At 40.5% G+C, this 72,089-nt stretch overlaps 2 protein-coding genes and 1 long non-coding RNA gene across 3 annotated transcripts in view; 2 read left to right on the plus strand and 1 right to left on the minus strand.

Annotated features, from left to right (window-relative positions):
- Nucleotides 1-3,019: 3,019 nt before the first annotated feature.
- Nucleotides 3,020-10,549, minus strand: errfi1a (ERBB receptor feedback inhibitor 1a). The gene is made up of 4 exons (XM_012881388.3): nucleotides 10,344-10,549; nucleotides 6,552-6,762; nucleotides 6,315-6,391; nucleotides 3,020-6,181 (listed from the first exon to the last, which is right to left on the minus strand). The coding sequence occupies exons 2-4, from the start codon at nucleotides 6,704-6,706 to the stop codon at nucleotides 5,142-5,144; spliced, it is 1,272 nt and encodes a 423-aa protein (XP_012736842.2). The 5' UTR covers nucleotides 6,707-6,762; nucleotides 10,344-10,549; the 3' UTR covers nucleotides 3,020-5,141.
- A 10,071-nt stretch (nucleotides 10,550-20,620) lies between these two features.
- Nucleotides 20,621-36,948, plus strand: LOC118556669. The gene is made up of 3 exons (XR_004927284.1): nucleotides 20,621-20,655; nucleotides 23,108-23,267; nucleotides 36,112-36,948. It is a non-coding gene; the product is annotated as an uncharacterized LOC118556669 (long non-coding RNA).
- A 30,457-nt stretch (nucleotides 36,949-67,405) lies between these two features.
- LOC105939270 (taste receptor type 1 member 3) overlaps nucleotides 67,406-72,089 on the plus strand; it is a 5,113-nt gene continuing 429 nt past the window's right edge. Inside the window, exons 1-4 of the mRNA XM_036151943.1 lie at nucleotides 67,406-67,611; nucleotides 67,710-68,010; nucleotides 69,563-69,919; nucleotides 71,980-72,089. The exon at nucleotides 71,980-72,089 is cut by the window's right edge and continues 429 nt beyond it. Coding sequence (XP_036007836.1) covers nucleotides 67,406-67,611; nucleotides 67,710-68,010; nucleotides 69,563-69,919; nucleotides 71,980-72,089 — 974 coding nt within the window. The remainder of the gene's footprint in view (nucleotides 67,612-67,709; nucleotides 68,011-69,562; nucleotides 69,920-71,979) is intronic.

Below are 72,089 nucleotides of genomic sequence, written 5' to 3' on the forward strand. Positions count from 1 at the left end.
ACAATAAAAGATGGGTTTTGAGTTTAGACTTGATCTGATAGAGGGTGTCGTTATTGCGGATGTCTGGAGGGAGAGACTTTGGGAGCTGAACGGGAGAAAGCATAGATGAAAATAGGTTAAACAGGTGATGGTATTGATGTGGGCGGTAAAGGATAAAGGACTATTGAGGATGATACCTAGACTCTTAACCTGTGGTGAGGGTGGGGACTATAGAACCATCAAGTGAAACGGAGAAACTCAGTTTGGGATAATATAGATTTGGTTCCTACGAGGTGGATCTCAGTTTTATCACTGTTCAGTTTAAGGAAGTTGAAATTGATCCAGGATTTTATTTCTAATAGTCAGGAGGTAAGGGAAGAGGGTGCGAGTGTAGAACGTTGATTAAATGAAAGATAGAGCTGGGTGTCATCTGCATAACAGTGAAAATGGATGTTTTTGGATAGATTTTGCCGCTAGGAAGAACGTAAATAATGAAAAGTAGGCGTTCCAGGACAGAGCCCTGGGGCACACTGGTTGTGACAGGGGATGGATGGAAGCTAAAGGACTTGGTTGCGGCCACTAATGTAAGAATAAAACAATTCAAGAGGGTGTCAGTGATGCCAGCTGACGATAATGTGTACTATTAGTGCTATATAGGTAAATCTCACTAACTGTATAGCTGTAAAGTTGCAGTACTTTAGTTTGAAAAGTGAATCTCACACACTATATATTCAATACACACAGAGGGCTATTTATTTATGTTAGTTTTGATCATTATCAGCTAATCTATCCACCCATTGTCCATGCCAACTTAGGGTCACACAGTCTTTGGGCAAAGTCCATGCAGAAAGACCCTAGACAAGCATTTGAATCAAGGCAGCATACAGCTAATAAAACCCCAAAATTCAATGTCTTAGAAAATCAGAATATGTCATAATTTAAAAAATTCTGAATTGTTGTATTATGGGAAGGTTTAGAAGAAATATTTGTCAATGTACATTCCAATTAGATTTGTCCTCTGTGTTCACCCATCACCCTTAGAGAGCAATGGTCAGCTTTTACAATCTGGAGCTAAGGGTCTTCCTCATGGAGCCATCGTGGCAGTCTATGGGGTCTGAACCAGGTACTTGAAGCCTTTCTCAGATAGCAAGCCCTCTGCTCTAAACTAGGCCACCAATCTCCAATAAAGGGTTCGTCTATGTTCAATATTGGCTAAGACTGACTCCATAGCTGTCCACCTGTCATTGACAGTGAGCCACACATAGTTTTTTTATAAAGCTGTTCCCAACCACTGTATTCAAGCATATTGACGTAAAGTTGTGTGAAGGGGAAAAAGTGTGGTGCGCATAAAGGGACACCACACACAGACACAGGCAGCGACTGTTGCAATACTTGTGTTCAGCCACTCCTGAACCACAGACAATGTCAGGAGTGTCTTACCTGGGCTAAGCAGAAAAAAAAAGGGTTGGAATGTTGTTCCCTTTGCTGACAAGCTTTGCAAAGATGCTGATTTGATTTTCCAGCAACACTTCAGCTGCTCACACTGCCAAAAGTACCAATATGTAGTCAATGGTCTCGCTGTTCTTGATTGGTCTGAAATTGACCTAAAACCCGTAGAGAATATTTGGGGTATTATCATGGCTAAGCTGATGTAAACCAGAACCAAAAACGGCAGAAAAGCTGAAAACCACTATTAAAGCAACCTGACTTCCACCTCAGGAGAACTATTGTCTGACTGTCTCCATGCCACACCGCATATATGCAGTGAATCATGCAAATGAAGCCTCTATCAAAGTATTGAGTGCATATGTTGCATATTATCTGGACATAGCTTCTAATAGGGTGACCTTTCTGGAATAAAGATATTTCATATTAAAGTTGTCAGAGAAACCAAATGTTGGGTTTTCATTAACTGTAAGCCATAGTAAATTACCACAAATAAGCACTTGAAATACACTGACCTTTGTTTAATAAATCTATATATATATATATTACTTTCACTTTTCTAATTGAATTAATGACATTTTTGAAAACGTATTCCATTTTATTGAAATACAAATGCAGACCATTCTTTTTGGAGACATAAAGCACAAACATGCCTTGTTTAGGACAGCCAGCAGAGGGTGATAAACAATTACTGAGGCTTTAACCATAATTATCATAATAGTTTTTATCCCAAGAACGAGCTCCACTAGTCAAACAATTAGTAAGCTTTGAGGTCAGATTAAAAATGTGAAAGCCAAAAAAATAGGACAAAAAAAAAGAAAGCTTTATGCGGAAAGTCAGGAAGCTATAACCAATTTTGGTGTAGAACTTAATGAAACAAATAGATCAGAAATAGATTTAATTATCTGAATAGTTTTTTGAGCAAAGTCTTAAGCATATCTACAAAAAACAAAGCTCACAAAATTCAAACCGTTTTGTTCTTTTAGTGTTGCTACAGCACCTTTTTGTGCATCGAGATTATAATCATAAACCTTGATCGTTAATGTCCACCTCAGCAGATGTTTAAAACAAGCAACTTGTCTTTCTTCAATTGCCACGGTCATAGCCGACGCTGTCGGCCAGCATCTTGCCTGAGTGAAGCTGGAGAAAGGGTTTGCAGGGTTTTCTGCCACCCATTTTTGCAAAAACAAATAAACCAAGACAAAGTTTACAGAACGACAAATTATTGCCCGACTAAAAAAAGTTTTAGGGACTACAAAATAACAGCAGCTGATCTGTAGCTTATTTCATGGATATTTGACCTCCGGTGCTCCGTGTGTCAGCCCCCTGGACATGACACGAGAGAATAAAAAAAAAAAAGCTACTGTTAAGTGCATTTGTGTGCAAAGCTGTCTGACCGCACAAAAGCAGTCACGCAAGGAGGAAATTGCATTGTAACCAGGAAGAGGAAGATTGCACACCTGTCGCTCTTCTTTCTCTGGATGGAGGCCAGTGACAATAAGGCACAGCATGAGGGCGTGTGGGTGATAAAACAGGCCAAACAGCTGAAAGGAGCCGAGTTCACTCTGACAGATTCAAGAAACACGACTGAAGCAAGCTCATAAATAAGTCATTTTATTGTGGCTTTCTTTTCAAAGACTCAGCTACTCATAATAACAAATGGAATTGTTAAATACTGTACAAAGCATGCTGAACTCTCCCAGTGCATTTTTGTTTCAACCACAGCAGAGAAGTTATTTCTTGATATACTAGTCTTCATTTAGTTTCATTATTTCTCATAAGACATATGAATACCTTAAGATTAAATAGTGTGTGATGTAAACATTTCAAATATTTAGGTCAAAAAAGCAACATTGTAGATGGCAAAGCCTGTGAGGAAAACGAGGATGGAAGGAAGGATGGAAGGAAGGAAAGAAGGAAGGAAGGAAGGAGTAGACTTCAATGACTGACTGACCTCAGGGGCTGTTTCCCTAAAAACTGAACACCACGTTTGATACCGGCGGGGTTAGTTCAATACATGTGCTTAGATTTTCACAACATCCGGGTGCTTGGTGAATAATCTACAACAATAAAACTCATACGTTTCTTCCTGGCTGCCAGCAGCCAAAGTCTTTCAGGACACACCCACTGCAATCACGTAAGGCGAAGGAATGCATGTGCAGAACTGGAAAGTCTGTGTCAGGCAGGCCGATGGGTTAACCCTGCGCTGTCTCTGTAATGCGTCTGTATTAACTGGTTGGGCTGACATCTCTGATCTCTGATTTGCCTGATTTGAAACCTCTATTCATGGACATCCGGTTAGAAGCCAAGTCATGTCCGGGGCTTGCCACCTCATCTTTTTTGTATTTTAAAACCATCTTTGGTAAAAAAAAAAAATTTGGAGGAAATACTGAATGGAAAAAAAATGTGGTGATCCTTTTTTTTACGCTGAGCTCAACTTACCTCAGAGGTTGGATCTGAGAATTCAAATTTGAGCTGGGAAAAGCGTGTATTTGTTAGAATACTTTGAAGAATACAACCAACTACAATGTATTCCTTTCCAATTTATGCATTTCAAATACTAAACTGAACATTTGGATAAACAAGAGGTAGCACAGAAGTTAGTGTGCCAGTGGTTTAATGCGACACCAACCATCATAAGTCCTAATAAACGGCTGTTACCCACAGTATTTTCTATGTGCGGCAGCCAATCGTGGGTATTTCTGACTATTCTGACTGAGAACTCAGCGCGCAAACAGAACCAACTATTCGTCCTTTCAACGGTTTGAGGCAATTTCAGTAAGGATAGCATGCATGGAAACAATTACTGTGCAACAAATCCGACCTGGACAGACACAGACAGAAAGCAAATGAAGGTGTGCATAAAAAGAAAACGGCACACAGTAACAGTTGGGTCGGCGATTCTCTACACATCGCAGAATGTCCCCCTCTAAACGATCGCGTGCCACATGCGCAAACATAAAACACACACACACTCTCATCAACAGACAACTTCTCCATATGAGCTGCACCAAAGATTCCTTTGGGAACGAGCATAGCTACCAGAAACAACACGCCATGTGGGGGAGAACACGGCTCCGAGCAGAACTGGAACTACATCTCGTCAAGGTTGGGACAAAAACATTACACTGCTAGCGAGGATCCTTCATTTCAATTAAAAAATAGTTCACTGGGCTTGGGTTTATACTTCATATATTACGTGTTACATGGTATACATTTACTGACCTTTTGTCCCGTTTACGATACAAAATCAGCATCACAGAACCCCCTCCCCCCCGCCCTCCCTGTGCATTACATAAAAAAAAAAAAACATCTCCACCATTCCAGACAAAAAAACACTGCGCACATCAGGTGCAAAGCCCGCTTGCACCTCTTGACTGTACCACATCATCAACGCCAACGACTAAAACAAAAAAAGTACAGTAATGAATGTCATGAAATAAGATCATATCAAAAATAAGCTCTACGATGCTGACTTTTGTCCACAATCTTTAGTCCGATGAGGGTATCTTAGTTGTGATAGCTGTCCAACATTACCAGTAACTGTATACAGTGCACACATACCCTGTGAATTAAGAATACGTGGGGGTAGTATAAAAAAAAAAAAAAAAACTGTAAAAAGCAGCAGTTTGACGGTTGTTAGCGTCAAGTTTCACCATTTTGTCAAGTGTTTTCACTCGTGTACAGTCCTACTACTTCAACCAGAACCTCTCAAGCTAAACTAAATCTACTTTCCTCTTGGCGTGGCAGTCACAGGGCGAATCCGCGCAGCCAGACCGCTGAGGCAGAAGGTAGTAATGCGTGCTGCTGTCCTTGATGCCGTTCACGATGACGGGAACGATGCACGGAGAACCCTCGCTGTTCTGTCTGTGAAAACTTCGACCGCTGACATACTTGGGGTCCGGCGCAAAACTCTGGGTGGGGGGCATGACCCCGTTGGCGTATGCGGGGAGGCTCTTCGGACTCGGCGTGCGGGAGCTCCTTCTGGCAAAGTGGTCCCTTGGGGGCAACTTTGGTGGCTTGTCCTCGTCGCTGTAAGTCCCGGGTGAGACCTCTGCTGACCAGCGCCGCAGGTCTCCGGTCTTGACCATGCGGGGAGGGATCGGGGGCGGCACCTCGGGTTTATCCGTACCGTTGGTGTAGCGTTTGTGACAGAGACGCAGCAGTGAGGGTTTGTGTAAAGAGCCCGCGGGGCCGGAGTGAGAACGCCGTAGCTTCCTTTGAGCTTTGTCCTGCGGTCTCGGACAGACCGCGTGCTCTGGCGGCTCCTGTCGCTGCTGTTCGTGTTGCTGCTGTTGTTGCGCCTCCTGCTGAGGGTGTGCCTGGTGGTGCTGGGGCTGCTGCTGGGTCTGAGGCCTTAAAGGACCGTCGTAATAAGCGTAGTTTATCTTGCCGCAGTCCCTGAAGCTCCGTCTGCTCGGGAGTCCGTATCGGAAAGGAGACTTGGAATACTGGTCATCGTTGGACACGAGGCAGCAGCTTTCGTCCGTACCTGTGAAAAATTCCACCTCGCTATCAATCGCCTGCTCAGCGGAGATGTCCGTCTGTGGTGGGATGGGAGGCAGGGGCTTCGAGTATCTATCCGGCGTTGGAGGTGGGCTGTTCTCATAGAAGGAAAGCCTCTTGAAGGAGGGGACCACCTGGTCGTCGTCGGCGGGACTCGGGGTGGATGGTTCCACGCTGCCGGACAGGGACAGGTGGGAGGGTCGGGATTTCTTCGGAAGTAGTCTCAGAGAGTTGGGACTGTATTTAGACTCTGTCAATGAAAAGCACAGAACATCAATTGCTGTTCAAGTGTCACAAGGCCCGAAGATAGTTTAATCCAGTGCTTAACCGTCTTTAAAAATAATAATAATAATCATCCGACGCATGAAAGATTATGGACTTACTCTCATGACTTTGGGGTGGCCCTTTATGCTGGGTTCGGTGGCTCTGGTCTATGTGTGTGTCCATACTAAAGTAGAAACTGTTAAACACAACACAACAGATTAGATTTACAGAGATTTAAAAAAGGACAAAAGTATAATGTTCTCGTTTACAAGAAATCTGAGAGTATTCCCAACCATTTAACATCACAATGTCATGCACGTCCAAGCCGTAGTGGACTTCTAGACCCGATTACTCACTTGTCCGTGGGCTCATGGCGGTAGCTCCAGGAGGGCTTGGATCCAGCCATGCTGTCACAGTAGCTGCCCCGGAGGAAGGGGTTTTCTATGGGAAAAGAGATCTCCTGGGCAGTCAGGCCCACTGTGGACATGCTCCAGGTACAGTCGGATCGCATCAAAGTCAGGAAACACTCGGATCGCCCGGCGGCCTGCCCCTGCCTCTCTGCTCTACCTGAAAAACACAAAGAGCAGCCATTGAGTAGGATCATGGTGAGATGAAGACTGAAAGCAAAAGAAGGAGGAAGGGGGGGAAACCCCAACACAAATAGACAATTAATCTATGAATGGCAAGATCCTTCTTTAGGAAATGTTCTATTCTTGATTTTTTTTTTCCTGGTCCTGGAAATGGTAAACAATGAAAATACTAATTTAATTCTGCTAGTATAATGCTACTACTATAGAGTATAGATTCAAAATGAAATAGTTTTTATACATAGTCGAATCTGAACGTTTTACAGGTAGTTGGTGCCTGAGAGCGAGAGCCAACTTTCAATTTTCTTTTCTGCGCTTCACAATGGTTCTAGTTTATTTTAAAACTCCACGCTCCAGTGCTGCAATCCTGCTCCTCCTGAATAGGAAGCTATAAGGGGCCCCGTCCTGTTACCGCGGATAGACTCGATGTTGCAAGAACTCCTAATGTCAAGTGACCTGAATGCGTGTGTCACGTCAAGTATGTGTCAGGCCTGAGTAAACAGTGGATACAATATTCAGAGGGGTGGAAACCTCGCAGCGTATTGATATTTCTGGGGTCAGCCATGAGCGCTGGGAGCAAAATCTGATCTGCCTTTTGTGTGACACTGAATTTACATTTACGTGTGTCACTGTCTAAGCAGAGCGGGGCTTGGAAACTGCTGCTGCTGCTGAGTTTTTATAGTTCATTGTATAAAACTGGCAGATAATCAAATGGCTCAACGGCAGATCATGACACACTTAACCAGTTTTTTCCCTCATATCTCACCAAAACAACAGAACCTTCTCTTCTCCAGACAAACACTCTCATAATGAAGCAGCAGGGCCATTCTCAGGTGGTATGAGATGCATTTGATTTGTTGCAGAAGTCGGCGCTTGCATCTGTGGATGACATTACGCCCGCGTTGAGCGGATTCTTGCTGAGAGTGAGAAAGACCAGTGGCATTTTCTACTTAATTGATACCTTTGCTAATCTTTGAGATCTAGGTATTTTAGTTCTTTAGAACTGCCAGCAGCCATGCAATTCAGTACCATTAATTTCCTCTCCAGTTTATGCATTCAAACACAAAAGAAGCACGTTCATAAATGCAGGTTGAGATTAACTATCGTGCTTCTTGTTAAACCATCAGAAATCAAAATAAACTGCTTAGGCCTGCAGCTTTTATGAAGTTTTGTATGCATGGCAGCCATATTGGACGGTGAGCTTAGGAACTGCAAATCACCAACTTTCCCAGTCACAATTCTGACTTAAGGGGGGGACTATTTTTGGATTTCCCACAGGGAACTCAGAGAGATCAAAGATTTGCTCTCAAATAACATGGGCAAATATAATATTTGCTACTACTTACAGCTACAACATGCATATCACCCCAGTCTAGACACAAGGAGCAGAAAATATAGTTCCTACCCAACTATGGTGTATTCTGGGAAGCTTGTCTGGGAAGTACAAAATCAAATGTGTGACTGACTTGAACGAGGTAGCCAAGTTCCAGTTGCAGGTTTGAAAACCAGCAGGATTTGTCAAATACTGTGGCGCTAACTACTAATTAGCATTGCCATCTAATAACACCGCATCTCTCCCCATTGTAAAAAAAACAACCTACATTAATATGTTCAACAGCAGAGGTTGTACTGAACTTTGTGTTCCACTGATTTAATGACATACTCAGGTGCTAATAAATAGTTTATACCAGCAAATTTAATAAAGGCCATTTATTTATCAATGTAAAAAAACTAGAGGCTCCAATGAATAGGCCAGAGATCTGAATTGTCTAATTTTGCTTTGACTAGTTCTGATCAATCATCATCAGGTCAAATATGGAATTAAATAAATTTTCTAAGTCATTAAATCGATAAAAAAACAAAGAACTACCACTATGTTCAGTACTTAAACTCATCACCTTCACACATTTTTCGAGTTTATTCAAATAAAGCCTTGATACATCAATGTGGAGACTCTTGTAAATCCTTCACCTTATACATTAAATTCATGATAACTAACTTTCTAATGATTAGAGTTGCACTATAATGCAAGGATAATAACTATAAAAAAAAACAACCTAGAATTAAAAAAAATAAAAATAAAATACAGATATCTGTATCAGCCAGGAAAAGCCTGATTGGTGCATCTGTGTTACAAACACAAAAAAAAAGTCTGCAAGTGACCCCATGCTCACAGGCACAAGCAGCAACAACCATTTAACTGCAGCCATTTATGAATATGTGAACACAATTTTAAATTGTGAACGTTTACCCCCATTATGCATACAGCTGGTGCATTTTATAAGTCTGTCCTAGCTGATTTCAAGACCCGATTTGGGCGCCAAGCGGTTGCAGAGTTTGCTTGTATGGCAGGCTTTTGCTGTGAGAAGGAGGGACCACTCCTGATCTCCCATGAGCCGTATGCGTGCTGTCCTGACAGCTGCTGAGAAACAAAGCTCTAAAACAACAGGAAGCACGGGGGGCATCGAGGCAGACCAAACTGCCCTGCAAAACATGCATGAGCCCCAGCCCCCCTCCTCTTCCCCCTCCTCCTCCTCATGTCCTGGACTGTTGATTCGGTTCGGCGGAGACGGGAAGCAACATGATCCTCGATAATGAAGCCCCAGAGGGTTGCGCTTCCTCTTGCAACAGGTGCAAAGACAGTCCATTCTGGCAGTGAACCACATGCGCATTTACAGGCAACAGGATTAAACAAATGATGCCCCCCCCCCCCTCTCTCTCTCTCTCTCTCTTTTCAGGAGAGATGTTTTCAGTCAATTAATTCTGACCTTCTGACCAGACAATGCGGACCTTTTTTATGTTTACGCAGTTGGATAAACTCGTGCCAAGTAAAAAAATGATAATAATAATAATAACAATAAATCAGGTGACACCACGAGGCAATTGTTTCCCTTTGCTTTTTAAAAGTTGGTGGTGGAAACAAGAGTCAGAGCTTGAAAGCAGCGGTTCACACCCCGCTCGTGACACCCCTGCAGCGGTTTCCAAGCAACCATACCCGCTCTACCTGTGCGGCAAGCAAACACCGCGCACACCCCCTCACCTTACCGGATTGAGATAATAATGGTTAAAAGCCCTGTAGCAGCCAGGTGACTCACGCCACAACACACACACGGCAGATATTTTGCAAGGCCAAGCAGAGTGATGATGCACAATTAATTAGCCTACTTCCTTTTTTATCTGTACGAGGGATATTAATCTGGAAATTATATTGCAGCATTTGAATTAAAAGCGCAGTTCACCAAATGCTTCTATAAGTACGCGATGAATGATGATTCCCAATTTTTTTGTCTTTATTATTAATCAACAAAAAACATGTGACTATGAATATGCTTTCTAATTTCTAGCCTATTTGTTAGACCTGAGAGGTTCTTCTATATATATATATATATATATATATATATATATATATATATATATATATATATATATATATATATATATATATATATATATAATGTATGTACGTACAAAAGTAAATAATGTACAGGTTTTGTGAGTGTGATCTGAAGTTGTATCAAGTGTGCCCTGAACAAGAATTCAAATATCACATTATGGACTCACCTAAATAACTCCTCTGATCTCCCTCGCTGACTGGCTCGCAAACTGTCCTTCTCCTTTATAAATATATTGAGTCACTGCTTTTCTCGCCTTTCAGTTGGATCTTTTAAAATCTTCAGATTTCTGACTGCATTAAGAGCAGGACGCCAGCAAGTTGGCGGCGACTACACTGTGACACTTCTAGATCCCTCCAGTGTTGTATTGAGAAATGTTTTATAAGCTCCGCACCACGGCTCCGAAGCTGGCCCCGCCTCTGCGCTCTCTTAAAGGCGCAGTCCTTCTTTTTCGCCACAATCGTCTGACTTCACGTCGCTCGTGTGTTGATTGAAGGATCACCCTTGAACACATGCGTAGGCACAAATTTATCTGTGCATTTGTGCATTTAGAAATCATACAATGAAATTATCTCAGTTAGTTTCACAATAGTTACTTTCAAATGTATTCAGCATGCACACAGCTGGAGACTAAAGCTCAAAACGACTGGGATTCTGAATAATCGGACTGTTGCATTCTCAAACTGAAATATCCAGCTATCAGGTTTGGCCAGAGTCGGTCTGTTCAATGTGCAAACAGTGTGACTGCTGAGGCACTGAAGAGCTCTTGGATACGGGGATGGCGGAGTACATAAAAATGCACCTTGCAGCTCAATATGTTTGAAAGAAAGTCTTTATCATTTGTAAGTATGTGAGCAGAGTCATATCTTAATGCTAATGGTATGTTCTCTTTGTATTCACAAGTCAGATCTTCCTAGTTCCCAGCACGAAACCTGATTTCAGTATCCAATATGGCTGCTGTGCCTGTCAAACATGCCAAAGGTGGCACTTTTGTATCTTATCAAATCAGAGGTACACGTAGTATCGGATAATCTCCATTTGTAGCCGTTTCTTTAGTAGTTAAATGTATGAAAAGGAGTGAAATACATTTGCCCCTTGCATTGCTATTAATAGTTAGCACAAGAACAATTAGCAAATCGCACTGGTTTTTCTGAACTGCAACTAGAACTTGGTTACTTTGGGTGTGGCTTCATTGCTGCATCAGACTTCTGGGTTTAGACACAAACCAAAGGTACCGTACTGAAATGATTCCTTCTGCTTGAGTCTGAGCTCAGGTCGCATCGCAAACTGTAACTGTTTATAAACAAGTATCAACCATTTTTTTCTTATGGTTACTAATGTGTGTTAGCTGTGCATCCGCTTGGTACTCAAAAAGTCGGATTTTCCCACGTTTCCAAGTGGAAAATTCAACGAGAATGCTCCCCGAAGTTGGAATTGCTGTCGGCAAAGTCAGAGGTTGCTGAGCGGCATTTACTGCCGCACGTGTAAAACAGGGTGAAAGTCTCTTTTTATTTCTGACCATATGCAGCATATTCAACCAGTGCAAGCTCGCAACTAGAATACTTTAGGTCGAGTGTTCTCAGATCTAAGTTTGTGATAAAGAATAGTAAGAATAGAGGCTCTTCATGAATCTGGGCCCCAAAATGCTGATTAGGGCCTTGTACAGCTTTGGACCTGCCCTGAGTTAGGCTTCTCAATCCTCCCCCTGCATAACCCCTGTTTTACTTCATTATGAGCAAGAGACAGCAGAGGCAGGAGCACAGATCTGCAGGCAGACAGATGCGATAATGGGGATGGCTCCGGGCAAGATAACACCGACTGCAGGCAGCAAGAAACACCTTTATCTGCACAGTACATATCTAGCAGCTGAGCTGAGCAGCTCTTATTTCCACATCTCTCTCTCTCTCTCTCTGTATTTTCTTTCAACCAGACCTGTTTTCTATTCACCAAACATAATTACCTCTGAGCACGGAGGCATTAGAGCACTGACAGAGCAAGATTAGTCTCATTAATGTAAAATATACACAATCTTAAACCCCATGTCTCTACCAGCTAGCATTTCCTACCACTTATCCTTGTTAGGCCATAAGTGGTGTTGTATTAACTCTGTAATCTAACTGGGCTAAACAAACCCAACAGTAACATGCACACTAAGCAAACACTGTGACACAATGGCGACAAACAAGTGAAATCAATAGAAGCAGAAAAGCAGAGGTGTGTTTGCGCAGAAAGAGAAAGAACAGTCTGTTCCTCTTCCTAAGTTTGGGAATCCTTCACAGCTTAACCCCCATCATCATTGCGTGTTTGGCCCTCGCGCAGGCCAGACGCTCACTAATCCCCTTTTATAATTTCCGCCGCATTTTTCACATTCCTCCGGACAAGTTGCGACCAACGGAGCCAAAAGAAGTGGAATCTACTGTCTGGTTGATCCCAAATGACAGGATTCGGGTTGGTGGTCTGGTTCCAGAGTCAAGTCAAATAGACAGTTTTTATTTTTGCGTTACAGAGTGGATCGCCGAGTGAGCGGGTTTCCATGTGCCGCCAAAAACATAAATAGGCTTCATGTCCAAGTGATCTCTCCTCCCTTTGCTTCCCCGTCCCCTCCCTGCATGATGTCACGCTCACAGGAAGTGCCTTTTAAAGGTAGTCATTAGAGGAAAAAAACTAAGTCAGGGAGTGAGATAGCACAGCCAGGGGCAGTCCTTATGAGAGGTTGACATGGCAGATCTTGTGTCAGTGAGGATATACCCTTTCTCAGGAAAAATTAGTCTGCCTTTTCTCTGGGTTTTTTGCATCATGACTCATGCTCGGGCTTTGTCTGACAAGCTCTTACTCAAAGAAGTGACACCTTTGGCTATTTTTCCTCTCAGCTGCTGTGAAAGTACAAAGAAAGCTCTCTTCATGGGTCACATTCCAGCCTATCCGAAGCTATACATATGAAGCTGTGCTGTTCTGTCTCTCAGCTGATTACCATCAATCCCCGACCAACAAAAAAAAAAAAAGGGTGGAGTTCAGTCATATACAAGGCACCAAAAAACAGTTTACTATTTTCGTAAATGATTTATTCTCAGCGGAGGTCAGCCCATTGATTGCCCCTGCCTGCTATGGTAATTAGATTATGTGCGTATTCGGTCTACATCCAAAGTTCACGTTGATATTCACACAGCAGCAAAATGTTTGGTGACGTGATGCACCGTGTTGTAAAGCCTGTAAAGAAGTCCACATTACAGGTTGTGCATAAGTGTCAGCAAAGAGTGCTTTTCAGATTTTTCTGGATACAGATTCCATCAGAAGACTGACTAGACATTTTTTAAAGCAAATTACACTGCAGGGTTTTTGATCAGGTTGTGTTTGTTTGCACACTCTCCAATGAGGCTGAAGCTGTAGTTATATAATAATTGTCAGATGTTTATGATGGTGTAATATTTTTCTTCCAGTTAAACTTGAATGAAAAAGAACGTGCTGTTTTCTCTCTGTCTCTGTGACTCAAGGTCTTTGCACCTAATGCTTGATGAGTGTCTAGGGTTTTACAATAACAGTTATGCAACATAGCAAAAATCCTCTTTGCTTCTTTTTTTTTTTTTTTAGATAAAATATGACATAATAATGTATTAGCTAGTTTCATCTGCTAGCTTAGTATTTAGAGGCCAAAGGCATATGTTCTGGTCCCCTAATGGATGTCCTCAATTTATACTATAAAGTAACAAAACTCAACTGGAACACCCCCTGGAGTCCAAGGCTGGAAGGTTCCTTTTCAGTCCTGACCCCAAAATCCAATATGGCTACCATGCATAGGACAGTAGAAAACTTTTATTGTCATTAAATGATGACAATAAAATGACACAACAATAAACAATAAACAATTAAAGTAAAATATGTAAAACAAAAGAAAAAAGTTGGAGAAAATAAAATATTTACCGGTAGAGCTGACAGTTTGTATCATTAAATTATTTGCACAGAGAGTGTTGTAGTATTATTTTCATCTTGTGAACACATTGGTTTGGTATTTGAAGGCATAAAGTACAGTTTGCCGTTAAGTCAAACTTTTTGACTCGCAGATCGAACTGCAGGGTGTTATTCAGAGACCCAACTTCCAATGCAAACATAAGGCATCAATATTTGTTCAGGTCTAAAAGCAAACGTTATGCTAGGCTAAGCAAATGTATATCAACTCTCTGATCACGATCAGTTTTGTTTGCTACTTTAAATGCTTTGAGGAACAATATTTACTTCGGACCCATTAAGGTATTAACAGAGGCATCTCAATTGTCATAAAATGCAAAGAGTTGGTTGCATACTTTTTTAACAGTTTCACTAACAGTGCATGTAATGCTTTTCTATGACATATGAAGATTTGCAACATTTGGTAAATAACGTTCCAGCATATGGGATTTCATCCACAGCTAAACCAGGTATGTCAAAAAAATTCTGTCCCATAATGGTTGTAACTTACAGATACCAAATAAGCTTACAAAAGTTTAAATTCAGATTATAGCCAAACAAATGTCATGGCAATAACCAAATAAATGTCTTTCATCTAATGCCACACAATGCAGAACTTCTGTCTGCACAGATGACCATTTACTCACCTCAGCATGCCAAAAGATTGAAATGGCTGTAATAATTGTAAAGTATAGTATTTTACCTATTTTGTTAAACAGTCAACCCTGTAACTTTAATGTTTTAGAATCTTATTTTATGTAATTCGGACAGGATAAGCATTATGTGGACCCCATCATAAATAAGTTACCCCCCCATGTCAGCTTTTTATGTGGCACATTTGCATGCTATATAAACGAAGCCTCAGATTTGATGAAATTTACGGACATCTCTGCTGCGTGTTGTATATGTGAGCGGATGTGTAACAGAAGCAGTGCGGCAAACTTCACTTGTGAGCAATTTTGGGTTTGCTTTTTCCCAAAGTTGCTTGTAAATTCTGAGAGACACGGATTTAGGGCTTGTTTTTGAACGTATAGCCGCTTATTTTGGGATTGTCCTTTTTTTTTTACAACAGAACCCCTTCTCCTATCCATCGCATTGTGCAACCTCGCGCTGCTGCTGCGTTAACAGAAAGCGTGAGCCAGTTAAAATATCTGTCCGCATACATTCTGAAAGGCTCCAGAGGCTGCAACACCACTAAGCAAGAGGCATCACACCATGAAGACCAAGGGGCTCTCCAAACAAGTCAGGGAGAAAGTTGCAGGGAAGTACAAAACAGGCTGGGGTTATAAGACATATGCAAATCTTTGGCGTTCCTCCGGCCGGAGCTCCATCAGATCCATCGTCTTCAAACGAGAAGCACATGGCACCACAACAAACCTGCCCAGAAAGAGTCGCCTATGAAACCAGACCAGGCTAGGAGGGCTTTAATCAGAGAGGAAGCACAGAGATCAAAGGTAACTCCGCAGGAGTTGCAGAGCTCCACAGCAAAAACTGTGGGATCTGTCCATAGTACAACAACAAGCCATACACTTCATAGAGCTGGGCTTTACAGAAGAATGGTCAGAATAAAAGTCATTACTTAGTCGGCAATGCCCCAAATGTATAGAAGAAGGTGCTTTGGTCAGAAAAACCTCATGTCTGGGACAAACCAACACATCCCAACACCCCAAGAACACCATCCCCACAGTGAAACATGGTGGTGGCAGCATCATGTTGTGGGGATGTTTTTTAACAGCAGGGACTGGAAAACTGGTCCTTGTGTGCCTGTGATCTGAGACTGGGATGGAGGTTCACTTTCCAGGAGGACAGTGACTAGAAGAAGATGGCTAAAGCAACAGAAGTGGTTTAAGGGGAAACGTCAAAATAAACATCAAAGTCTGGACCTCAATGCAATTAAGAATCTTTGGGCTGACTTGAAAGGATTGCTTTTAACAAGACTTGTTAAAAGATTTGTTGATGCAAACTAGTTAGTTTGATGGGGGGTTACTTTTCCGAGGCACTGTAGGGGGTCCTGACCCTCTCCTCAGTTATAAGATCCTCAGGTGTCAGACCTACCACATCTCAAAGGCAGGGGACACTATTTTCTGTCTGCAAATTTACCCAGCCTAGGCAGAGATTGCCTAACCAGGCGACTGCAGGCATCTACGTAAAATATATATTAAAAAAAAAACAACCCTCAGCAGAGGAAGTGGCCTCAGGTGTCACCTCTTCAACACCTCCTGTGTGTAAGGAGTCAACCATGACTCTCCCCTCCGGGTGATTTCACAACCATTCACACTTTGAAACATGTGACCAAAACATCTCACATGTCACAGGCGAAGGTAGGCGCACAGTTTACAGCGACCAAAGCGGTCCACAAGACGGGACAACCCCGTCCCTTCAGAGACACTGCTGATGATCCAGAAGCTGGAGCTTCTGAGCTTGAAGCATCCTGTTAGGAACTGAAGAAGCTTTTTTTTTGGTAACTTTTTTTTTTTTTTGCTGAGCTTTTAGGAACCAAGGCAGAACTAGTAACCTATTAGTTACAGTAAGAGTACATGTGCTTCACAAATAAGTGTAGCCGGATTTATATTGTGTACATTCCGGCTCCAGATTGAAGGTTTTATCAATATCATTTCCTAGAAGAGTGTCAATGAGTTCTTTTTTTTTATTATTATTATTGAACAATGCGAGAGTCCTAAGTCCTTACTATGGGAATAAGCTGTGAATCCAGTTTGTGCAGCTGTGAGCACTAAATTTCAAAATGACACACATTGCGCTCCTCAAGCCCTGGATTTTTCTTTTTTTCAGCCTCTCTTATTCTCATAAATATACATTTGGCCCCAGTCATGGAAACATAATACAAAACCCTTGGCAACAGCGTGTCATTTCTCACCACCATATGTAAATAAGGCCATAATTAAAGCACTTCTACATCATAACAATGACAAACTGCTGAGGGCCCACTGGCTGCCTCTGTCATTAATCACTTCCTGTATTGGGTTTGAAAGACTTCGGGGAAATGGTGGGATTTCAGAGGAAGTCTGGTCACGCACAGGTATTTCTTTTATTTATTTATTTATTTTTTGTTTTGTTCCTTTTTTTTTTTCCTCTCTTCCGGAGCAACGTAATCAAAAGCAGAAAGAAGGAGTCATTATTGCATCACTCCTCAGCATTGCTACGTTGAGTGGTTCAAGTGCAGCCAGGAGTCTGGTGTTAGCGATGGGAGGAGCGAGATCACCCACCTCCTTATGGTGACAGGGTGTGTTTAGTCTCCAGACCGGAGGATCGCTTCAGACGGAGACCCGGGGGAGTTGTTGCTGAGCTCATCCTGTGACTGAAGCTGAATCAAAGTCAGTCAAACAGGCACCAATAATTACAAGTGTGGCTTCTAAAAGTGTATTAAAAAAAAAAAGAAGGAACATACCTCTTTGATTACTTATACAGTCCCTCACACAGACATGGTCATAAACATTGTATCTGTGCCTGCCTTTTTTGGGTGAAGCTGTGAAAACGACAGCTGTGGAGGATGTCATGCTGCTTGGATTTTCTTTCCAGCTTCAACAGAGATGGAAAAAAAAATCTCAAAATACTGTATGCCCTGACAACAGCTTTTCCATGAGTAAATTGGGTTTTAAAATCTTTTAAACCAACCCAATTTCTCTAGATTTTGGTTAGGAAAAAGCCAGATTTTCTGTATTATTTCAAATGGGCCCGGATCAGAAGTTCTTGATTCTTTTAGAAGGTCTTTAAAATGTTTAAATCCGTTCCTGTATGCCTTGTTTTCAGTTAGTGTTTCATATGTTATACAGGTTAAACTACAGATTTCCTGACACTGAGTTTTTAAATAATGAAGGGTCAGAGTAGTCCCGAACTACTTGTTGTTGTACTTTTTGTGATTATGTGTCCAGTGTTGCTTTTTACTTGTTTAGTAAAGTAGCTACTGGCCGCACTAAAAGTTGCCAGAAGTTGCTAACCAGTTTCATTTCCTGATTTGCAGTTGTCTTTTGTTTTTGGTTAATTGTGAGGTCTGAGAAGCACGAGAAGATCACCGAATGAAAGGATGATCTGAAGAGGTCTCATGTTGGTCTGAAAAGTTTCCAGCGGGACTAGACAGGCCACCAGTCACGTTTTGATTAGCTGTTGCTAAGTTGGAAACACTGTGCACCCTCGTCAAGCTGTGTGGCGGCAATTTTTCAAACTAAGAGTCTACTTTTGAGAGCACTCCTTGCAAATCTGTATTCAGCCGGGGCGTGTATTAAAAAAGACGTGCAGGACTTGGACATGTCACAGTGGGAGAGCTCGACGTCATTAAATCTTGACGACGGAAGATGCCTGATTGTAAGACTTGTTGCAGGCTTACAACAAATACAGACTTAGGGTGTTAGCCCTCTTGTTATTAGAGTTAGAGGCTGAAAACAGGCAGAGGAGGATGAGTAAAAAAAGATGAAAGTGCTCATGACCAGTCAGAAAAGGACAGTATTCAAACGGCAATTGCAGAGTTTAAATTTGCCAGGAAATCTGCAACACTACTCCATATTTGACACAGGTCGTCTCAGGTCAGGAGCGCTAATGTAATGCTGGACGACCACAGACCAACTTTCTCACGTACAGCCGGATCAATCTGCTTTTTGCCAATAATAAATGAAATCATCTTCTGAAGCACCCGCGTATGAGAAATAACTATACACATCAAGGCACCATACACATTTATTTGTTTCAATAGATGTTTTTGCTTACGTCACAGAGAAACAGAGAATGTCTCAGTCAAACTTTGACATCCTGACCTGTGTAGTAGAGGATCATCCAGCGGCAGCTTTGTACACGTGTGACTAATATGCAGGCTGGGTCTGGAGAGGTGAGCATCACCTGCTCTGGCTGCAGCTGGGAGTGTCTGCTGAGGTCTGGGACCGGGGAGGAGCCCATAGCAGCACATGATGCTCATTGAGAACATGAACGAGAGAGTCTTCAAAAGTCTGCAACAACCCCAGAAAAAAGTTACCAGTTTACTCACCGGGTTGCATTTTTGAAAGAGTTTCTGAAGGGTGCTTAATATGGCAACCAAGTCAGACATACGCTGTTGCACTTACACAATGTTTAAAAATAATGACCATTTTTAAGGTGCACTGCTGGCAGAATTGTGTTATGGGCCACACACAGTACTTGGTTTAACTGACAGCGCCGTATTTCAAGGAAATTAGGGGGTTTTGCCACACATCTCCTGGTAAACAGTAACTAAATCATAGCGGGAACACGTGAAATTTACTAACTTTTCCACTTTTATTGAGCCAAAACTACTGCTAAGGGTTAAACAGAGAGCTGCAGCTCTGCTCTCCCTTCTTTAAGGGTTTCACAACTTTTGCAATTACATTCAGAGACTAAGTTACCCGCTGCTGCTTCCTCTCTGCCTGTCTTATGTGACCTGCACTTCAGGTTCAACTAAAACACGGATCATCGCGCCGGAGTAAACAAGTTCAATTTGAACAAGCTGTGCCTTTAATCACACACTGCTGATTTAACATTGGTTCTTTCCTAATTCGCCTGCTACGTGTCGACAGAAGACTGGTTCCTCCATTCAGTCTAGCAGTCTATATCATACCTGCATGAAGACTGAAAACCAGCCCTAGTCAGGGAGGGGGGGGGGGGGGCTTTGATGGGGGCCATCTGGCCTGTTGCCCTGGGCGGCATTGTAAAGGGTGGTGGACGTGCATCAGATAAATAAAATACAACTTATCTCGGTTTTTCTCAAAGAAAGTTTTTCTGTTATCTACCGTTGACGCACGAGTAGGATATGAGGAGTCTGTGAAGAGGGAGAGTAGCTTCAGCGCTTTGAAGGGAGTGCACTGCTGTTTAGGCAGGAGCTCGTGGAGTAGGCCGTTCATGGGAGAGCTGTCACTGGCCCAGCGTCAAAGGAAAAGCTTTGAACCACCTTCAGAAACTCTGAAAGGCCTATTAATCAAGTTCACTTCAAAAGATTATGAGAACGTCTTGCTCCTTTGAAGGAAAATATTAGGAGGACTCAATACTTTTGAACGGTGCTCTCCGTATCAGTTTTCTGATCTTAAGATGATCATAGAAGGCCTCAGTGAAGGAATACATTACATGTATCCCTCAATGTAACTTCTTTATTACTTTTCAAACACTAAACAGGTGTTTCTGGCATTAAGCCGTCAAGTTTTCCAGGTTTCCGGTGTTGCTGGTGTTAGCCTGTCGAGAAGAAGAGCCAGGCTCCTCTCAAAGTAGCAATCTATTAATCTTAGGTAACATCTGAAAACCGGGGGATGTTTCTTTTTTCCCCAGATTTCCCGGCTAAGCCTCACCCCTGGGAGGCATTGAGAGGCAGCCCGCGGCGCAACCCAGGGCCCACATCTCCCGTGATAAAGATTTCAGATGTTGTGCACCGAGGAGATCATTATGTTTGCCATCAAAAAGGAACAGAGGGAGTTGCTGATGGAGGAGATATAAATCAACAGCTGCAGGGTCAAGAAAAGGATTACTCTCTTGGCACACAAAGGGGACGGCAAAAACATGCGTAAGGAAGGATGCAATCCACAGATGAGGTAAACCCAGTGAGCCGAACAGCTCCCGCTTTCCCATTTTTGTGATTCTTTGAGTACGCCTGGTGACAGACACTGACTCGTTTGTAGTTGAGTTTTCGGAGTTTCTTTTTGTCCCGTTCACAGAGGGATTTTTAGGGTGCCCGATTAAATCAACCAGACTGGCCAATCTGCCGCTGGGCTCATTAATTCCTCACAGGACCAGTGCTCTGGGTCGCTGCTCGCGCAAACCTCCTAACGAGCAGCTTCAGAAGATTAGAGCGGAGATTGAGCTCCTGTTTTCCATCCCCTGCAAACAGGTTGGCTGTGCAGATGCATATGTAAAGGGGGGTAAAATGTCCTGCTCCAGGGAGCGTGGGTTGGAATGCACGGGTCCATCCAGTCTAAAGGGTGCGATGATGGCCTTGAGGCTGCATGCTGAAAAGTGAACAGGATGAATAACTAAACCGCCATCTGCACTCAGGTTCAACACCATGTGTTTCCTTCAAAACGCGAAGTCACAGCATGGCCTCACAGGAGCAACCAAGACAGCTGGAGTGGCTTTTTATCGTGTTTATTGGCAGTCTGAAGGTGTATTTCTAGTTTATATCACATTCAGTGTGTATAGTTTACAGGTTTCAATCATACAAAATCTGGTTTTGTTTGTCTTTACATATAAGCCAGGCCTTCACTGCTGTGGATGCAAATACAGTGTAAAGATGATCACTCTGCTCTTCATATCTATGATTTTAAACATTACAGAAACCTTCACAACTAACTTCACCATTGTAAAAGATACAATATGATTGTATTACTATTTGTGTTTTAGTTATAAAGACTTTATAACACCAAGACCTCCCTCTTTGCTTCAGATTTCTAACTTTAACCTCCCTTCCCATCATAATCACTCTGCCTGGTAATAAACTCCAATCCTCGTTCAACCTTGGTTGTCACAGTGGTAGTTGTTTTAAACTTTACATTTTTTTATTATTGTTAAATTTTCTATATTAAAATCATTTTATTTAATTATTTGTATAATAAATGTTCTAACTGCAGTCATATGGAAGGTTAGGCTGCTTCCTTGCTGCCATTTGTTGACTTGTGATGATCAACAAGTATCTGAACTGATGGGATGTTCTGTTGTCTTTCCAATTTTGAAGAGTGGCTAAGAGAAATTGACTTTTGAGTGGAGCCTTATTTAGATAATTTTAGATGATTATAAGTTAAAAATTATTCAAGTGATGTATATATTTTTAAAGGCATAAGGTAATTTACATTAAGGAAAGGAAACTATAATATCACTGTAACATAATATGAATTCATTTTCAGGCTTTTTACAAGTCTCAATTAGGAGTACCAACTGTTATGTATATTGAGGTGTCTATTTGTTTGAGTTTGATGAAAATAATAAAAGCTTTTGAACATTTCAACTATTTTTTTTGTTAAATCATGCTGTGGCTTATATAGGCTTAAACTTTATCAAAAAACCTTGTGTTGTTTAATGTGACAAAAAGTATTTAAAAAAGTTCTCATGGGCTTTTTGGCAAAATGGTTGTGACTGGATGTCTTCTGGACTTGATGTTTTAAAATACATTGATTTTTATTGATGCTCTGATGGAAGCAACAGTGGAAAAGAAACCCATAAAGCCAACAATCCTGACAGTACTGTCAGTTTTAGGGTTTGGAAAAATCATTAAATACAATGTATTATTACCAAGATAAATATAAAATAATGTAAAATTTGTATCATTTTAAAAACATTTTCACAAATACTAAACAGTCAATCCCTCTTAAAACTGCTGTCTGTGTTGTAAACAACTAAAAGATTTTTTTTTAGAGGGTGTTTTCACCTTGTAACTTCTTCAATGATTTGTTTTTGTGTATATATATATATATATATATATATATATATATATATATATATATATATATATTGTGTGTGTGTGTGTGTGTGTGTGTGTGTGTGTGTGTGTGTGCGCAAACCTTTAACCTAAATGCATTAAGCTCACTCTATGTTCCCAAAATGTCAGCTTTTTTATTTTTTTATCCAGTGAGTGCTTCATCCTGTCTTATATAAATAGTTTGCCTCCTAAAATATTAAGAGAATTATTCAAAATTGTGTATTTTACTGCAGGATTCTCAGATTCTAACCAAGAGGTAGAAAGCGAGGATTCATTGGAGGCACCAGATTCTGTTATAAATTTGGCACCAAGTGGAACGAACATGAAAAGCCATCTTGAATATGAGAGCTGTAATTATCTAGGAGCCAGAAGATTATTCTTAACTCAAGGAAAATAATGGCCCATGCCTCGTCTGCACTCTGCACTCTATTTTTAAATCATGTAACATGCGAAGCTAAAGCTGTTTGAGATAAAGAACACCATCATTATGTTGCCAAGGGCAATCATGTGAAAATGAACAGTTATACCTTGTAAAACATACTTTGTGAATCCCTTTTGTCTTGTGTAAACTCCAGAGACAGTGTCCTCTGTGCACCGCTGTGGTCCCTGGCAGGAAGTAAATCAGCCAAGGAGCCGCCTGAGACCAAACACTGCGAGGAACTCTGGAGCCTGGAGGCGTGTGGGAGGTGTACACAGAACTCACGGGCCACAGTCTGCTTGTTACTTCCTGGTCAAGTAAGAAAACAGACACTTTGCTCAACAAACAGATGTGCGCCCTAACTCGCACTCACTCACGCACACTTATTTGAGGATTCAACGCAAGCGTTTTCATATTTTCCTGAACAAGCTTCGTTTTCAAGATGATTCTGTCATTTAAAGCCTTTTTCCAAGGCTAGAAAAGTGTCATTTTGCACATATTTACCATATATCGCACTCACATGTCTGACCTTTTTACCTTAAAACAGACCTTTTCGGAGGGTTTCTAGTTGACACATGTAGAAATACAAATTCATGCAAAAAAAAAAAAAAAAAAACAATGTCAAGCCCCTTGAACTTTTTCCCATTGTTTTAAGTCACAACCACAAATTTAAATATATTTTATTGAGATTCAATATGAGTGATTAACAGATATTGTTATGTTCTTAATTATGTTCCATAATTAAGGAACATTTTTTGTTACCAGAATAATAAATACCATTGTGTAACTTAGTATTCTGTGACGGCCTCAGAGGTTTGTTAAAGAACATTAGTGAACAAACAGCATCATGGAGACCTAGGAACACAGCAGACAGGTCGGGGAGAAAGATGTGGAGAAGTTTAAAGCAAGTTTAGTTTATACAACAACATCCCAACCTCTAAACATCTCACAGAGCTCTGGTCATTGTCTGAAAATGGAAAGAGCTACGCACGACAGCAATCCTACAAAACCTGGCTGTCCACCGAAACTGACAGGCAGACATTTAGAGATACGGACAGTAAGACAAGCTAACTATGGAGGAGCTGCAGAAAATCAAAGGTCAGGTGGGAAAATTTGTTCATTAGACGCAACTTTGACCATTAAGGACACGTAGGAAGAAGAGAGTGATAAGAAATCCCATTTAAAGTTCAACAAAAGCCATGCAGGGTGAACTTTAAGTGGGATTTAAAGTTCAACCACATAGAAGGTCTTGCTCTGGTTAGATGAGACCAAAATTCAACATTTTGGTCTACAGGCAAATGACAATTATGCCGGGGGATACTAACACTGCACATAACCGTAAAAAAACGATTCCCAGATTAAATAAAGTGGCGGGAAAATCTTGCGGTCGACATGTTTCCTTTCAGTAGAGACATCTGTGGTAGCTTATCGCATAAACTTAGAATAAAAAAAAATAGAATCAAGTAAAATGCTATGACATGAAAACTTCCAGCGGTACAAATGCTTTTGCAAGGCACTATATTTAAAGTTATTCTTGAGCTAAATAGGGTTGAATGTTGACCTGAATTAAGCTCTAAATCTTTCTTTTTCTCAAAAAGGGATTTTGAAGCCAAGTTGCTTAAGTAATGGTCCTCATACATCTGAGTCACCTGCACAATGATCTAAAATGTAGCTAATTAGCTTATTTTCTGCATCTGCTTCTACAGACACATCAACATCTCTGCCCTACATTTGTGGGCAACAGCAGCTGATCATCTACTTACCGACTGAGTTTCCTTTTATAAGGATACGCTTTCTTGTTTTAACTGGAAAATATAGTTTTGTTCACTTCACAAATCTGAATTGTCTTACTTTTTCTTCTCCATCAAATTAAATCTTACGCACCGTTGGGGGAATAAATTCATAACACCATAAGCCATGAGGTATGATTGTATTTTTTCTGTAAGCCATTGAGGCAGATTTTGCATTTGTGATGATTGTGCAATATCACAGACTCGTATTGTTCCCCGTGAAACAATGTGCTGTTGTGTCGAGACTGTTTGCTTTGTATTTATCCCGCATAGCTGCAGCAGCTCACAAAAAAATGTTCCCACCATAAGAACCAGCTAATTAGGTTTATGCTCATTAAAATGCAGAGTTTAAGACCGGCTGGAACGCAACAAAGTAAAACCAAAAACAAATCCCCAAATAAGTCTTTCAATTCAAGTCTTTTCAGGTTAAGAACCAAGCAACTAATGAGGACCTACAATGCACAGAAATTGCTGGATTAATTCAATATCTCAGGATGTTTTTTTTTTTCTTTTTGTTTTTTTTTTTTTCATGAATGGCGCTGAAGTGATTTGCAGTTATCTGCACCTGTGCAAAGTATTTACTGTTTGCACAAGAGAGGGAAGCTGAAATCTTCCCAGCACAGAACTACTGTGGTGGATGCATACCAAACCCGGGACAGATAAGATTGTCGGTCATTGAAAGAGGTCCAAAACACCCGGCTCTTCCACGCCTGTACCAACAGCTCCTTTCAGGGATATCTCTACTTGGCCTCCTATCAAGACAGGAAGCACCCAGCAAAGAGGGACAAGGACAGTTCTGCTTCCACCGGCTTCTCCCTGTGCTGGGAAAATCGGCCAATAGGAAGTGGATTACGCATCGTGGAAATGGGAAAATGTTAAGTTTGTGCGACTGAGTGTTCACATGAAGGCGCAGTATGTCCGTGTGTATCCATGCGCTACAATCACTGAAGGCAGAGGAGCAGGTAAATAATGTCGGAGGACAAAGAGCAGAGCCCCGAGCAGTGGGAGGACTTGGTGGGAGAGTGTCGGCATGCTGTTGGCACTCCGAGTGAGAAGAAGCAGACGTAACACTAGATGTGTTTTCCCAGTCTCCGTTGCGTATTTCTCAGATCAACACAGAGCAAAAAATGGATTTAGTCATGGAAGAGACTTAAAACCGATAGACACGTCATACTTCACTAAACACCTCAGGGCACCTTACAACAGTTTTAAAATTACAAATGTTATTTCACAATTTCTCATGTTATTACCATGAATGTGTATGTATTTTAAAAAGATCTTATGTGCTAAACCAACACAAACTAGTACTCAACTGTGAAGTGGAGGAAAAAGGATACATGGTATTCACATTCTTTACTAATAGACATCTCAAGAGTATGGCGTGCAATTAGGGTTAGATTACAAAACTACATTACAAGTTTAAGACATCTCTGTTCAATACATGATCCGAAAACACCAAAGCGTGAGGCAGTGCGGCCAAACCCCAACAGAAGAAGGGCGTCCAGCTAAACAGGCCTACGATAACTCTGGAGGAGCTGCAGAGATCCACAGGTCAGCTGAATGAAGCCATTGGCAGAAAAACCGCTAATGTTTTACACTATATATCTGACTTTTATGAAAGATTGGCTGGAGAAAAGCGATTTAATGGAAGAAACAAAATGAAATCATGTTTTTAGAGTTTGCTACCAGCCATGTAGGGAACACAGGAAACACGGCAATCATTGGACAGAACAACTACTAGTCTTGCCTTCCACAAATGCACGGATTTAGATCAAAGCAGATCAATGTGTGGGAATGGCCCAGGAAAAGTACTGTCCTTAAAACAATCAGGAATTTGCAGCAACACTTGGAAAAAGTTGTTTACAGACACCTTTCCTCCAATCTGACTTATTTTGAGATACTTAAAAATGGGCAAAAATTTAGGCTCCGTCTACATGAAGACAAGCATGGTAAATTTTCATAAACAATTAAGAAAAGATGTGCGTCCACACGAGAGGACACAGCCCCCTAAAATGCTGTAGTAGGTATGCCAGGCCTGTTGGGGTCCGCTGTGCACTGTCACAGAAACGCGCAAAAAACATGTACATGTACATCTCTTCTCTAACCCTCAGTCAGTCGAGGCAGATAACCGTTCATACTGAGCCTGGTTCTGCTGGAGGTTTTTCCTTCCTGTTAATGTTGAGTTTTTCTTTCCACTGTCGCTTCATGCTTCCTCAGTATGAGGGATTGCTGCAAAGCCATGGACAATGTAGACGACTCTCCCTGTAGCTCTACACTCTTTCAGGAGGAGTCAATGCTGCTTGTCAAGACTTGATGCAATCAACTGGGTTCCCTTAGATAGGAAAAAAAAATGTTGACCAATCTGTATAATCTGATTGAATTTGACTTTGAAAAGTGCCTTGAGATTATATGTTTCATGAATTGGCGCTATATACACAAAATTGAATTGAATTGAAAACCAGTTTTTTGAAATGTTTCCACACTGGGACTTTGTTTAAAAAATAATCAGCTCCGTGTGGATGCACAGCCTAAATGGCAAACTACCATCTCCGTGTGGCCGGGGCCTTATGTTGTGTTCACACCGAACACGTTTTGATTATCAGAGGCATCTGGTTTACATGCAAGCGGAACGGAAGGACCATGAAAAGCTGGGAAGTCGACAATGGTGGACAAACTCATCGTCCCTGTCTGTCCCCATATTATCTATGATCAGTCAAGCTATCTCTACAAAGACAGTAGATTATCTCACCTGGAGGAGAATTAGCGATGATGTTGGGTATGTTATTAAAACTTTTAACACGTCGAAAAGAACAGGGTAACTCCTCCCAACTCATGGTAGACCAGTCTGTGCACACTTTGCTGAGGTCCAAGTTGAAGGTTCGGATGCCTTTTTGGCCCACAAAATGCGTTTGGTGTGAACACATCATTAATCCGTAGATGTTTACAGCTGGTAGAAACGTCCTCCGTAAAGACTTGCAGCTGTAATTCCAGCAAATGCCAGCCACACTTTCAGATTTGTAGTTGTAAAAGAGAAATGAAAACCATATCGCCTTGTCTTTCCACTTGATCATCATACTTAGTTTGTGTTTGTAAGTAAATCCTGATCTAATATATTGTTTTGTGATGTTTGTGTTCAGGGGTGCAAATGCTTTTTGCAAAGCACAGAACTTGATAATATGAGAGCACCACTCCTAGCTGCTCAGTGGCCTTTCTGTTTGCTCGGTGCCATCTGATGTAATGCGGATTTCTCATGTGACACAACCTTAGTTCGGCAAACAGAGATTATGTTGCTACAAGGCTGACGCTGTATTAGTAATATTTACGCTTGCTGTTCAAATTATGGTCAGGATATGAAATAAGACTTTCTGTGACTTCACAGCCCTGTTTATCCCCAATATTAGGCCTGATTCACAGGATGGAGCTAGACAGAAAGAGAGTGCGAGTGGGGTTTGGAGCTGGATGGGTCAGGGAGTAGTCACAGGAGGGAAGCCACCCACTCTAACCACAACAGGCTGACTCATGCGGTTTGGTTGGCACATGGTCGGGAGTCGAGGAATTCACTCGAGGGGACTCCACCAGGACCTGCTGCATGACCCAGAGTTTGGCCAGAGTCGCCAAACTGGGAGCGCCAAAAGTTTTGACAGCAGCTCTAACGAATGCAGCCACAGAGCTCTTAAGAAAACATGCAACCGCCTGAATCATAACACACAGTACAACCCTAAAGAGGGAACACTGTGAAACTTCAGCTGCAAGACAAACGTCACGCAGGTTGCTGCGAATGTCACTCTTACGAAATCAATTACAGTCATAGGGAAAGGCTAGAGCTTTGTGCAACCACCTTGAAGTCGTTTTTTTTTTTCCTACTTTGCCTCTGTCAGTTTCTAATGTTGTTGCAGAGAACAGTTTGGAGCATTCATCTTAAAAGCATTGCATTAGATCATTGGTGTTTGATGTTCACGAGAGTCATTTCCATTTAGTTCAATGCAGTTCCAATTTCAGTTAATTTGTTCTGCTGTAGAAGATCCAGAGTTTGAATCCTGACCGAGGACTTTCTGAGTGGGTTTTACATGTTCTTCTGTAGGTTCTCAGTTTTAGGTGTTCAGGTGTCATCCATGCTCTGCTTCAGACAATGGCTAGATGGTGGATGCTGTAACTCTTTGGGATCGTTGACCAGTTGGAGACTTAATTTATGCTGCAGATCTGACTCCGTTGGCCGCATGTCTGAACGCTTCATTCAGATGCAAGATTGCAAACCAAAGTTATAATGCCACATTCTTCTTAGAGATGATGCTTTCTCTTGGAAACCTTTCAAAGCACACGTATTTGTTCAGTCTTTTGCTAGGTTAAACATTTATCATGCTAATTGAGGACTGGAGCGTCTGAAAGAGATCTTGTTTTGTTTTTTTTTGTTGTTGTTTTTTGCATTTCAGTGTCTGACTGTTGGGTGAACCTTTCAGCTGTCAGAATAGAACAGTTTATTTGCTTTCAAAAAACATACAAGAACAAGCGAAAAATGGTCAATTTCCAATCAGAAACTTGTGGGCTCCTTTCCCACATGTTCCTCTGCCACTGGGCAAGGCACTCAATCCCAAGTTGCATACTGATCTACATGTTGGTGTGGGATTGTAGTTAGTTTCTCAAATTTCTGGTACTTTGGTTTGAAAAAAATGTAAATACAAATCTGAAAATAGTGAAAAGTGAGATCAGAGTCACCTGGTAAAGCGCTTTAAGGGGTCAGTATGACTATTTCTTATGCTAAAAAGACTTCCTCCATCCGTTATTCCTTCCTTCCTTGCTTACATGCACAACTTTCTGTTGGTAATTTACATAAAACCCAAACAAATACAGTCCTCCCAGTCTTTATGACTGTTTGTAAATGTGGAAAAGGAGTAGGAATACTTCTGCAAGGCATAGCAAAGCGTATTAATGAATGAAAGAAAATCCAGATAATAACCCTCTGTGTGGTTCATACACTACAAAAACGGATCTAAAAATAAGTCAAATGTTCTCAAAGTTAGTGTATGTGTCCTTGATTTGAGCAGATAAATAAGATGATCTGCCAATTGAATGAGTATTTTGACCCCTAAAATAAGATAATTAGATATTCTGCACTTGAAATAAGATTATGGAGATGATTTCTTCCTGTTTTAAGTGCAAAAATCTAATTCCATTGGCAAATCAGCTTATTTACCTGCTCAAATCAAAGACAAATACACTAATTTTAAGAACATTTTACTTATTTTTAGTTCCGTTTTTGCAGTGTATAATCCTTTTCTCTCTTTTTTTAGTTCTATTTTTCATAAGTAACATGATTACAAATGTAAAGATATGTGCGTGTTTGCTCTGGCATAACATTTACTTTGGGTCTCTTATCTAAAACAGTCCCTTACATGTCAGGACCTTTTGGACTGCATTCAGCTCGGTATAGCATGTCCTTCTAATACTGTCTTCCAAACTCCAACTTCAGTCCTTTTATTTTCTGGAAAATGTTAAAACCTGTTGCAGAAATAAAATAAAATACATCTCACAAGTAAAGAGAGGAGGAAATCAAATTTCTCAGAGCCTTTAACGTTTCTTTTTTGTGAACTTAACCCAAAGCAGGTAAGCTCATATATATATATATAACACAGGGTATATTGTTTTGAAGCACCTGGCTTTCTTTTCCTGTTTTTCTCTCTCAGCCGGATCATTGAGAGTATGTTCTGTCTCTCCACGGGTTGTATTTCCAAGCTGATAAAACCCTCCCACCCATGGAAGCTCAGATAAGAACTGCTGATAACGACGGGTAGAAAATTGTGCGTGCACACTAAAACGACTCGGAGCCCAGGCGGTTTGCGCACACACAACCTTCCTCTTTGTGACGGTTTTCAGTCACAGTTGAAGCGCACATCCAACTTTGTTAAGGGTTGTATCCAAGCCAAAAATTGGTGCGCTTTGAAAGCATTTGGTGCGATTCCTTGATTTGTGCACTTTTAAGAAGGTTATGCAGTGACACAAAATATTAAAAAAAAGCGTTCCTGGAGTGCAACTCAGAAGCTGGTTACTGATGTGCCAGACGCAATGACATGTGTGTCATCACTTCATCAATCGCACAAGGAAATTAATGAACCAAACAGGCTAAAGCTCTAAATTGCCATGGTGCACTCAGATTGAAGATATTGCACTACCATTGTACTAAAACCATTACGCGTCATCACTCTTTTCGTGCCACAAAGTCACCGAGAAGCCTGGGAAAAGTTAAACATCTCAGCGCCAGCTCACGGCGGATAAATCACCCCTTCGCTGGAAAAACATCACACTAGGCTATAGCGTTGTTTTCCTTTAAACACAGGGCTTGTTGGGATAATGCTGTGGCAAATCCCGCGTGTTTACATAACTCGCACCATTGTGGTAGAGATGGATCAAATAAAAAAAAAAAAAAAGTCTGACGGCTCTCAAACTCCCACCACCCACACGGTCTCACAAAGGCAGGATGCGGTTGAAAAATACAACTGGAAGCGGGTTGCAGGTCCTTCTTCTTCTCTCCTCGCCAGCCCCATTCCGTGTGGCAGACTGGTTCCAGTCTAGCGTTTCATACACATACAAAACCCACACATTGTTTGTTTTACTGGTTGCCAGGGTGATCGTGGCATCTCTCAATGCTTGACCTGAATAGATGCTACGGGGGCAGTGCCGGGCAAAGCTTAATGTGCCTTACCCCTGGAGATTAGGAGGGATTAGAAATATTGCCGTCTTGTAGAGTGGAAATTTGCTCTTGCGAATGAATTATGCGGGGTGTTTTTGATCCACTGTGTCAGCTGTGCAAAGACTAGCTGTCAGCTGCGTTAGTCCCATAATTAGGGTCAAAATTAGGGCGCTCCCAGGGGTGAAGGGTAGGAGAGGGAACTCTACCAAAACGGATCGTCCCGAGCCAGAGGCCCCAGCGCTGAATCCTGTTTGTTCCTGCTTCAGCAGGGTGTTGCTTTTCCGACGCTGTTAACTACACGATAGGCAGAGGGACATATTACTGCTGTTTGATTGTTTTACAACCCGTTGGCACCAGACGGTCTGCCTCAGGTATGACCTCCGTGTGTGCGTTTAGCACGCTTTCAATGGCTCAAAGACAAACTACGCTGGTTCGAAGAGGCAGCCAGGTGCTTTACGAGTAAACGCGGTACGGGTATAAAACTGCTGCTCTGACAGCTCACCATAAACTTACATGTGATTTTTTTTTTCTTTTTTTCTTTTTTTTGTGCAAAACACAATAAACAAAACCAGACAAACGCAAGGCCTTAAAACAAGGCCAAAAATTAAAAAGGTTTGAAAGAGTGGCTCCTGCAGAGGAGTCAACCATCCGTCAGATAATTGTGGAGCAATGCCGAGGGTTTGTCATCTGTGACTGGTTAGACCTGATCTGTCAGATGTATCTCTGTCCTCTTGTCGAGCACAGAGGGTGGGGTTTACCCCTGGCCTGTCTGAGCAGAAGGAGTTTAAAAAAGGATAGAACATCTCCCTATTGTTTTATTTCCAATAGTTAAGATTGAGGAAGATAATGTGTGTCTTACTTATAATTATTTAATGACACCTTAAAGTATCTCAGATATAAAAAAATAAAAATATTACATGCTTTCTTGCTGTGTGCTGGCTAGGGTTCCCTGAACGTGCCAGTGTTTCTGATTCTCAGATGATGCAGGTTTAAAGTATTGTTTATAAAAAGTGTAATTTGTGGCATTGTGGTAAACCTTATCCTTGCCCTCTATATTACTTGACTTGCATCCTGCATGCACTCTCTGCAGGAAGAAGAAGAAGAAAAAAAAAAACAGGTCAATATGTTGCGCAAAGACTTGGCACCGAGTTTGCAGTGTGTGCCAAATCTTGTAAGTGTGTGCAAAAGGTTTCCTCAACTCCAAAACAGTTATGTTTTACTTAATTAGACATGCATGCTCACTACCAAGAAGATCTATCAGTAAAAAAAAAAAATTTAATAAATGATTTCTTAGAATTATCAGCATGGTTAAAATTTGACGTTTGCTTTTCTGCGAGTGAATTTAAAGATTAAGAACAACTCGAAACACCAAACTGGAAAGTCAGGATTTATGGTGGCAGAAAGCAATGTGAGGATCCAAGGTTAACCCTGTTTTACAGAAATAAATACCATAAACAGATCCTAAACCAACTCTGACCCCCCCAGACTCCTCCATATTACTCCCCCCATCGCTTTGGACCTCCTAACCTCTGGACTCGAGTGCATGTGTTTCCATCACCTGTGCAAATCCTGCAGACTGAGTGCGTGTGTCATATGGCTGCAGTTTACAAACACAGTTTGTCTCCCGTTACCGGACACCGGAGCTATTCTGGCCTCCTCTTCTGGTGCACGCCATCCGGATGTCTGGTCTCGTTGTGGAAGTCTGCAAGCCAAGGTCAACGGGTCACATTCCTCCAGCTCTTTGGCATCCTGCTCAAGGGTTCAAGTGGTGTGGAAGGGGTATATTTGTTTCGAGTGTGCGCGCAAGGAGTTGTTTGCAGAAAACTCTGCAGAAAACAAAATTCAGAGGAGTTGCAAAATGATATGCTTCACAGGAATGTGATCAATGCAATCGTACACAACTGAACGCTTTGGTTGGCTGGGAGCGCTATGAGAACCTGTCTTTGACACCCAAAGACCAACCGCAGGAAGAGGCAGTCAGTATCTGCATATCGCTGAGAAATAAAACATCCTTCATTATACACCTCTGATAGGAAAATAACAAAGGAAAGACTTCAGAAATTATTTGAGTTTAGCAATATTTTCATTCAGTTTTTCTGCACCACACGTCTCACCCACAGACCAGTGCTGGTACAGTTAGCCCCATAATTATTCAAACGCCCATCAGTAGTAGGTCTAGAGCAATCTTTTTATTTGGCCAACATGTTTCTTCTGATTGGAAACAGTGTTAATGTTCTGGAGGGGTCTGGCCAGACTGCCCCCTTGAGTTTGATGGAGGATCTGTGGAGGAAGCGAAAAATCAGGCAAGGAGGCCTTCCAGCCTCGAGAAACTAAAGCTTTATACTAAAGATTAATTATCTAAACATCAGTGAAAACAATCATAGGTAGGGGTTTGACTGCTGCCATGCCAATGAATAAATAATCATTTCCCAGCATTTATTTGCCCCTTTCTTTCATTATCTTTTGAGAGATAATTCCCATCTGAAACAAACTTCCTGCTTAAATGAAAACAATCTGAATTCTAAATCTAGCGGTGGTATAACTCATTTCAGGTTTAGCTGTAGATACCAGTGAGACAAAGCTGGGATAAAACACTGATGAATAGTTGAAAGAATACTAGTAGTATTACTTGAGAGTATTGCTACTGTTGCACCTCAGTAAAGATTTCCTGACTTTGCACATTGACGCGCCATTAACAATACATCATCAGTACAATAGGATAGAATAGATGAGAATGTATTGTTCTTGGATACAAGATCTACAGTACCATCCTTTTATGTGTCAGATGAACACTTTTATAGTTAAAGTAAGCTTTTTTTTTTTTTTTAAACTTCTCTTGACATCTTCCTCACTGTGGAGGATCTGCTGCACCCAAATCTGACTGCAGGTGCGGGCAAGTTTGAGCAAGTAGAGATGTTCTTTGAGCCATCTTCTGACTTCTTCAACTTAAGATCAACATCTGCCCCACATGAATGGCATGTCCTCTTGTTTTTTCCATTTTGAATAATGGCGGAGAGCAATAGACCCATGTGTCATGTCACTTTCAAACTTCAACGAACACAGAAGTCATTTGTTTCTAAATAAAGGTTCATTAACACGTAAGCCAAATAAAAAAGACTGAACTAAAAGTTAGTATATATATATATATATATATATATATATATATATATATATATATATATATATATATATATATATATATGATTTTATCTCGACTAAATGAATATATACTCATATTAAAGGCTGGATTTTGAAAAAGGTCCATTCTGCAGTGATAATCAACTAATGCAGCAGCATTAAACTGTTTTCACACATCTTCCTCAGGAGTGTCAATAAATATGCAGTTTCCTGAATATATCTCAGGTAAAAGTTATGCTTGGTAGTTTGTGATCCATCTGTATTAATACAGCTTAATAATAATATGACTTTCTAGCAAAAATAACAAGGAATAGCTCAAAGATTAAACCACAAACAGGAGTTTTCAGTAAGAGACAACACTCAGGGCAGTACTTACTCAGAGTAAGCATTTATCCATTTAAAACAATGACATTTATGAAAGTCCTTTAACATTTTCTTATATAATTAATTGCCCACATAAATAACAAATTAATAAATAAATGAAATTAGTGACAATGACAACAAATCTTCTCCCGTCATTAAACTTCCACCATGGTGTTTTACTCACAAGACAAGCTAGAAATGTTTAAAAGCTTTTATTTTCATCAAAACTCTTAGTTTCTTTTATTTTTAAACCTCCTTCAGGAGCCATAAAAATGCCCTTTGCAACATGTAAATGCAACCTTGACTCTTACAGAACCAAATAATAACTTTAACTAATTTATATTTGCAAAACTGTATTTTTCTGATGGGACAAGTCTATTACATTTAAATGTAAGATTTGAATTTCTTTCATATATTTCTTATACTAATTTTAAACTCCTGTGGGGGTTTAAAAAAAGCACTTTAGATCATGTTAAAGACACAAGTCTGACATTCAGGCTCTGCTTCTAGCTGCAAGAGGTTTAACAATGACAGATCTGTAAAATCGTTTTGTTTTTCCTAATAATTAAAGGATAAAGGAGATTAAAGTACAAACATTTATTCAGTGGGGTTCTTCCTCATTAAAATTGAACTTTGGTGAAAATCTGCCATGAGTCATTCATAGACTTTCAAGCATCAGAGTAATTTGTTCAGATAAAAATCGAAAAACAAAGACATTCTCAGAAAATTATGTAACAATGCTCTTGAGTAGTATAAAAGTGTATTTCAGCACATAAATTGTACCGTTAAAATGTGAATACATGTCTTCAACCCGGTGTACACAGACAGCACCAAGGTTTAGCAATCATTGGGAACTTCATTTACTTGCTCTAATCTTAAAACTGAGGCAAAAGAAACCCAGGCGATCCAGAGATAAAAGTGCTTCCGGGCCTTATCTTCTTGCCGTGCCAGCATATGCATCATCTGAAGAGGGCAGATAAATCTTATGGCTACAAAGGATGAGACGCACACCAGATTTAAGAAAGATAGGTGTGCAATTTTAAGTCTATTCTCTGCAAACTGTGACGAACATCAGTCTGACTGCTGCTCACAGATTGAGCTTCCTGTCAGAAAACCCACTGATTTTAATTGAAATTGCTGTTAAAATATGTGTGTGATTTTAAAAACCCATCCTTTTTCTCGCAGGGTCTCAGGGAAGGGTGCTGGTGCCCAGTCAGGGGGTGAGAAGTGGGACACGCCCTGGAGACACAGGACAGACAACCGTCCACGCACACATTCATGCCTGAGGACAGATTTTTAGAAACAATTAACCTTACAGTTGAACTGTGAGAGGAAGGCAGAGTACCCAGAGAGAATCCCCCAATTGTGCAGGGAGAACAAGAAGACGTTCTAACAGCTGCTCAACCGTGCATGTTTTTCTATGAGAATTTCCATCATATGCAAAGAGTCTATTAGAAACTGGGTTTCATAGTCATCTCATAGGATTTAAGGAAGTTTTCTTTTGAATTTTGCTCATTTGCTTTAAATCCATCGAGTCAAAAATTGAAAAATGACACGGACGAACAAACAAACTGAGTTATTGCAACAGTTTGGCCATCTTGAAGTCTGTGTATGTACTGTAGATTTGAGCAAGAAGTGCATTGCGTAACAACTCAAACTCGGCATTTGGCCAATTCAAATAAAGCATCAAAACTCCAGCAGGCTTTCTTTGACTTTAGCTCACATTTTACCTCTCACCTTACAAAATTATGTCCAACAAAAGAGCCGTCTGGTCCAGCCGACATATAAATGGCTGCCTGCTTATAGTCAGCATTTTACATTGGTCACAGGAAGTCATCTTAAAGGAACCGTACAGTTTCTGAGCTGCTGATCACTAATAGATTCAAAATCTAGTTGAAACATATACCAAAAAATAATCCATGCAGTCCCTCTCCACTTACAATGACAGGAGCAGCAAAAGAAAGGATTTCAGAAACACCTTAAAATGTATGTATTGTATTCACCTCCGTTTATATAAAAGCAATCTTGTCGGATGTATGGTTAGTTATTTTAAATTTTGAAAATTTCTAATTGGATTACATAAATCAGTCCAAAAATGTCCAAAAATGTCATGATTTAGGTTTCTGTTTGTTTATTTTGGACTTTTCTTGGATCAGCCATCACCTCTCAGTCACTATCCAATCAGCTTAGCCTCCATCCCGCCAACAGCCTTTCTCTTAATCAGATCCACCTGCTGCACTAATTAGTCAACTCTGTTCACCTGTCTTCATATGCCTGCCACAGCCAACTCAGCCCTGCCAGAACGTCTCATCTGATCTCATCTCATCTTGGCCTTTGTGATGTGATCTGCCTCTGCCAGTTCCTGTTTGCTCAGCCAGCTGGACTCTTCTGTTGAAAGTTGCCTGTGTCTGCGTGACGCACCAGTCTGGCTGTTTCCCCCGTCGGTTCCAGCCGCTCGCTTTGCTGGTTCCGGTGGTTCCTCAGTCCTGTTCTGATCAGCTCCTGATTTTTCACTGGTCTGGCCTGTCACTACCTGCATCTGGTCAAGTCTGGTCCTGCTGGCGCCTGCCTCACCATCCACTACTCATCATTTCAATAAACTTTTTAATAGTGAATGTCTGTGACCAGCTGATTATCGGGTTTGTTAGCACAAATCATTACAAAAACATTAGATTTCAAGGCAAGGCTGATTTATTTGTATAGCACATTTCAGTACAAAGACAATGCAAAGTGCTTCACATGATTAAAACATAGGGAAAAAAACAGAATAAAAGCAAGTTGGAATAAAATTTTGAAACAAAGTAAAACATGGAAAAATCGAAACTAAAAGCAAATATTAAAAACAGTACAAATTTTAACCATCAAAAATTTCGTGTTTATGATGCACTTTTCCAGGATGTACCCAGCCTCTCACCCAATACCCACCAGTGATAGACTTCAACCTCTACATGACCCTGCAAGGTATAAAAAAATGCATAAATGAATGGATAACATTTCTAGTGCACTTCAGTGGCTAAATGTAAAATATTATATTTCGGTGGAAAAGGGTTATGAACCACACTTGATATACTAAGTAGGCAGAGAGCATGATCCGGGGAATGCTGAACATGACGTTGCAAGAAAAAAAAAATGCTGCAGGGAGAAACATTATATTCTCCATAAAGAACATTGCTGTTTGTCTGCAGTCTGCTAAACATCACACTGACAAAGCATGACATCTAACATAACTCATGTGAGAACGTTGATGCAGATGCTATTATAGTTTGGGTTTGTTTTGCTGCACCTGGACCTTTTGAATTGTTGACTTCTCTGAGTAATTATTTCTTTGTATTATGTTTTGTCTTTTGTGACTGGAAGTCGAATAATCATTTAAAATGTCAGAGTCAGAATTTTTCTGTGTATTGGAAATTTTTGATGGAGGACCTGGAGGGAGTTGTTTATTTGGAGAAACTCACCTACAGGAAATTATTGTAGTAGCGCAACACTGCAAAAACGGATCTAAAAATAAGTAAAATGTTATTAAAGTTAGTGTACTTATCCCTGATTTGAGCAGGTAAAAAAGATTATCTGCCAATGGAATGAGTATTTTGACCCCTAAAATAAGATAATTAGACATACTGCACTTGAAATAAGATGATTGAGATGAATTGTTCCTATTTTAAGTGCAAAAATCTTATTCCATTGGCAAATTATCTTATTTTCCTGCTCAAATCAAGGACAAATACACAAATTTTAAGAAAATTTTACTTATTTCTAGTTCCTTTTTTGCAGTGAACACAAAGTACCACGTAGCTGGGAACTTTGTGAACTCGCGCTAGTATTTCAAGGCGTGCCATGTGTGGCAGAAAACCAACACTGTCCACCATCCTCAACGCACCATCTACACGGCGGCACGTTGTAGAGGTAGCATTATGCTGTGGAGATGTATCCCCAAAAACTCAGTCATGCTGCGTTCACACCAAAAGTGATTTGAGCGTCAAAAAGGTGCCCAACGCCTCAAATTGGACGCTTGTGCACTTTGAAGTCAGACATGCGTCAAACACGTTTAGCAAAGTGTGGTCAGATGCGCGTTGGGAAGAGCTTCCCTGTTCTTTTCCTTTGCCGGTCACTTGTGCACAATGACAGATGCTATCGAGAAAGTGGCTTAGCTTCATTTGCTGAATCAAGCAAGAGAACATCATCGTCAGGTGCCTCTGCACCGTCTCTGGATTCATCAGGTGAACCTTGACAATAAGTTTGTCCTCCATTGTCTTCACTTTGTGGGATTTCCCGGGTTCTTTCTGATCCTTCCATCCCGTGATAAAATATATCACTACGACCTATCGATGCCCGGGACGCTAGTCCACCATAGACTTTGCATGAAAACCAGACTCCCCTGATGCTCAACTTCAGTCTGAACACATCATCAGAACTAGAATAGTTTAGATCAAAGCATTTTAGATTTGCTCACTAAGTGTCCATGTTTTATTCAATTCTGTGGGAAAACTTGAGTTATTGCTGACAGATCTCTAGAAGTTGAAAGCAGGTACAGAAATACCCAAATAAGACTTACAGCTGTAATTACAGCAGTGGGTGTTTCTTCAAAGATTCGACTCAGGGGAAGATCAGTAAAAGTGTATACCAGACATTTCAGATTATTGGGAAAGAAAATCTTGAGAACCGTAAAACTTTTCTTTGACTACACGATTATGACCCACTTTGTGGTTAAAGAAAAAAAAAAACGGTGATTGGGTTTCCTGTGATAAAAACAAAACAAATCAAGGGGTATTAATACTCTACACTAAAAATAAAAATCTGATGTTAAAATTATCACATCATAAATAGACCTTTATAGATATTACTGAACATCGTATGCCGGAAGAACAAAGCTGTACCAATGCCAGTGTTTTCCCTGCAGTTTCATAACTTCAGTTTCTTCATAATCCACAAGTTGTGCCGGAAATCCAGCATGAGGCAACAGGCCCCCCCCCCCCCCCCCCAACGCCCCCACCCCCCAAGCCTGACATGGATGCAGTGTGTGAATAAGTTCACAGAGTGAACAAGGCCATGGCTGACAGACAGACTGAATCAGCGCCACATTCCAGTGGAGTCAACCAACCACTTCCAACACACGCACCCCACTATACACGCACGCATCACCTCAATAGTCGCTTTATCTCCTGGTCAAACAGACACACAGGACCCTGCACAGGTACATCAGTTTTAGATCAATATGTCCTCTGAACAACATGGCAGATTCACAACAACACCTTAATGTTTTTTTTTTTTTTATTAAAGCCAAGTGTCCTCACTCTCACTTTCCGACCACGTTATCTAAATGCCAGACAAATTTACTGGAGAGTTCATACATGCTGGCAGAGCTCATGTCTCCCTGGCCATCATCAACTGCAGCATGTCCATGGAAAAAATTTTAAAAGATTTATGCTTTATACTGTTTTTCAACAGAAACTTGTCCCGTTATAATGTTACCTGCTAAAAAAAAAAAAAAGTATCTAATTAGTTTAGATTATTAAATTGCTGACCCCTTTCCTTGACGTCCATCTATATACAGGTTGATATTTCATCTCAACCACATAAGAACCTATTTAAATTCCAGCAATTCAATTTAGTATTCAGCTAATAACGTCTCAAGACACTTTGCAAAACAGAGCTGGGTGGTAAAGGTTGAGTAAATTAAAATCCTGTATAGACATCGGAACCAACCATTTGCATTTTCAGCTCCACATCATAGACATGGACTAATGTTTAAAATCACCTGGTTAAGTGAACAGGATGAAGGAAAACTAGGAAGGGTATTTACTTTCTGAAGCCGGATTTACCCACCTCTCTAATGAGCAGACCCAATTTATCTATAGAAATATAAAGTCAACTTAGTCCAGTTTAATGAAGCACAGCTCATTGCATGAAGTTACAGATTCTGCAGCAATCTCTCCCCCAGAACAAGAACATGGCGACAGTGGAGCGCTAATTGCATCCAGTCAATAATTTTGCAGCAATGCCTCGTTCTGAGCATCCATGTGGTGACAGTGGAAGGAAAAACTGGAAGGAACCTCCAACAGAACCTGGCTGGAGATCATCTGCTGCGATCAACTGTGGGTAGAGACTGGGGGTAACTAAAGGTTTTCTTTTTGTAGTTTTTAAGTTTAGCTTATTCATCACTCATCTAGCCTTGTGAGAAATACTTTTTTCAGCTATAAGGCAAGGTAAATTTATTTATATAGCACATTTCAGTACAAAGACAATGCAAAGGGCTTTACGTGATTAAATATAAGAAAATAAAACACAATAAAAGCAAGTTGGAATAAAATGTAGAAACAAAATAAAACATGGGAGAATAGAAACTAAAAGCAATTATTTAAAAAAAATTGGACTACAAAGTTTAACTAATTATGTTTGAAACAGCTTAACTAGAACAGTCGAAGGCAATCCTAAACAAATGTGTTTTTAATCTTGATTTAAAAGAAGCATAGGAACTAAATGCTGCTTCCCCATGTCTGGTTCTGGTTCTATGTATGCGGAGTAAGGCTGGAGCCAGACAAACATTTTTGCATTTGCACAATGTGTCTTAAAATGTTTTAATCAGAATTCTGCTTAAAATAATGCACAACTGTAATAAAAAATGAAAAACTATGACTTTCCACCTCGTAACGGAGTTTAGAAGCAGAGCAGAAAATCTGAAATCTTGTCACTCTGGCACATGGCTTTTTGCTATGTGACGTGATTATGGCCAAACATTCTGCCTACTAGCATGTCCTGTGTCTGACACCAAGTCTGATTTTGGTACCTAACTAAGTGTTAGGTTGCGGAAATGAACCAAACGCAGAGAGACCAAGGCAGGGAGCGGTTACGGGTGAGTTTAATGGAGAAAAAAAAGATACAAAAACACTGGAGAACTCAGGAGCGCCAAAACAAAACGTAGACCTGGGGTGCAGAGGTGGAAGCGATGAGACAAGGTGACACGAAGCATGGCGAGTAGCAAACGCAGTCGAGTGAAAGCAGTAGAAACCAGCAGGGAGTGGAGAAACGAGAGGAGCTTATATAGTGGGAGGAAGGGAGCAGGAACAAAGGCAGGGGTAGATTAGTTAACTGGACACGGGTGTGGAGAAGGAGCTGGGAGAGAGAGCTGGTGGCAACAAGAGGCGAGAGAGAGGAACAACAAAAGCAGACAGAATGTGACTAAATACATACAAAAACCAAGAGCAGTGTAACCCATGACACTAAGGTCGTTTTCACACCTGTCCGGTAGACTCTGTTCGATTGGGGACCAAATTGCATAATTTAAGATGGCGTGGTTTGCTTTCCTGCTGCACAAACGTTATGACCAACCTGTTCAACCCCTCGCTGGGGTGGCGCTGCACCAAGAAACACAGAAGTAAAAGAGTTTGGTCCGCAACACAGCACAACTTCCTTTACCGTGACAATGTAAACAAAATGGAATGGCGACAGATTTTAGACGTGTTACTGCAACGCCGTTATTGACAAGTGTGCCAGACAAGCATGATTCAGCATGAGGGGAGGACGAGGCAGAGGATCACGGAGATAGTTATATTTTACACAAGGCAGCAAAACGGCTCTGTAAGAGGCTTTGGTGCGTGCGCAGGGGCGCGTACAGCTTCTTTGAACTGATATCACGCTTACACAAATGTCAACCAAGGTATTTACAATATGAGTTCCTTGATTAGTATTGTTGCTCAATTACTATTGTATTCACCCAGATTGCCCTGCTTTGTAGTCCGCCTCCTGCTTTTGGAGCTGCCTCTGGTCTGTTTGGCATTCCCATATGTATCTGAACCGCTCCAGAGTTCAGTTCAACCGAACCGAGTCGGACCCGAGTTCGCCCTTTTGGTCCGCAACAGCGCTCGATTCCAGATCCGCACCTCCCCAAACGAACCAAACTTTAGGAGCAAACAAACCGGAGTCCGATTAAAGCAGACTTCGGTTTGTTTGAGTGGAGAATCTGTTGCTCAGACAGAAATATTCAGATGACAGCAATGACAGAAGAGAAAGCATCCCGGACTGGAAAGTTAAGAGGACAGGAAATGCTGCACATATTAACACCATAACTATTTATCTGCATTTAAAATGCAACACCTTCATTATTATATAAAATAAATTGTCAGTAGCCTACCGTTACTTTCATTTTATCAGCAGTTCAGTATACTCTGCAACTCTCTCACAATCATGCTATCCTGGTGGTGCAGGAGGGAGATGACCAGGAGCAGGGGGCCGCGTGCCCTACGTCGACCTGTTAGTAACGGCTTGTTGAACGGAGTTGTGTAGGTGTAAACCTCCTTAATAAAGACTATGTTAACAAGGAATATTGCCTTATGTGTTTGAGAAACATAAGCTTGTGAACCCACCCACCAAAACACCGACTGTCCACGGAAGCGTTTGAACTGGTTTTTTCAACATCTCCTAAGCACATAAACTACACTTTATCTGCAGTTCTGATAAAGTGTAGTCCCAAAAAATAAATCACAGTAAAAAAAAAAAAAAAGGAGGAGGAAATAGTAGCATAGAGGGTGATTTTTATTATCAGATGTTGAAAAATACTGGCCGCCAGCAGGAAGCGCATTTTTCTCATCCAGGGTATAGGGCCCGGAGCTTGATCACTGGCAGTCTATCTTACTGTGTATTTTAATTATGAATAATATATTAAATATTATTATGTCTAAATAAGAAGCAACTAAATTCAATTCAATTAAATTTCATTTATATAGCGCCAATTCACAACACATGTCATCTCAAGGCCCTTTCCAAAGTCAAATTCAATCAAATAATACAGATTGGTCAAAAAGTTTCCTATCTAAGAAAACCAAATAGATTGCATCAAGTCTTGAAAAGCAGCATTCACTCCTCATGAAAGTGCATAGAGCTACAGGGACAGTCGTCTGCATTGTTGATGGCTTTGCAGCAATCCTTCATAATGAGCAAGCATGAAGTGACAGTGGGGAGGAAAATTCCCCTTTACCTTGGAGGAAAACCTCCAGCAGAACCAGAACCAGGCTCAGTATGAACGGTCATCTGCCTCGACCCACTGGGTTTAGGGAAGACAGAGCAGAAACACAAAAGCACAGAAGCACACATTGATCCAGGAATCCTTTCTGATATATGGTAATAGCGGGTGATCTGTCTTTCCTGGATGATGTCAGCTAACAGAACACCAGACCAGGTGTACCTACTATGAAGAAAAAATTAACAAAAGGTAAAAGATGACATAACAACAAGCAATGCAAATTGTAGAACAGTAGGAGAACTCAGCAGAGTGAGAGAAATAGGCCCTGATGTCCTCCAGTAGCCTAAGCCTATAGCAACAAAACTACAGAAATAGCTCAAGGTAACCTAAGCCAATCTAACTATAAGCTTTATGAAAAAGGAGAGTTTTAAACCTAGTCTTAAAAGTAGACAGGGTGTCTGTCTCCCAGGCCAAAACTGGGAGTTGGTTCCACAGGAGAGGAGTCTGATAGCTAAAGGATCTGCCTCCCATTCTACTTTTAGAGACTCTAGGAACCACCAGCAGACCTGCAGTCTGAGAGCGAAGTGCTCTGTTAGGAACATACGGGGTAATCAGAGCTCTGATATATGATGGAGCTTGATTATTAAGGGCTTTATACGTGAGGAGAAGAATTTTAAATTCTATTCTTGATTTAACAGGAAGCCAATGAAGGGAAGATAAAATAGGGGAAATGTGATCCCTCTTGTTAATTTTCATCAGAACTCTTGCTGCAGCATTCTGGATCAGCTGAAGACTTTGAACTGCATTTTGTGGACTTCCTGGTGGTAAAATACTGGCGAAGACTCTCAGTCATCTAGGTCATGGACAAAACCCCCAAACCTAAGATGAGCGGAGTGGTGTATGCAGTTCAGTGCAGTGAGGAATGTTCTGACCTTTATATTGGAAAAACCAAACAACCTCTCCACAGACGCATGGCTCAACACAGGAGAGCTACCTCCTCAGGACAAGACTCTGCTGTCCACCTACACCTTAAGGACAAAGGACACTCTTTCTCTTTTGAGGACCAAAATGTTCACATTTTGGACAAAGAAGACATATGGTTTGAAAGGGGCGTGAAGGAAGCCATCTACGTCAAGAGAGAAAAACCAACCTTAAACAGAGGAGGAGGACCAGTTTCAGTTCAATTTGCATGTTATGTAAGCCGTTACAAGGCGTTTGTTGAAAAAAGGTCCAGTTGTTTTGTTTTTGTTTTTTTACTTTTTTGGAATCCTGGTAGTAAAGAATTACAATAGTCCAGCCTTGAAGTAGCACATGCATGGACTAGTGTTTTAGTGTCAACTTACCAATTTGTTCTGTTTGTTGTGCATTCTTTTGGCTCGAGTTGCAGAAGAAGGTCTTGTCATGGCCGCTGCAGAAATTCTTTGGTCTCCTCATTGTTGCTTGGAATAGTGTCATTGTTGGCACAGTGAAATATTGATAACACTGAGTCATCTTTTAGCTTCTAGGTACAAAACCAATTGCTTGTGCTTCGTCGGTTTCTAGTCTTTTCTCTGTACAGCATCCACCCAAATGTGCCTCCATTGCAAATATTTTGGAAAACTGAAAAAGCTTGCATTGGACTCTGTAACATTTGTGCATCCCAAAGCCACGCAATGACCCATTTTAAAATCCCAATTATGAAAAAAATTTACTTACAAAAGCTGCTTCAATAAGGCAACTCAAATCAGACACCGATCAATGATGAGGGTTTCGTTGCACATTATAGAAAATGCCATATTGTGCTTCTCGTTACTAAATTGTTTAAAACTTTGATGCATATCCATAGTACATATAACATATACTATAAAAAAATGCAGTTATTTCACAAACTAATGTAGCCTTCATATGACCTTTAAGCTTAAATCAAGACTAATCTGATATGCTATGTTTTTTAATTTAAAAAATTGCAGCTCTTTGGTCAATTATATAAGGTCCTTGTTGGAAACATGGGAGCTTAAACTTCAACAAATGGATCAATGCTGTCCTTTAAGCTAGTTAAGTATGATTGCAAAGTTTAAGCTACTCCTTCCTATTTCTGACCTTTAAAAGGTCATCCATGCTTTCATTTTATCGCCCTTAGAGTTATGCATTAGTTTTACCGATGGCCCAAATTGCTTCATCTCGACTTTTAAGTGGTACTCTCAAGCGAGACCCCATTACGTCCATACTGGCCTCTTTACTCTGACTCCGCGTGGGTTTTAGAATCGATATCAAGGTTTATTGTTTGTTGTTAATTCCTAAAAAAGGGCTGGGACTCCACCAACTCAGTGAACTTTTAACTCCACATACTACTGCTAGATCACAGAGATCTGCTGAACTACTGCTTGTCGTTAATTCTCAGGTCCAGCCTAAAATAGCAGAGACCGGGGCTTTGCTGAACATGCTGCTAAACTAGGGAAGGAACTGTGTCTGCACATTCGATCCATTCAATTATTATATATATAAACTGAAAACATTTAAATGTTAAAAAAAACATTTTTATCAACTGTCCTTTAATCTATTTAATTTTCTTTTTAATATAAAGTTATTCTCCTATGATGTTTTATGAGTTACACCAGTGAAGATCCTTTTTTCAGGAATTAAATTCCAAAAGTGAAATCCATGGATTGTATAAATTCACAACACAAAGAGAAATATATATATATATATATTTCTATCATAGAGACCCTCCCCACAGAGGTTAAGTCATGCAAGGTTTTGGTAAATAAGCTCACAGTTCAGAGTGCTGTATCCTAAAATATTGTTGGGATATTAGGTGGTGCAACAAAAAAGCTGAAGAACCAACGCAGATTACCGAAGCCTTGAGATGATTGTGAAGCAAAACCCATGTGAGAGTTTGGGGAAGATTTATAAGGTGTAGCTGGAGTGGGACATGGGCTATAAATGTCACATTCCTTGTGTTTCTGTAAGTCCCTCTTGTATCAGAAACAACAGCAGATGTCTGTCATCTGTCGATGGGTGGTCCAAAGTCCTATTTGAGAAGTACATTTCAAATTGCATTAGGAACTCAAGCCTGGAGAAGAACAGAAACGTGTTGCTTAAGATCCACTAACTGGTGTTTAATCAACCTGTGCTTTTATAAAAGTCACAGGCTTGTCACCTCCATGCAAAGGGAGCCCAAGTATTGAGTATATTTAATTTAGTACATGAAAAGGTAAAAGCACATGAATGCATTTTTCACCAGGCTGATATTCACCAACTCCATGCACTGTCTATCCAGGGTTACTGGTTATGTAATGTTATCATTTTCTGAGACGGGGACCGTATAATCTAATGTGTAGTTTATTACACCCAACAACTGAACATTTTTATTTATCCACTTGTAGCTTTAGCATTCTTGAGGGTGAAAAAAAAGCTGGAAAAAAAATGTAAATGGCGGAATCGCAAAACGGTAAGCCGGAAGTCCATGACCCTGTTTAGCAGCTCTGCAGCAAACACGGTGATGCAATTGTTCAAACAATGTAATAGAAAATAGAGAAAACTGAACGGCTTGAAAAGTATGACCAAAAAAAAAAAAGTATAAAGATGCCTACGCAGCACCTGGCCAGACTAAACTTCTAGAGACTCCAAGTACACAAGATAATGCATTTAGGGGGCTAAAAAAAGTGATTTTTGCATGATTAAAACAAATAAAATAGCTACCTGTACATACAAAGACAAATGTGAGGTGAAAGTAAACAAATAACATCGGTTGCTGTCAGTCTTCCACTTCTTTCTTTGTCGTCTATCAACATCCAGCAAACAGTGCAAGACTGCTTAGCTGTCAAGGTGTGTAATTACCGCTGCATGAGTCAGATTCAGGTGTTTTGCAATTGAAGAGCGGCCTCAAAAGCTCCACCACCCCCCTTCTACCAGCTTTGCTAAATTTATAGTTGTGAGACATCTTTACACGCAAGCCTGCTGTCAGTCACCCAGGTTTGTCATTCATCACGCCTCGGAGAGTCGGGGGGGTCTGCTGCTGGTCCATCTGGTGTTCACATCGAGATGGATTTAGACCAGATCTGACTGATCCTTCTCTGGGGAGAAAAGAAAAAAAAACAAGTATTGCCAACACAGGCAGAGTTTGCACCTACCATGAATTGTGGGTAACAGTCACTGATAAAAGTTGAATTAAGGACCATAACTTAGAGACAAGGAGCTAAATCTGGGTCTTCAGATAAGATATGCAGATACAGAAGACATTAACATTTTTTCCCCTGGAGGTATTTCCGGATATTTTCTCTCGTTTATGCAGTTTGACCAGAGTCCAGCCGGAGCCCACCTTTGAATCTCGGCACCAGCTTGTCATCGGGACAGCTGTTACAAACGCATGATAATGGTGATGACTGGTACTGTCACTTGCCTGGAGTAATACAATGCAGACTTTCCTGTATGGTCACCGGAGTGACGCAAACCCTGTGTCTCAAGAGCACAATCTGACTCATCTATCCAAATAAAATACGACATAATGTGCCCCGTGTGAGCGTGGCACTTTCAGAAATCATCTGGCTTTGAAAACGTCTTTTGTTAGAGCAGAGAACCAGTACGCATGATACAGCGTTTCCTCAACGCCGTCATGTACTTTATAGCCGTCACCTGAAGGCCCACATAAACCAGTTTGACATTTATGATTGCGGTTTGCATGATCTCCTCATGATCTTGTTTTTGATTATTATTTCCCTGTACGGTGGAAGATGATGATGGTTTGACGACAACGTGTCTGACTGTAACAATGCTTTGCAAAAAGCATTATTACCCATTGAAAGTTTCCAAGGTTTGGTTACGTTACAAGCACAAACTTCAATGCATTTTAGTGGGATTTAATTTCATGTAGCAACACAAAGTTATGCATAAGCTTGGAGTTGGAGGAAAATATGCGTCTGTATTAAGCCCCTTTTACTCTAATACCCTGGCATTAAACCAGTGGAACCAACTGCCTTCAGATATAATTTAAACTCTGTTTTATATGAAGGCTACAGTGGTTTGTTAGAGAACACCAGTGAGCAAACAGCATCATGAAGGCCATGAAACAACGCGTGCAAGATTGTAGTTCTGTGGAAGTTTAAAGCTGGCTTAGGGTATAAAACAATTTCAACAAGAACGTTTCACAAGGCAGCCCTCAGTTTATCATCTGAAAATGGAAAGAGTAAAAACTCACAGTCCTGCATTAATTAGAGAGGTGGACTAGAAGGATCATAAGTCTGGAGAAGCAGCAAAGATCCACAGCGCGCTTAAACGAATCTGTTCGCAGGATATTCCATACATCTATGGTTTATGCAACAGCGACAAGCAAAAAACCCTTTTAGAAAGAAAGCCATGAGAAGCCCCATTTAAAGTTCACCCCAGGTGGAGAACACTACAAACACGATGCTACGGTCAGATGAGACCAAAACGTAACTTTTTTTTGGCCTAAACGTAGTGCTGTGTGTGGTGGAAAACCAACCCTGCCCATCGTTCCGAACAGACTGTCCCCGTTGCAAGTGTCACGCCATGGAAACAATCTTACTTCAACAAAAGGAAAGATGTTGCACGACGTTTGAGCTTCCAGTAGAACGTGAATCTACGTTGCAAATGTTTTTGTTTTAACTTCTGACAAAATTCTTTATAAAAATAAAACCACGATCTGAAAGCAAGACTCCAAAGGCAACGAGGAAAAGAACAAAAGGCTTGACGAGACTGACAAGTTGAAGTTCTGCTGACACGTTGTTTCACCGAGGCCTGCAAAGCGTCGTGTTGCTTGTGCGGTGCTTCAGACAACAATCGCCGAGGCATAGCAAGCTGCGTGTTCCTCGGGTCCAGGAGGAGTGTTGTGCAGAGAACTCGTTCAATCACACGTGAGCAATTTTTTTAATTTCTCAACTTATCACTCATCCAGTTTTTGTGCCGGCTTCGACTATTGTCAGGGTTGCAGGGAAGGTGGAGCTCTTTAGCAAGTGATGTGTTGCGCAACATCGTCCCAGGTTGGCAGATCATCACAGGGTCAGCACAGAGACGCACAACCACGCACACACATGGCCGACGGCAGTTTAGAGTAACCAATTAACCTAACGCATCGTTTTGAAGTGAGCATCCTGAAAAACAAAAAAGAGGGGGGGTAGATGCAGACGTTTAACACTTCTATAAATGTTTTAGTCAGTGGGGTGGGTTGATATGCTACTTGTATACCCTTATAGATTCCCCCACTGTATCCTGGCATTTTAATGAAACCGCTTATTCTAATGGCACGTTTAACCTGGCAGGAGGAAATTAGAGCAGCCAGACAAAACGTGTGCATGCACAGGCAACCAATTCAACTCAGATGGAAAGATTAAATACTTTATCCTGCTAAATGGGTTGATACCCATCTTGAGGGGGGGGGAAATGAATGTCGTATAAGTTTTACCACATTTCATGTCTTGGCATATCCTGGAGGTCATTTTAGCCCAGCTTTGGTATGTATTTCAGCACAGAGGAGCATTATAGTTTTGATCCACGACCTCCTCTACTGAGCATGAAAGGAGCTACAGCCTGGGTTTGTGCTGAATATCAAGATGCACTGGATGATATATGTTTTTGGTGCCTTGTTTATTATTTATACACAAGCACTCCACCTCAGCTTTCAAACTGAAGCACACTATTCTAGCTAAAGATCTCTTTCCTGTCTGTGCAGTTGTGCATATGTTTCCAATAATAATTGTTTTCTTCATTGTAACCAAACAGTATATAAGGAACAGATGCTGGTCCTGCTCATGGGTTAATAACATCCGACTGTCCTGTAACTGCCTTTTTCCTGGATTCAAATAAACCGTATAACTACATACATCGAAGTCCCTATAGTGTGCTAGCTGCGTGTTTTCACAAACATCGCCTCACCTTTGTGTCTTTGTCATTGCACCTGTGCTGTTGCCTTTGCCCCAGCCTACACAGATGTCATTTGAATATTAATAGCCGGAAACACGTTTTGCTTTCTTGGCTTACAGCCAAAAAAGAACATTAAAGCAAGAACGCTAAACAAATACAGTGTATAGGGTGTTCCCTGCCTCTAGTCCAATGACTAGCTGTAGATTTGCTCCAGGTTCCCTACGACCCTGCAAAGGCCAGCAGGTAAAGACGATGGATGGATCGGTTTTTCACATGGTTTGCAACTGATTCATTCACAAATCTCTGTATTAAACTACACACTGATGTCTACTACCCTGTAAGCACAAAATTGATCTTTTTATGCCTCTGTTTTTCTGGTCAAACATGAAAGCAGGTTCTCCTTGTGACTCTGTCCAGTGACAGTCAATGAGCCATGTAAGGCAGCACCCTAAAGAAAATTTCCAAACCTGCAACTGGATGTGTTTACCTGCAACAGAAGAATGAATGTGGCTCTGCAAAGTGAGGCTTCTCTGAGCAACAATTTGAAACAGGTTTTTTAGATCGCTCTGGACGATGTTTGATCCAAGCTATTTTAATTTAACCACAGTGGGCAATTTTGAGCATAAGTGGCCTGTTTTTGGTCACTCCACTGCATCTATAGATAGACTCAAGTCCAGACTTTAATGCTATGTTGGTAATCCTGTTCAGAAACATTTTTTTGTCATACCGGGTGAAATCATCTTTCCATTCTAAAAGCAGTCAACACATTATGTATTCAGGAAAACGAGGTTAAAAATAAGATCTCTGTCAAAGCTGCAGGCCTGTAGTCAGAGTTTAGTTCCTGCTCTCATGCCCCTCCGTCCCTCGAGTTTTGGGACTATCGCCTTATATTAGTTTTCCCACATGTCAATCATTCTGATGCTCTCACGTAACTGCAGTGCATGCCCTCGTTACTTGTTAGTTTCCATTTGCTGGCTGCGCATGCGTACTTCTAGTGTTTTATGTATCCGGTTAGCTTAGCGGTTAGCTTAGCGGTTAGCTTCGGTGTTAGCCGTTCATTGTAGCTCTCACGTATATTTTGAACATGGCTCAAAGTCACAAGAAGCAAACCGCGAACACGTTTATGAGAAGAAGAGGAAGGCCTCAGTAGAAAGAAATAAGACCAGAGTGGATTTGGGAGATTTTTTTCATGCAATCCCACTAAGGAGCTAAAAGTAGCAGATAAGACGGTCTTGCTCATGTGCAGCTATTAAAAAAGGGACTTGGGGAAACTTCTGGAAAAATTGCAGACTCTACCTTAACTTTAATTAGGCCACTTCAAAACCTTTTGTTTTGTTTTTGTAGCCATTCTCCATATTACTCAAGTCCCCAAGCCTTCGAAATGGCTTTGCAGCTCATGCCATACTGATGGGTTGAACTAACTCTGTTTCTCTTCTGTACCTGAACTTGTTTCGATTCAGAATGTGTTCCTTTTTGAGGCCCTATTAGCCTACTTCATGTTGTCAGTCAGTTTATTTTTAAGTGACCCTTTGACTCTACATTTTAGTAATCTGGCCTAGGATTGGCTATTGAAAAATTAACCTCAACCCTTAACACTCTCTCAGATGCTAATGTCAATTTGCACATGCTTTAGCTACTCTGAGGTGCTGCTTGTACAATCATACATATTGCATATTTTTCTCACATCATTGTATAAATCGTCTACTGTATTTCCAGTTTAACTTGAATATTGCGTTTTTATATCAATATCGATAATTGTACAAACTTACTTTCTGTTTTTTTCTCTTTGTGTTGCTTTAGATCTTAACTTTATTAAAGGTAACCCTGCTGCAAGGTGAACCTTTGCCCCAGTCTTTTGCAGCATTACAGCTTAATGGTCTACAGGTTTACTTCCAGGATTGCCCTGAATTTAGCTCCATTAGTATTCCCATCAACTCTGACCAGTTTCCCTCTTCCTCATGAAGAAAGCTATCCCACAGCTACCATGTTTAACTGTGAGGATGCTGTTTTCAGGGCGATGTACAGTGTTAGTCTTCTGCCACATACTTTTTGTTTTTTTGCAGATAGGCCAAAAAATTCACTGTTCTTATTACCAGAGCACCTTTCATTGGGTAGAGTTCTGAGATGTTCAAATGTTGGGGTATTGTTTTAAAACCTAACCCTGCTTAGACAACTTTGTCCTTGACCTTACTGCTATGTTTCTTGGTCTTCATGATGTTTTCTTCACTAACATTCACTAATAATCCGCCAAGGCCTTCATAAAACAACTGGATCTAGACAGAGTGTAAATTACACACGTGCACTCTGGTTACTAGTTGGGCCGCCTCTGAAGACTATTGGCGGCACTGGAGTTTATTTCAGAGATCAGAGTGAAAGGTTGAAGGAAATTCGAATGCATACTGTTCATTTCAGAATTGTGTTCGATGCTGTGTTGATCTAACACATCAGTAAAATACTCAGGTGTTTGGGGTTGTCATGTGACATAATGTGCTTCATTAACGCAGTCACATCTCCTTTGTGTTGCGTCTTCGTGCTTTACTGAAGCATTTATTAAGAAACGGAAACAAAAGCGCACACACTCCCCCACATTCCGAAAAATACATTAAGCTGTGTCTCGGCATGTGATGAGAGTTGTGAAAGGACTATGAGTGGAAGCAGCGTCAGGTTTCCCAAAATGACTGTGCTTCCGCTGGCGTGGAGCAGCTCCTAACCTGTACAGAAGGAGGGCAAAGAGCTCCGGGCAGCTGGTATGTTTCTAAAAACAGGCTGCAAACCCCACCACCTCCGCCCACCCCACCCCCGCCGCCCCCCTCTCTGTTCTTCACAGCAGATGCTGATCTCTATCTGTCTTCAGAAGGAAGCAATTATTGAGTCAGAGTGAAAGACACACCTCTTTTTAATAAAACCACATCAACTCATCTGCTGACTGACAGACTCGGTTTCTGACTCATGTCTTGGATGTAAGTGCCGGGTGACAGGGTTCACAGCAGACTAAATTAGAGGCCTTCCAACAAGTAGAGTCAGGACCGTACTTGAAGTACCAGACATCCCGAGCTTTCACTCACCCCCAACACACGCATGCACAATTTAACAACATTTTCGTGATCAGCGTGTGTGCGTGCCCCCTCCACTCAAGTGCTGGAGTCTGGCAACGTTACTTCCAGTTACGCTCCAGCTTTTCTAGCTATTCTCTCTTTTTTCTCTCTCTCTTCTTTTATCCGTGTGACCCGTATCCTCTGTCTGATGTTGGATGCGCCTCTTACATAAGTTTGGCCGGGTAAAATTCCACGCTGCGCGATCAGCCGCTGCTCCGAACGCAGGGACAACAATTTCTTTACTGTTCAGATCCAGCCGCCCCCTCATAGGATGTTTTCCCAGCTGCTCACCAAAAGGCTACCTCGCTTTAAAATGAGGCTCGGACGGAGGGGATGCTGCACCTTTAAGAGAGCCTGTTGTCTGAAAACACTGTGTAATTGTTGAGAAAGGTTCTGGCTTCTGATCTGGAGCATCTCCTGAAACCAGTCGTAAACCGTCAAGGCTCTGGCCGCAGATCTAACAGAAGGAGCACTTTTATTTTTGGGGACTATAACAGTCTCTTGGCTGAACATGTGCCTAGGAAAACTCTGAGGCTGTGCAGGACATGTCAGAAACAATGTTTGTCAATTTATGTTCTGTTCAGGTTTCCTTATGACACACATTTTTGGCACACAAGTTAAACCTACTTTTTGTCGTGTATCATGTGTGTGCTGGTTTTAAGTCTCTGCAATGTTTTACGTTGAAGTAAAATAAAGGGCTCTCTGACGTGAGAACGTCTGCCATAAAAAAAAAATACTTCAGCAGCAGATAGCTCAACAACAAGGTAAAACTTGCCACAACTCTGCCACATGTGTATTGCTTATGATGCACTCCTGGTTGTTATAGCGAGTCTAAACGGAGTAAAATTTATTGATCTAATGCATTAACTTTAGCATCAAGATAATACTTTTGGATTATTTGCATGTTTTTGTCTTCAGACTTGCTGATTTTGTGGTCGTCTTGGGTATAAAGTCCAATGCTCTATGCATATTTTATCCATGTGGTCAAATAAGTATTAGCCGAATCGATGCTCGAGTCAGGCACTCTTCATCTCAACAGAGAATCTGTGCAGTGTACCATGAGATTAAAGAGTATTATAACTGGGTCGATCGATCCTATACCGAGTCTCCAAGTGGTGACACTCATGACACTGAGTTTTTGGACACGAACATCTTTGGCAGACTGGCTTCACCTGAGAACAAACCGTGTAAGCTACATCATCACGCAGCTTAGAACGTGTTATTGACGTCTCATTGCACGTCACTGAAAAGCACGGTCGATGCGAAACAGAGGGACAGAGGTGTAATATAACTCCAGACTGAAAAACATCTGTCTGTTAGAGAGAGATCAATTCATTGCTGATAAATAATAATAAAGATATGTAATGTTGACCAACTAAAATGAACATATCAACAGATGAGTGTCTGTCTTTTGTGTTTTTCGTACCAGAAGACACAGGTGGAAGGAATTTCCTGCATGACGTTTCTGCCTGTCGCACTTCCTCTGGGGCCCGTAGGTCAGCTGCAGGGTCATCAGCCAGGAACCACCGTTCACCAATGTTTCGCCCCTTTAATCCTGGAATATCTCCTGGTGTCAGCTCGATGAGGGGCACCGTTTTTGGGTTGGTGGACCGAACAACGATGTCAGGACAGAGAGATGCGGTGCTGATCTCTGTGGGGAATCGAAACTGCCTGTTGAGGTCGACCCTCATGTCCCACTCCCGGTCAGGAGAAAACGCTCTTGGTGTTTCTCTTCCTGACCTTCTCTTCCTACACATGTAAGATTTTCCGTGAAAGGGTGGCTCAAAGATCTGAAACTTTTTATCTTTTGAAATACAGTTTCATAAACTGTAATAAACAAAAAACAATCCTTACAAATCAATACACCACTTTAGATGAATGGGTTGAGCGATAGTATTTCGCTCTCATTCGTGTGCTGCCGTTGCTCATATACACCGAATGTTTTTTTTTTTTTGCTGTATAGGAAATGTTTCGCTTTACCTGCTGCAGGTTTAGCCCACAGCACTGAAGCAAACCAAGTCACAGATTATAGATAACTTGTCCGATGAGTCACAGGATGAAGGGTGACAGATGAGAGGTTAGCGTTTGGTAACTTGACACCATGTACACACGCCTAGCTGCACGCACAGTCCGACAGGACAAGCATGAAGTCAGAATAAATATTGTTTTTGGTTCATTCGAGATCATATTTATTCCCTGCCTCGCCACAAAAAAAAAAAAGAGAGTTTAAAAGGATTTGGGCAGAATTTTATTCTAAGGTCATTAATCCAACAAGGTAAAAAAAAAAAAAAGTTTTTTTACAAAACCAACATGTCGATAATTGATGTAAGAAGTAGGTAAACTTTGTCTAGCAGCCCATTAACTTGTTTCAAAAGACTTTTTATTTACATTTGAGATCCTTAGAAATAAAAATTAATGATTTACATCGTGGCTGATGCAACACTGCCAATCTATGTAATATATATTCTTTCAAACATTTAACTGGGACACGTAGAATAGAAGCATCCTTAAAACAAGTAGTTGCCAAAGCTGGGTTCAGAATCCAACTACAGGTAGTTAAACTCCAAGAGAGGGGTCTCACAATAAGCTCTAGAACTAAATTAGATTTAAAAGGGATTGTTGGAGTCCTAAACGTGGTGTAAATGTTGTAATAAAAGAAAAAAGATGTTAGATTTAGATTTTCTTAAATGCTACAAAAGTTGTAGCAGTTGCTTGGCTTGTCATTCTGCTCTTGTTTGAGTGGTGTGATGTTTTTTGTACACTCCCATCAATAATGTTAGGGTCACAGTTTAGATTTGGCTGTGACACACTGCCACCACAGGTAGCAGAGGGCATTGCACAGGATTTGCCTTCATACTTTGCTTTAGAATTATGTTAACGTGTATTATATTGTTAATACTTCAGCTTCAATGCGGAGTTTGGTTCTCTGTAAAAGCTTTAATTCTTCAGGGGGAGTGTGTTTAAAGGAATATTTGCATAAGTCTTTCAGGAAAACATTTGTGAGGTCAGTCACCAAGGCTCTGCTCCATTTTAACCCAAAGGCCAAAAATCAGGCCACTGTACAGGCCAGTCAGTTTCCTCAACACCAGAACCATCCAGGTCCATATGAACCTTCCTTTGTGACCGGCGCCCCGTAACCTTAGAGCTGGAAGAGGCCATTCCCACACTAGATTACACATCGCTGGGGACTTAAAAATAGTCCAAAATGTCTTGGAATGCTATTTTTAACGGAACTAAGGGTCTGAGTAAAAATCTTTGAATACCAGCCCAACCCAATAAAACAACCTCCATTAATATTTACACTTGTTCCACTCAAACAAGCATCAAACCCAGACATGTCCTGTAGGTGACCAGATAGAGAACTAGGCCCCCCTCCCTCAAAGAGAATGCAGTGGCAGTGGGCTGAATACCACTACATCCCACACTGCACCTTGTTCTTGGTGATGCTTGGATCCAGTCTATGGTCTATAAAAAACTTTTTGCAATGAAGCTGTTTGCATTCTGTTCTTGAAGTCTGAAGTCCACGTGAATTTTGCAGCTATAGACTGTGCAGTAACTTGGCAGCTAATGCACACTGATGTTTTTGGTGGTCTACCACTCTGTGGCAGAGTTGGTTTTCTTCTCAACTGCTTCTACTTTATTATCATACCACCTACAGTTTACCCTTTATAAGAAGGCATTTATTGCAAAAGTGCCATCTTTTCTCTCCCTGAACTCACCAAGCTTTTGGGAGCTTCTCTTTTTTTCTGCTGCCCATTCATCTGCCAGTTTCTGGCAAATCAAATCTACATATCCATCGCTGCTTCATCCAAAACTGTTTTACTAATTGAAGACTATAAGGTTTGGAATAAAATACATTCTCCCCCTGTGCCACTGTTTCTTTCACAGCTACCATTTTTGACTCTTTACATACAGCTGTGTGTATAAAAGGGTTGCATCTTTGTCGTATATAATTAGATGTAATGCACACCACAATGCCGTGTGTGAAGATATTCAGAAACAGGAAGGACACATTTTGGGTACAAAATGTGCAGGTTGGTAATGGAGCTCTGAAACTTAATACCTTTTTTTCAAGTCAGTAGTTGCTGTTTCTTCATTTTGAGCCGCTGTCATGTGCAGATCTGCAAGAGGTTGTACAACACAGGGCCGCACAAACCTGTCCTGAATTCATTTGTCCTTAAATGTCAGCAGAGTTTGCACAGCAGGGACAACACCGTTCATTTGCACAAAGTGATAAATAACTGAATCAATCACTGAGGTGATGTCAGAGTTCAAGGCCTTTGGTCATTCTTTGACTAGTTCCTTTTGGGCAATATTTTTCTGCAACTCTTGCCTCTGCCAGTTGCTTTTTTTCTGCAAGGCACAATACAATTGTGTCCTGCAGAGTGCATTAAACGGCACTCCTGTTTATCCAGATTATTCAACAGGCTCATAAAGTTTTCACTGCTGCGTCCCCACAGGCAGCTGTGAGTCAGTCAAGCAGTGCTGTGTGAGCAGCAGCGCACACTGGCAGAAACACTTTTTGAGCTGTGCACCGAAGCCCATTCTGCCCTCACCAGAGGGTCAGTTAATAGGGAGAGCAAACACTGCGTTTCTAGAGCTAACACACTTCTAAGAATCAGGTTAATTTGTACGGGGTATGGGTGCAGTTTTATTAAATAAGAGAGGTTGCTGGGGGGGAAATGGTCCAACTAGGGATACATTTATGCAGTATAGTTTTATAATGGCGAGAAACAAAGCAAACGCTTGTGAGTAATTAACTGCAGGTAAAATATATGCCCCACTTAATTGATCTCTGCACACGTGGATCTACGATCTGCCAAAGATTACAACACAAATTTTAAGCTGCACATGCACAAAGGCGCGTTACAGACACGAAGAGAAACAAGTTTTTCCGCTAAAATGGGGGGGAGGGGGATGAATGCTTTGTTTAACTCTTCAAGGTGAGGTAAGACTTCCCTCTTCAGACTGAAGTGACACAGTCCGGGCTTGTAAACAACCTCTACCCTGACCGGTCGCCTTCCACAATTCGAGCACGAAATCTCAGCATTCCCGGATTTCCTCTTGAGCATCGATCGAAAACAGAGGGCCGAGTAGCTCCGTTCACTATTTTGCTGCTTGGCTGGCTGCAGAGTCTTGCTGGCTGGCTGGATGTCCTCGCTCTGCACTGAGAGGCTGGCTAATTATTTGTCAGCCCCTGTGGGGTATGAGGCCAGCATGTCAACAACGGGCCCAGTGTGTCTCGGGCCAGCTATGAAGATTAGAGTGACCCGGATACTCTGCAGGCAGCGAGGAGAGAGAGAGAGAGGGAGGGGGTGGGGGGGGTCTGGTGCAAGGAAGGAGAGAGGAAGGATACAAGGGAGAGTGGGTGGTATTTTGGGGTCTCCGTAAGGGAAGGAGTGTCGTTCTCACTGTCTTTTCCAGCGATTTTAAGCAGACAGCTGCAGAACCTGTGGTGCACTCTTTGACAGCCGCGGTAAATTAAGATGAGCACAGACGCATAAGAGAATGCAAATGTGCAGAGCTGCCTACTCATCATACACTGGTGCCGGTTCTGTTTGTTCCCCTCGATGCAAACCATGCCTGAGCTTTCCCAACGTGGCCGGCGTTGTGCAACAGTGTTCCCTCCTTTTGCAGGTGACGAGGCTTTACCCTCTGGAAAGCTAGAGACAAACACAGGAAACAGGGTGTCAGGGTAACAGGACAAAACACGCAGTTCTTTGGCGTTTTTTGACAAGAGTCTGACACAATTCTTCCAGCTTTTAAATAGGCTGATCCCTGTGGGACTGTACCCAGTGTACTGTACCTGCTGCCCACACGACTGCAGGGGAACAGCTTCCTGTTCACGCCATCATCGGCAACACGGTGCTTCTCGTTTACGCCACTCATGCCTCCATAATTAATCTATGTGTGTGAGTAAAGAGACAGATTAGAGCACCTCCACTAACAATTCAAAGTGTTTAGTTTGTTGAGGCTGGAGCTTTTAAAGTGCACACATCTGACATCTAGTGGTTGAGTGGAGCAATCGTCTGCAGTTACAGGTTTAATGGAAAGGCAAAACTCTGCACGACTTAAAGAGATAAAACTAAGAAAAACAAAATATCGGAAATATTGAGCTGAAAACCTTTTAGCATATTCTGTATTCTAATTTTATCAATTGTACAGTGTGAAGAGTGATCAGTACAAGTTTCCTACAATAAAGACAAGAAGCATCTAACCCAGTGGTAAGTTCTTCAGTAGCATTTTTGTTTCACATTTTGTCAAACCAGTTAAAACCACCACACTGAATGGATGTCATTCAAATTTGAAAGTCTTAAAAGTGTGGTGTGCGTGTTCGTTTAGCCCTCATAGGTCAGTTTTTTGTTGAACCACTCTTTGCAGCATTAACTGTTACAAGTCTCTTGGGGTATGTCTACAAGGTTTGCACAATTACAAACTAAACTTTTTTCTCTCCGTGTTTTTTTTTGCAATTAACTCAAGCTCAAACGGTCTGGATGGATCAATCGTTCAGTGTTGCCTGAAATTCTGAATTGGATTAAGTTCTGGACTTGGACTAGGTGATTCTAACACCTGATTCTGATCTAAACAATTGCATCTGGCTGCATATTGGGTCGTTCTCCAGGTCCTGGAAGGTCAACCTTGGCCCCAGTTTTGTCTTTTTGCTGCCATTAGGACATGCTGAAATAAACCATCCTTACATTGTCATACTACCATAGGGATAGTGTGTTCATGTGGATGTGCGTTGGTAATTTTCTGCAAAGCATTTTACATGTATCTCATCTGATCTGAGCCCTTTTTTTTTAAACACAGTTGATAAGTGCACCACTAGTAGGTGTCCTGTCTACAAATACTCACACCAGAGCTGTGAATCTGTCATTATTTACGTTTCCACTTCACAATTATGCACTACTTTATGCTGATTTATCATGTAGAGTCCCAGTGAAATGGCTGTATATGTGGAAAAGTTCAAGGGGCGAGGATACTGGATTGAATTTGTGCAGAGACGAAGAAAAAACATCTGTTGCAAAACAAAACAGCCGCATGCATTTACTGGGACGGTGACGAACATCACCAGTGAGCGTTTGCCACGACTGTACAACACAAGGCACAAGGTGAGACCGTGCTCCAGAAGCAAAGCAGTTCAAGCATAAACATGATTTTAATCTAAATCCACCATCTGGGCACAACAGCATCAGTTCTGTGCCCACACTGATCACACACCAGATCAAGGCATGAGAGCGTTTCTAAATGTTTCTGTAAATAAAGTCATCCCGACTATTCACTGGGAGGATCAAACTTCAAATATCAGCCCAAGGCACAAGAATGAGGTGTAGTTAGGAAAAAAACGGAGAGGCGGCACTAAAAGAAAAGCACTGGATTTCATCACCAGCCGTCTTACGTCAAGATGACTAAGATAGGCGACAAAATACCTCCCTTTATATTCAGGAACAAACCCTTCCTGTAACTGACATGCCTTCAAATCAGGCCGGTTCACAAAGATTACATAAAAAAAAAATGTCACGGCAGCGGAGGAAAGTTATGAATGGAACCTGCAGCAGGGCACTGAAAAAGTTTGTGGTTGTGATGCGGTACTGAAACTTTTCAGGAATACTTGCTCTGTTGCTATTGATCACACATTCAACCATTACTCTATGGCAATTAAAACTACTCGTTGTTTAAAAGGATTTCTCTGTAATTACTTTGCATTGTGGGGTTTTCCCACAATTTCCTAATCAAATGAGCACCTCGCTTTCGACTTGGGATTCTTCAGTCATGTGAAGCAAATAGGAGACCACTCCCTGAGTTGATCCTGTGTGGGATTTTGCATGAATGTGAGGCTACAATAGATCAGCACTGACAAAAAACCCGGTTCTTTCTTAGACCTTAATACGATTAACGAGTTTCCGATTGCTTTTGTCTTTAATTTAGGTCCTCAGGGTTTGCCGCATACGAATGGTTCTATACAGCATCTTCACTTTCTGATTGTCACCTTTGTTGAGGCTCTCCTTTTTAGATTACAAATAAGCTTTTAGTGTGTCTCTTGAAACTATTTTATTGCAAATTTTAACAGCTATTTTTAAATATTCTTCAAGATATCTATTGTTAGATTGATGTTTTGAGACAAAAGAAGTCCATTTTAGTCTTACCCCCTCTTAAACCAGCCATCAGTTTACACTATTAATCTAATCTGGATTCATTCTTAACTAAGAATAGAGTAAATTCAGGATTTTTAAAAGGGGGTTCTGTTAAAAGGTTATAAGGAATCATTATCTTATCAGCAGTGGATAAGCCTCTTCTTTATACATATGGACAATGCTTCATCCAAATGTCATGATTTAAACTCAGCTCGATTTTTGTTCCAACAGGTTTTATTTTTTATGGAACTATTGAGAGACACGCCGTTAATCTTCACTGCTATATTAATGATGCATAATGTTCAGAGTGTGAGCAAGCTGGTGACAAGCAGGTGCCAGGAGGTTCTAGCTGTGTACGGGTTTCTTCAAGCACGCCTGAGGTCCCTGTTTGTAAAACTGGTAAATTGTTAAACTGACAGTATGTCTTTTGTTTTTGTTTTTTTAAACTCCAGTCAACCAAAATAATGACCAACAATGAAGAAAAGTCATCAGCTGAATAGGCTTTTTGGTATTGGTAGAGAAAATGATCAGTTTTTCACAGGCGCTATCCACATCCTCCCAAATAAAGCACAGTTTAAGGGAATATTAGAAAATAAAATTAGTATCAAGAAGCACAACTAAAGGTAGGATATTAACTACTCAAAATCATTTAACAGAACATCACTTCAAAACTTCCGAGCTATCTATTAAAAGTATATTTGTAATTATGAAGAACATTGCTACATCAGCATGACAAAGCACAGAATATTCCCATCAGATCTTGATTCCTGAGTGCATCATCACATGAGGCAAGTCTAAACTTTTGCTTGACACATGAGCAAACTTTTCAGTAAATTCTTAATTTCCCATTAACCGCACGTCTCCTCTTAACCACATATTACTTTATTTATTTATTTATTTATTGTATCTTAATTTATGCAGGGAAATCCTAATGTAACACCAGGTCTCATTTTCACTAGCGTTCTGTTTTAATCAAATGTTTCTCCAATTTTAGCCTTGATGAAGAAGAACTTAGCCTTTTGCGTTTTCGTACACTGACCTTTAAAGCTACAAATGACGCAAAACAATGAGTAAATGCTGTTCTGGTAAATGTCTAACGTGATAACCAGAAAAATAATAAAAAAGATTTCATATAATTAATAGGTCGCCCTTTTATTCAGCGGGTTATAATTTATGTAATCATAATATCATTCTTTAGTAAGCATTATTAGTGTAGAAACTACACATTGCTAATTTACATGATGCAGTTTGAACTAATTTAGTGCGGGGTGGGGGTGGAATCAGGTCTATGTTTATTTTAATATTTTTTGGCATGGGAAATTTTCATCTTGAAATTAAGGGAGGTTTTAAGTACTATTTGAAACATTTTGAATAATCAAGCCTGTATTTCCACTATTTTCCATTTCTAATCCAACATGCAAGATATGGTCAGCACTGTTTCAAGCAAATGCAATTCAAATAGCTTTATGCAACACTTAAGGATTTAAAATAAACAACAAACAAACCAGTTTAGTTCTCTTTGCTTGATTAACACAGACTTAAGACACAAAGTCTGGTTTAAAATTTAATCAAAAACTAATTTGCAAGGGCATATGTCAACTGTAGGTTTATGCAAATATCTCGGAAGGAAATATATCAATGGACAAACACTTCATGCAAAGCAACATGCAAAACCAACACTGTGGTAAATACAGAGCTTGATACAAAAACATGAGCATGTGATGAAAGATCATAACAACTTCTTTTAAACATTCATGTGCACATTATTGGAAAAGTTTTGTGTTTCATGGAGTTACGGTAACAGTATTAACAACCGGTGTTATTTTTTTAAGGTTATACTTAAATGGTGACGATAACCAACACGTATAAACATTGTTTGACAACGGATGAGGTTTCGTTGTGAAAACAACTTGGGGTAAGTAGGTTAAAAGGAATTTACAGTATGAGCATCTCCTGACAGATTGCTTAACCGAGGTGTAAACCACAAGCAAATGCCAGGGAAATTCTCCGGAAAGATGAGCTGAATGGCTCGCAGACACATTAAAAATGCAAAGTTTATAAGTATCATCTTCATAATATAAAAAAAAAAAAATTAACCTTTCATAGTCCTTGCAGAAGTAAATCTCCCTCAATTTCATTAAAATCCAATGAAATGTTATTTAAAAAACACAAATAAAATAAAAGAGTTGAATCAAGAGTTGTGCAATACAAAAAGCTTTAAAAAAGTTAAAACAATCACAGAATATAAAAGTTCAGCATACACTGTCTAAAGCCAGAAAATTCAATGTAATTTAAGTTTAATTCAATTTTACGTAAAAGAGCAGTTGCAATAATTGTATGAATCCTGTCATCTAAGTCATGCCTTGTGAGAAAAAGGCTTTAATTTGGGTAAAACAGAATTGATTTCCTTGTTTGATTTTAAATCACTGTCCATTTCCTTTCCCGTGTTTGTAATAGTGCTCTTTATGTCAGGAATGAGAGGATGAGGTTAAAGTGTGGGAGGATAAGGGATGCCACCTGGAACAAACAGGACTGTGCTTCTTTTATTAAAGCTCACCAAGATTTGATTTTGTCAAAACAATTCAGTAGTGATCGGAGGGTGTAGTTGTTAATACTCTTTAATGAGATATATGTGCATATAACAGTGATCATTTTCTGAGTAGCATTGAAGAAATAGTCCACATTTTCTCCGAAACCCTATAAAAAGCGTAAGAGAAGAAAAGGAGTGGGCCGAGAGCTGAACCTTGTGGCACCCCATGACAAATAGGTGCAGAGTAGGGCAAAAAATCAACTATGCCAGCAAAAATAAACTTCTGTATGGCAGATAAGAGCAAAACTAGTCCAAAGCTAAACCTCTTACCCCCACAATGCTCCAGGTGCAAGAAAAGGATGCTGTCATCTGCACAGTTAAATCTAAACGCATGAGGAGAATCATTACCAAAGTTGGTTTCTGATGTAATTTAACACCTTAACTGATGATGTTTAGGTGCTGTGACACATTTTGTGTCTAGACACAAGAAGTCTGCGGGTTTTTCTTGGATAGGAAACTTTTCGACCAATCTGTCTGTATGATTTGATTGAAATGACTTTTTAAAGTGCCTTGAGATGACGTGTGTTGTGAATTGGCGCTATATAAATAAAACTGAATGGAATGGAATTGAATCTTGTTTACAGGATACGTATTAGTAAGAGAAAATAAACCTATTACCGTAATTAATTACATGTTCTTAGCCATTCAAAGCACAAATACTCTGAAATGGCACTTTCAACCAGCCTGGAGAACAAAAGTAAAATATAGTTTTAAATTCCAAATAAATTAATAAAATACAAAACAACAACAGGAGAATTACAGACGCATCGTGGAAGAAGATGGAATGTTGATTTACAAAATAAACATGCAGGAGTTAGTCAATAATATTATTTTAAAAATAATTGTATTTCACCTATAACTTTTTATTGGATAATCGATTTGTTTTTAGTTTTAGTTGAAGGTAGAATCTGCAGTATAATCAGAATCCATTTTCCGGGGTTATCTCACTTCTATAATTTTCCTGTGTGCCCTTTATCTGCAGTCATGTGGCATTTAAAATAGTTCTCCATAGTACAAACTATGACAAAGGTGACAATAGAGTAATTAACCAGAGAAAGTGGTAAACGTGTTGATGTTGTAGCAGACATTGCAAAGGTTGTTACGACACTGCATTCTTTTCTAAAAAAGAAAATACTAAATTTGTGAGTTTCCTTTGTGGCACAGCTTAAGGTGCTCCAAAGTGTGTTTCATTTCTTCTTAGATCACAAAAACTACAGCCACACCCCTGCCAACAAAATGCCTAAAAGAAGTAAAATGACTCTCATCTCGTTTTAACAACGGTGCTTCATTTGATCTTTCACTGACAGGCAGTTGAATGCAGGTTTTATTCACACAGTGTAATTGAATTAGTATTTTGGCGGCATTTCAACAGAATGTGTGTTACAACTCATTTTTTGTTGTTGTTTCTTTTGTGTTTTTGTTAATTTTGTATTTTTTTGTTGTTAGTTACTGTTTCCCTGCTTCCTTTGTTTCCCTGATTCCAGTGTTTCCATGCTGTTTATTTTTCCAAGTCAGTTCTTGTTCGTCACGTGTTTCCCCTCCAGTAATCACTCCTCCCAGATATAAATGCTCTCTGAGTTGATCCCAGTTCTCTCTGGATTCTCAGTTTGTCCCCCAACTTCTTGCTTGTTTGGGCTTTGTGGTCTTGGTTTGATTGCAGCATGTTTTTTTGAAGACGTCAGTTAATTTAATTTTATTTTATATCTTCACCAATTTTCTGCCTGCCTCCTGCCTGTGATAGGGTACTCTCCAATAACAAAACACATTGCTTCATCTAGATTGGGATGTTTTAAAACTCGATGTGAAATTAATAAAATGACATCAACATTTCATAAACACTGCTCCCAGTGACACTATATAATCTGTACAAGTATTCAAGTTACCAATTTCATGTCAAGAATCCAATGCAAAAATGCTAAAGTGGAACAAGAGTCATAGTTTTTCACATTACTGCCTACAATGGCAGATCTTGTCCACATACAGCGCCTTTTCAAACCATTTTTCTATTGTCATATCATTAAAAACTTCCTAATTAGCATGGTAACATTTCTGAAATAGCCTCATCAACACGAACACATGAAACTCACATTTCTGTTTTAAAAATGTATTTTTATTGGTCTGATCTATTCTAATCTTAAATGTTGTTTTTTTCATTAGCTTTAAGGAGGAACTCCTTAATTAACAGACATAAAGGTTTGAAAACATCAGATTTTCTGGTAATTATTCTATATAATGTCTTTCCCTTAGTGAATTTATAAACTTTTCAATAATATTTTAATTCATTGCATATGTCAGTATATCATATATAAGTGACATTGTAACGCTGCTTTATGTGCAGGCTCCATGCATGCAATGAAGAGCTATGACATCCTCCTTTTTTAGGTAGTTATTTTAATTCTAAAATTTAAATTTAAGGGGTTAAAAAAATATAATTACATTATATTTTTTTAACTCTGAAACCCGGTCCTAAAAAAATAGTTTTGGGGCTTTTTCTTTGTGTACACTAAAAGTCAAAAGCAATAGCAAAAGATAAAAGAATTAATAAATAAATATAAGAAATGTGAAAAGGACTTCAGAAAAACATATTAGAAAAATAAAGCATTGCACTTACATGTATTAGTAGTAAAAACTGTTTCCTGTTGGATAAAAACACTGAAAATGTTTTGCTGTTTTTAATTTAATCATCCTTTCTATTTTTTTCCTGTATGGCACTCCTGTAACTCCATATTAAAATGGTGTCAGGGCATTTACTGGGGAATTTGCATGTAGCCACATTTCTTGCCACGCTGACACATATGAGCTCTGTTTTCGTGACTGTAGCTGCAGTCTCCGGCTTATCTCCATCATGGCTTCACTCTTCTGTCTGCTCTACGCTGTGTGCTGGGCGTTTGGGCCGTGCTGCGGCGTCAGCTCACCTGAGTGGTTCCAAAACATCTCCACAAACCTCTTCAACTTTCCTGGAGACGTAAACCTCGGTGGACTTTTTCCCATCAACCAGCAACTGGACAACGTCACACTCATTAGTGAACCAAACAGCATCAAGTGTGAAAGGTAATGTGATTAAGAGACGTGACTGTTTAAATTGTTGTTTTTGTCTCTTTAATGATACCCAAGTGCATGTTTACGCTTAAATTGATTTGTTTCCACAGTTTGAATGACTATGGACTGGGCCTCGCTCTAGTGATGAAATATGCCGTGGATGAGATCAACGGAAAACAGGATCTGCTCCCAGGCGTCAAGTTAGGTTATAGAATCTATGACACCTGCAAACACTCCTCCATCATTGTGAAGCCTACTATCTCCTTCCTCACTGAAAAAACAAGCGACGCTCTTGCTGTGGAGTGTAATTACACGGATTATGAAACCAGCATATCGGCCGTCATTGGTCCTTATACCTCGGAAATGGTGTCAGTCATCGGAAAACTTCTGGGTTTCTTTCTGATGCCGCAGGTTTGGATACAGATATATCTTGCATTAACTGACTTTTGTTTTTTTTGTTCAGAAGAACAATATAAAACTTTCACAAATGTGTCCTTTTTGAGCATGTATCATTTGATTAAAACAAGACAATTTTATAACTCAAAATCAAAACAAGAGAATAAAATATTGATCAAGAATTACAGAATTTAGTTTTAGTTACAAAAATCTTTCAAGGGTGTCTGCTGGCAACACAGCTTTACTGCCAGAGGTCTAGCAGTCTAATTTATGGTGAATAAAGGGGTCTTAGATGCTTGCACACCTAATCATTCCAATTTATGTCAACAATTTTGAACAAAAAAAAAAAAACTAAAACTTTTGTCAGATCTAAAGGATCTTTATTGATGCCTTCTAAAATATTATGTCTTGATCCGTTGGAGAGCAATTTTATAACTTTATGATTTTTATCATAAGGATCAACTAAAACACAAAACAGCAATGTCACGTTTGTGACTTTTTAAAAAGAATAGGAGCTTTATTTTTCTGTCATGCATTTCGTGCAGCTGGTTAGTCGTGTTATGGTTGCAGTAAGCAGGTGACAGGCAGGTTACACCCTTGGGTAGGCCATCCGTTCATCACAGCTGTGCATGCATACGCTCAAACCTAAGGGCAAACTTAAGTGCTCATAATCTAAAATCTGTGTCTGTGGACTTTGGATGGAATAACCAGAGAAAACTCTTCAAAGTCTGGGAAGAATATAATAGCTCCACACAGAAGGTGAATCAAAACGACAACTTTCAAGCATTAGATCATGTTTAAAAGTATATCGGGATTCCTCTTAAAGTGGTCCATGAACAGCTGCTATTTTTATACATTTGCTTCAGGATGTTATCATTTGTAACAGAAAAAGTAATTTTTAAAAAACAAATCTAAAGAATTGTACCTTTTTCCATAATTTTTTTTCTGTTAAAGTCTGGATACACTTTATATATGTTTCTACTTACACAGAATCCTCATATGTTTGCAATTTGAAAATACTTTCAGTTTTTTTTAAAAACTGATTGAAACCCTGGATTAAAATCTTACATTGTAACTAATTTCAACATACTTTCTGCATGCAAAACCATTTTGTTGCAAACGTGTTGTTGTTTTAGCTCGATGGATGTCCAATTGTTATTTTGCCAAATCTTAACATTGGGTCAGTTATGTGAGGAAATTACAAAAATGTAATGCAAAGATTTTCTTATAGTATTGTATGAAGTTGCGACAAATTCTCCTAAAGCTAAAACATGTGCATTATAGGGGATATATCATGCTTTTCACGTTTAAATCATTCAGTCGTGGTCTATATAACGGTTTGAAAAATTTGTCTCAAAACAAAATATAAAAATATTTACACAGTATCTGACGAGACTAAATTAAATTGTTACGCACTCATAGAGAAATACAAAACAAATAGTATTTAAAGGCTTAAAAAAGTGGATTTTGCATGATACATCCTCTGTAAGACCAGAGAAACTGTTAACCTTATATGTTGTTTTTCTGTATTTCATATTCTTTTATAATTTGACTCTTTTTGCCCCAGATTAGCTACGGTGCCACCAGTGACAAATTCAGCGATAATCTTCTTTACCCATCATTCTTCCGCACAGTGCCCAGCGACAAATGGCAAGTAGACGCCATGGTGCATCTCATGAATAGGTTTAACTGGACTTGGGTCGCAGTGATAGGCAGTGAGGAGGAGTATGGACAGCGAGGCGTGCAGCTGTTCTCCAAAGTAGCAGAGAACATGTCTGTGTGTGTGGCCTATCAGGCCCTGATCCCTGTGTACAGTGACCCCGAAGGAGCAATCACGACCATCATTGAAAATATCAAAACGACCGAGGTCAAAGTGGTGATCGTGTTCGCCCTACGAGATGCGGCTGTGTCCTTTTTTAAACAGGTTAGTGAAGGAGTACGGAGGGCTAAAAGAGTGCCACAGCGTAATAAATAAACCGTTAAATGGAGACAGTGCATCATCCATCCATCCATTTTCTAAACCGCTTTATCCCTCATGGGGTCGCGGGGGGTGCTGGTGCCTATCTCCAACGTTCACTGGGCGAGAGGCAGGGTAGACCCTGGACAGGTCGCCAGTCTGTCGCAGGGCACAGTGCATCATGTTATAGTAAAATTAAATTGAAAAAAAAAAGCATTTAAAATGTTTTAATCAAGTATTCATGTTTAATAATGTGTTAAACAAAAAGATTCATGTGAAATCCATTGAATGAATTCAATATTTAGGTTTGAAACGAGACATTTACATACCTAATGCCTAACATCAAATTATGTTAAACTATTTTTTATTGCCTTCATCTAAGTCACAAGGCTTCACACACAGAGAAATTAATATGCCTCTAAGAAAAATTGGTAGAGATCAGGAGTCGCATGTTGAGAAGTGAAGCGCTGATTTATTAACTAAAAGAAGAAGACTTACAGGAAGACAGTGAACAGGAACCGGGAACACAGCAAGATGAGACCAGAACTTGGGTAGATAGAGGACATGACAACTGGATGTGGCTGAGCTAAGAGAAGCAAAACAAAACAAAAAAACAAAGCAAACAGAGTTCAGGAGGGCGGCTGTGAGGTCACCCCGACGAAGCAGACAGCCCTAGATGACCTTAAAGCTGCGGGCTGGATCTACAATCCTGAAGCTGTAGACTGGACCCATGATGCTGCAGACTGGAACCAAGGGCTGAGCACCGACAACAGGACCCAGGTATCTGGAGGCAGGATTCCTGGAACCCATGACGGAGTTCGGACTGGCAGAAGACACGTCCACCGGACCCCTGAGAAACAGGAACAGAACCCAAAGAGTCCCACGGACTCTTTTAACTGCGGCTGCTGTTACGTCACCCAACGTTGACCTTGAACCCGCTGAGGAAGAAATGGTCTGCCACTCCACCTAGCTGGAATGCTGCCGTACCAGACACCAACAGCCCTGGATGCATCACCGCTGCCTCGGGTGACCAAGCTGTTGTGTTTGGATCACATTGTCAGGTTTTGTTTGTTGTTCTCACTCTGAATGGGACAACAAACACGGAGGCAGATAAACCGTTTATAGATTTTATTGACAGGCTGGCGAAATGGGAACAGACAGCAAGGCAACAGGAACAAGATCTCAGTTTTAACTCCGGCTAACTTGATTGAGCATAATGAGGATCAGCTGTGGCTTCCGCCTGCCAGTTGCACCCTGCTGGCGAAAAGAGAGAAAACAGCATAAAACCACTGCACATATTTGCACACCTGACACACATGACACCATCAGCACATACTTTTTTGGCCCGTTCCTCCTGATAGGAAGGAAACTATTGTGTAAAGCTTGTGGAAAGAGATCAAAAAATTGAGACTTGAGACATGCAGTTTGAAAGGCAACTCTACCAAATAAATAAGTAAAACAATTACCATAGCGAAATGCCATTATTCAAAAGGGGACAATATTGGTAATCCCAACTGATCTAAAACAAAGGTTACGGTTCTTTTAATACAATGAATACAACCATGGTTTCAAATGTGTTAAAATCGTATGTGATTAAGTTCTCATGAATTCAATTATTTCATAGTTTCAGTGCGTGAAACAATTTAAACTGTTATTGTAGTCTTTTAGATAGAGTAATATATTATAGGTTAGCCTGCACAGGTCAGCTTCAGACCAAATGCAGTATATTAACAAAAGCAGTATTAGCCTCGCCCACTAACATTGATGGGTAAGGCTGGGGGATCTAATTAATATAGAATTTGCTGTTAAAAAAAATCGAATAATTAAATGTATTTTTTGTGAATATTGTAATTCTTGGTTACATATTTAGTTGACTATTTATTCTTGATTTTCTATGTTAAAATTGTAACTTTGAATCCATTAAGGAATCAGTTGTGGCACTCTCAAAAGCAGAACATCAAAACTCTCTACATTTCAAAGGCACTTGCGGTATATAATGGAAAATCATCCCATTCCCTCTATTACAGGTCATCAAGAATAATTTGACAGGCGTGTGGATCGCCAGCTCAAGCTGGGCCATCCAGAATCAGCTGATCAACCTCCCCAACATCAAAAATGTTGGCACAATCATTGGATT

Source organism: Fundulus heteroclitus, chromosome 20 (genome assembly GCF_011125445.2).
Source record: "Fundulus heteroclitus isolate FHET01 chromosome 20, MU-UCD_Fhet_4.1, whole genome shotgun sequence".
NCBI lineage: Eukaryota > Metazoa > Chordata > Actinopteri > Cyprinodontiformes > Fundulidae > Fundulus > Fundulus heteroclitus.

Excerpts from the sequence above, each read along its gene's own strand:
- errfi1a (XM_012881388.3), bottom strand. The coding sequence starts at position 6,706 with ATGCGATCCGACTGTACCTGGAGCATGTCCACAGTGGGCCTGACTGCC. Across the intron at positions 6,392-6,551 it reads CGCCATGAGCCCACGGACAA|TTTCTACTTTAGTATGGACA; the intron begins GTGAGTAATCGG and ends TGTGTTTAACAG. Across the intron at positions 6,182-6,314 it reads GCCACCCCAAAGTCATGAGA|AGTCTAAATACAGTCCCAAC; the intron begins GTAAGTCCATAA and ends TTTCATTGACAG.